Source organism: Glycine soja, chromosome 4, assembly GCF_004193775.1.
Source record: "Glycine soja cultivar W05 chromosome 4, ASM419377v2, whole genome shotgun sequence".
Lineage (NCBI taxonomy): Eukaryota > Viridiplantae > Streptophyta > Magnoliopsida > Fabales > Fabaceae > Glycine > Glycine soja.
This window is the reverse complement of record NC_041005.1, coordinates 6,550,735-6,621,197: the sequence shown is the minus strand read 5'-3', so window position 1 is coordinate 6,621,197 and position 70,463 is coordinate 6,550,735. Positions and strand designations below refer to the sequence as shown.

General features: G+C 33.2%; 10 protein-coding genes across 15 annotated transcripts; 6 read left to right on the top strand and 4 right to left on the bottom strand.

Moving 5' to 3' along the window:
- The first annotated feature begins 3,022 nt into the window (after nt 1-3,022).
- On the top strand, nt 3,023-7,024 carry LOC114409079 (BURP domain protein RD22-like). Its single transcript, XM_028372380.1, has 3 exons — nt 3,023-3,173; nt 3,570-3,675; nt 5,935-7,024. Exons 1-3 carry the CDS (start codon nt 3,135-3,137, stop codon nt 6,813-6,815), a joined length of 1,026 nt encoding a protein of 341 aa, XP_028228181.1. The 5' UTR covers nt 3,023-3,134; the 3' UTR covers nt 6,816-7,024.
- Nucleotides 7,025-18,986: 11,962 nt separating this feature from the next.
- On the top strand, nt 18,987-22,933 carry LOC114409078 (nitrate regulatory gene2 protein-like). The gene is made up of 4 exons (XM_028372379.1): nt 18,987-20,180; nt 20,285-20,460; nt 20,822-21,045; nt 21,869-22,933. Exons 1-4 carry the CDS (start codon nt 19,274-19,276, stop codon nt 22,659-22,661), a joined length of 2,100 nt encoding a protein of 699 aa, XP_028228180.1. The 5' UTR covers nt 18,987-19,273; the 3' UTR covers nt 22,662-22,933.
- A 1,040-nt stretch (nt 22,934-23,973) lies between these two features.
- LOC114408337 lies at nt 23,974-24,321 on the top strand. The gene has a single exon (XM_028371361.1). The coding sequence runs from the start codon at nt 23,974-23,976 to the stop codon at nt 24,319-24,321; it is 348 nt and encodes a 115-aa protein (XP_028227162.1).
- A 6,778-nt stretch (nt 24,322-31,099) lies between these two features.
- Nucleotides 31,100-32,098, bottom strand: LOC114409077 (two-on-two hemoglobin-3-like). Its single transcript, XM_028372377.1, has 3 exons — nt 31,743-32,098; nt 31,421-31,565; nt 31,100-31,346 (listed from the first exon to the last, which is right to left on the bottom strand). Exons 1-3 carry the CDS (start codon nt 32,008-32,010, stop codon nt 31,241-31,243), a joined length of 519 nt encoding a protein of 172 aa, XP_028228178.1. The 5' UTR covers nt 32,011-32,098; the 3' UTR covers nt 31,100-31,240.
- A 3,575-nt stretch (nt 32,099-35,673) lies between these two features.
- On the bottom strand, nt 35,674-37,265 carry LOC114409076 (glycine-rich cell wall structural protein-like). Its single transcript, XM_028372376.1, has one exon. It carries the CDS (start codon nt 36,965-36,967, stop codon nt 35,945-35,947), a length of 1,023 nt encoding a protein of 340 aa, XP_028228177.1. The 5' UTR covers nt 36,968-37,265; the 3' UTR covers nt 35,674-35,944.
- Nucleotides 37,266-41,186: 3,921 nt separating this feature from the next.
- On the top strand, nt 41,187-44,873 carry LOC114409074 (serine/threonine-protein kinase AFC3-like). 3 transcript variants are annotated; one of them, XM_028372373.1, is made up of 12 exons: nt 41,187-41,440; nt 41,522-41,648; nt 41,846-41,872; nt 41,965-42,118; nt 42,219-42,267; nt 42,685-42,799; nt 42,972-43,063; nt 43,149-43,296; nt 43,937-44,001; nt 44,093-44,190; nt 44,376-44,481; nt 44,605-44,873. In XM_028372373.1, the coding sequence occupies exons 1-12, from the start codon at nt 41,348-41,350 to the stop codon at nt 44,740-44,742; spliced, it is 1,212 nt and encodes a 403-aa protein (XP_028228174.1). In that variant the 5' UTR covers nt 41,187-41,347; the 3' UTR covers nt 44,743-44,873. The 3 variants fall into 3 exon arrangements, with proteins under 3 accessions (XP_028228174.1, XP_028228175.1, XP_028228176.1); XM_028372374.1 differs by lacking the exon at nt 41,846-41,872 and having other exon boundaries at nt 41,188-41,440; nt 41,946-42,118; nt 44,605-44,822; XM_028372375.1 differs by lacking the exon at nt 42,685-42,799 and having other exon boundaries at nt 41,189-41,440; nt 41,846-42,118; nt 44,605-44,822.
- Nucleotides 44,874-45,676: 803 nt separating this feature from the next.
- LOC114409072 (putative pentatricopeptide repeat-containing protein At3g15130) lies at nt 45,677-49,216 on the bottom strand. The gene has a single exon (XM_028372371.1). The coding sequence runs from the start codon at nt 47,853-47,855 to the stop codon at nt 45,792-45,794; it is 2,064 nt and encodes a 687-aa protein (XP_028228172.1). The 5' UTR covers nt 47,856-49,216; the 3' UTR covers nt 45,677-45,791.
- An 87-nt stretch (nt 49,217-49,303) lies between these two features.
- LOC114409073 (tRNA (guanine-N(7)-)-methyltransferase-like) lies at nt 49,304-51,998 on the bottom strand. Its single transcript, XM_028372372.1, has 2 exons — nt 51,846-51,998; nt 49,304-50,320 (listed from the first exon to the last, which is right to left on the bottom strand). Exon 2 carries the CDS (start codon nt 50,303-50,305, stop codon nt 49,538-49,540), a length of 768 nt encoding a protein of 255 aa, XP_028228173.1. The 5' UTR covers nt 50,306-50,320; nt 51,846-51,998; the 3' UTR covers nt 49,304-49,537.
- A 6,925-nt stretch (nt 51,999-58,923) lies between these two features.
- LOC114408336 lies at nt 58,924-59,376 on the top strand. Its single transcript, XM_028371359.1, has one exon. It carries the CDS (start codon nt 58,924-58,926, stop codon nt 59,374-59,376), a length of 453 nt encoding a protein of 150 aa, XP_028227160.1.
- A 6,162-nt stretch (nt 59,377-65,538) lies between these two features.
- LOC114409071 (NAC domain-containing protein 92-like) lies at nt 65,539-68,487 on the top strand. 4 transcript variants are annotated; one of them, XM_028372367.1, is made up of 4 exons: nt 65,539-65,787; nt 66,030-66,246; nt 66,776-67,047; nt 67,705-68,487. In XM_028372367.1, exons 1-4 carry the CDS (start codon nt 65,782-65,784, stop codon nt 68,278-68,280), a joined length of 1,071 nt encoding a protein of 356 aa, XP_028228168.1. In that variant the 5' UTR covers nt 65,539-65,781; the 3' UTR covers nt 68,281-68,487. The 4 variants fall into 4 exon arrangements, with proteins under 4 accessions (XP_028228168.1, XP_028228167.1, XP_028228170.1 ...); XM_028372366.1 differs by having other exon boundaries at nt 65,542-65,787; nt 67,702-68,487; XM_028372369.1 differs by having other exon boundaries at nt 65,781-65,837; nt 67,702-68,487.
- The last annotated feature ends 1,976 nt before the right edge of the window (nt 68,488-70,463 follow it).

The window sequence follows — 70,463 nt, the reverse complement described above, 5'->3', positions numbered from 1 at the left end:
AAGGAAATTAACATGATAAGTTCCCTAAGGCTCCGTTTGATTCACGACGTGATACAAAATTAAACTAAAGGAACAACACAGCACAACCTAGCGAGACACACAACAACATTTTAGATTGTACCCCGTTTGTGGAATAATGGACAGCACACAAGTAAGAATAATGAATTTACCAGTATATCTTTTTTTTTTTTTTTTAATTTATCAAAAGACAGCGCACAATCTAGATTTTTACTTTGTCACTGGCGTTCAAAATCATAGGCGGTGAACATCGCCAGCTGCCAAACCACCGCTTCGACATCACCGTTCACTACTGCGACTACGGCGCCGACGACAATATCTAAACCATTGTCCTGGAATGGGTTTAAATTGATTCTCCCTAAAGAATTATTTGGTAGATAATATCGATGAATTCAGTGCAAAAGCTACAACTTAAAAAATGGAGAGTAATTTGAAGAAATTATTTTAAATTTTTGTGTAGTAACCCCAATCAAATTGTTTGAGATTCAGAAGCGAAGGAAATCATTTTATCTACCCACGTTATCCGACAACACCGAAAAGGACACGCGACTCTTTATCTGGTCCGTAAAAGTCATGGGTAACAATCTAAATTCTTAGAATTTAGTTTCTATCGAATTTAATTGTTAGTTGTGAGCAGATTTTAAGTTTTATTTGATTAAGATAATAGACCTGTTAATTTTCTCTTTCTTCTATACATTTCAATCTTTGTCATTGTGATTGGCCATGATCGACGCAGGTTTCGTCATAAACGAGGCTATATCAGAATCAGCAAATTTATTAGAATGATAACGTGTTTCAGAATTTAACAATGGCACTCGGTCTGAGAATATGGTCAAGACCAATCGAACATTAGTGGGAACTAGAGCTGAATATAGTAGGCCACCACACAAAAATCTAATAATGAAAAAAAAAAAAAAAGTGAATAGGTGGACGGTGATTAGGTTAACAAATTAAATAGCATCAGTGAGTCGTAGGTTTAATTAATACCAAAGAGTCACTTTTGTCTTTAATGTGTAATTTATTGAGGAATAACTTTGTCATTTTACGTGGATTGTTAGTATAGGAATATATTTGTGATAATATTTTTTTTTCATTTTTTCACTCTGCTGACAAATATATTCTTGAAAGATGAAAATATAAAATTTAGTCTCCGAAAATATAAGAAATACGATAAATATATCCGGATGTTAATAATGAATTATATAAGAGAGAAATTACCAAAAAAGGGATTAAAAAACAGTAAAATAGAGCTTAAGATTTGAACTATTATACTTTGATTATCTATCTATTTATCCATCTATCAAATTGTTAATTAGTTTTTTAATTAATCAATATAACTACTTATTTTCCAAAATAAAATAAAATTCTTTAGTTTTATGATATTAAAAAATTGAGTTACCATTTTAAAAAATGAAAGCCTTTTATTTCTTTAAATTTTTTGTTTTTTCAATTAATTATTAATCTTTATTACGTACTATTCTGTCACAGTATGTCAAGGTCGTTGCAGCCCCTAAATCAGCGAGAGATACAACTCTACATTCCAAAGGCGGCAAAGAATAAACCTGTGTATTAGTTTTTTTTTGTTTTAAAATTAACTTTTGTATTAGTTTGAGCATTATTGTATTTTTTATTTAAATTTATTTGAGTTTTTTATTTGTTAGTAACTACTTTCATTTCATTCATATTATGTATAATAAGTGCAGTGTTGTCTCGAATGAAAGCACATAAATTTTATCCAATAGATTTTTTCATATTTGAGATATATATATATATATATATATTATTGATTAAGGAAAAAGATTTATAATTTCACTTTATCTAGTTTAAATTTTGTGATATTTTTTTTAAAAAAATAGTTGATTAAATTCTTTTTTTTAAAAAATAAATAAATTTAGTCTCGTTGTCGGTTGTGTTTTTTCTACTCAAAACTTTTGATATATTATTTTCAATTTAAATATGAGGGTACTTAAGTTGAAATTGTAATATGGAATAATTTTAAAGATTAAAAGTGATAAATTTAGTAGAGATTTAATAAAATTATATGATATAGGATAATTTTTTTAACAACAAAGATTAAGGTTTGACAAAAAAATTAAAATAATAAAAAATATATATTAAAAGAAAATTTAAAAAATATATTACACAAGTATTAAACGAACAGAAGCAATAAATTATAAAAAAATAATAATAATAACAATTAGTCACAATCTATTATTAACGTCCGTATATATTTATTGCACTTTATATTTGTAGTAGAGTGAGAAGACGAAAAGTTAAAAAAAATATTATGACAAATATATTTCAAGGAACACATTTATCAATAAATTAAGATAAAAAAATGACTATTTATCCGTTTAATTAAATATAATCTAGACTAATTGAAGGCAATGTGAAAACGATTAAAACAGCTTGTTCCACGGTACACGAGTTTGTACCGTGATTCAGACAGTAACAAATTTTTTTGCTTTTGTTATGTCCCGTATTTATTTTGTTCTGTGCGGTAACCGCTTTACAAATCAAACGAGGGACAGTAAATTTTGTCCTGTCCTTTCCCCCAAAATTTTGCTAATCAAATGGGGCCTAAATATTAATGGATCCTTAAAAAGTAGTAAATATTACAGTAACTTTCTGATCCTAAATATTACAGTAACCTATTTATAAATTGACCTATTTTTAACCTGTTTTTAATTTTGTGTCATAATTATGCTAAAACCGTCGAACGTAGCATAATTAACCTAACTGCACTTATTAAAACATTTATAAATAGTGTCGCCGCCTACCCATTCAATTCTCATGTACACGTTCTCAATGACTATCTCTATCTTAAGTTCATTATCTCTACCTACTTATTTAAAGACACTACTACATCAGTGAACCCGGGGCAGTTGAGGTATTTAATTAAAATGTATGATAATATTGGTGGTAAGTTAAAGTTTAACTGTTTAAGAAACCGATTCTAGAACCTTTTCTTAATTAAGTGTAACTGTATATTCGGCATATAAATATGCTGTGAGGGCAAGCCTCTCTCAGAACATCTTTCTCCCCAGCTTTGCTTACAGTTCCTATAATTTTTTTTCTCCATTAGATTACCAAGCTCTGCAACTTTGCTTCTCAACATGGAGTATCGTCTCCTACCCATTTTTACTTTACTCAATGTGAGCTTCAACATCCAAACAACCGAAGCATGCATGCTTATTAGTACTTTATTTAGAGTTGTGGTTTCCTTTTTCTTCATAAACTAATTAATATAAAAGCTTGATTTCTATTTAGAACGGGGATTTTCTTACTATAGCCACAAGAGTTATAATATATGGGATTTTTTTTTGATAAATTGTAAAACATTTACTGGTATTAATTTTATCATATATATATATATATATATAAAATTAAATATGATCAACAACAAATTAATATTTAACACTGTATCCTACATATTTTTTTTAAGAGACTGTATCACATATCATGAAAAGACCAAGGGTGCTGCATAATCTGTTTGGAATGTATTAAATGTTTAATTACGAGATGTTTTTGTATTTGACTCAAACTTGCAGATTGCACTGGTGGCAACCCATGCTGCTTTACCCCCTGAAGTTTACTGGAAGTCGGTGCTTCCTACTACGCCAATGCCAAAAGCCATCACTGATATCCTTTACTCTGGTCAGTGCACCATAGTATACTGAATTTCAAACTAGCTCATATGCAATGTTACATATACATTTGAAAAATAAATTAGAGAATCTTGATTAGAAATACTCAATGGTGTAGTGAAATATTTTTGCTTAATTAAGCATATACACTCAATGGTTGTAGTTGAATTGAAAACATAAGTTGAGTTTCTAAAAAATGGAGTAGGTTTGATTCCGCATAATATATTTTTAGAAAGAAATGAAAAACTTTAAATGTGATTAAATTTTGAATAGATAATTAGTTTTATAATTGACCTAAAATTAAAGTTTATAAGAATATCTCATACTCCTAGTAAGGAACCTAAGACTCTAATTATAATTATTAAAAAAAAGCTTGTATATAATTACTAGTAGTATATTCAATCAACAAAAATTAGTAATTGACAAAACTAGTAGATACTATACAATTATAATATGATATCTAAAAAAATTAATCGTGTGAACACATTTTTGTTATTATTGATTGACATTAAATTTATCTAGAGTTATAAAATTTTAGGAATCTCACTTATGATTTAATAGGTTGTATTTATAATTTTGAAATTTCAAACAAATTTTAATTAACATTAGAAAATATATTAGAAAGAATATGGGCAGAAACACTTCTATTTAGGAAAATATTATACATATACTTTTTTTTTCTAATTTTTTTTTATCTTTTTCTTATTTTTTTTCATTGTATCGTTTGTCAAATCTATCCGTTTATCTTTTTATTAATTTCTTTAAAACTTAAACAATTGAATATACGAATTATAGAAAAATAATTTTTAATTTATCTTTCTAAAATATAAAAAATTAAAACTTCAAATATATTTTAATATATATATATATATATATATATATATATATATATTATATATATATAGAGTAAGATATAATATATTTGTATCTTAATTAGGGAGGAAAGTATATATTATAACACAACATCGAAGGGAAGCCAATGTAACACTTGCATGTTGCATCTCTTAGGAGAATCAATTTGTTTAAATTTTAAAAAATATTATAAACTGTGATTTTTAAATTAATAATTTTTTAAGAGGCGTATCATAGTTCTTCTTTAAAAAAATAAAAAAATAGTTTAAAAACAGTGTTGACAAATATATCGAAAAAGGGAAAAGTTGTTTATTTTATTAAAAACTGTTTTTTATTAAAAAAAAAGCTTAACTAGTCCAATATGTGTAATATATACATGTATTTAAGTAATGAATTTTAAACAAAATGTTAACAAAATTTTGACAGAAAATTTAAAACTGGAGAAAATTATTATACACTCTAATTTATCAGGGAGAGAAGTGTATAATTAAATGTATATCTCTATGGAGAGGAGTGTAATTTCCTGTATATTTAATGATAAAAAATGCTTAAAAGTATTTAAAATATGTGTTATTTTGACTCCTGTCAACTTATTAACTAGTTTGTCCTACTGGTACGACTTATATGTACAACTTCACTGTCTTCACATGAACATATAAATCGACCCACATTAATAATCGGACCTAGTCACCATAAATGCTCTGCTTTTCAAATGTGCAATCATATAGTATAGTGAAAAAAGAAAGGTGCAGTCATACATGACGTCTTTAGTCGGGGATAATTAAAAATAAATGGTAAGTGAAGATATTCAAAAATATAATTATTTTTTATTGTTTGGTTAAAGGAAAAAAAATAAAGTGACTTTTATTTATGTCTCCTTTCTTTACTCATGTTATATTTGGTAAAAAAAATATTATATATTTATATTTGGTAAATAAAATAATATTTTATAGAGTTAAAATGAATATAAATATGATACAATGAGTCGAAGTTTAATGGTCATCATAGGTAATAATAGTTTGGTACCTCTCGGAATGGAATAAAATAGAAATATTAAAAAAAAGTAAATATTCTTGGAGTTTATCTTACATGTCGAATATGAATTAATATTCTCTTACATATTTGTCAATAAACAGACATTTTTTTGGAATATATTTAGAGAATTCATGTATAATTACTTGTGTGTACGGGAAGTAATAGGAAATGAGATCTCATTTAATTGGTTAAACATGTAAATTGTTGTAAAATTTATGGCATTAATTAACACATTGATTTTAATTCTTGCGGAAAAAAAATGGAAAGTATTAGAATTGCAAAAGAGTAAGTGGATTACATAGGGCATAATCATAACTCGTTGCAGGTAGAATGTAGTTCGGCTTATGTTAAACTAACAATAAGTTAATTGATAAATTTGCAGATTGGGTGGAAGAGAAAAGCAGCTCAGTGCATGTTGGAGGCGGAGGCGTGAACGTGCATACAGGAAAAGGAGGTGGCAGTGGCACCACTGTCAACGTTGGTGGAAAAGGAGGCGGAGGCGTAAACGTGCATGCAGGCCACAAGGGAAAGCCAGTGCATGTTTCAGTTGGCTCAAAGTCTCCATTTGATTACGTCTACGCCGCCACGGAAACTCAATTACACGATGACCCCAACGTGGCACTCTTCTTCTTGGAAAAGGACTTGCATTCTGGAACAAAGTTGGACTTGCACTTCACCAGGAGTACATCTAATCAAGCCACGTTCTTGTCACGCCAAGTTGCGGATTCGATACCCTTTTCATCCAACAAGGTGGACTTTATATTCAACAAGTTTTCTGTCAAACCCGGGTCAGAGGAGGCTCAGATCATGAAGAATACTATTAGTGAGTGTGAAGAGGGTGGAATCAAAGGAGAGGAAAAGTACTGTGCCACTTCGCTTGAATCCATGGTTGATTTCAGCACTTCCAAGCTTGGAAATAATGTTGAGATTGTGTCCACAGAAGTGGACAAGGAAACGGGATTGCAGAAATACACCGTAGCACCGGGAGTGAAGAAGTTATCAGGGGACAAGGCTGTTGTGTGCCATAAGCAGAACTACCCTTATGCTGTTTTTTACTGTCACAAAACCGAGACCACCAGAGCTTACTCTGTGCCTTTGGAGGGTGCTAATGGGGTTAGGGTTAAAGCGGTAGCAGTGTGCCACACTGACACATCAGAATGGAACCCTAAACATTTGGCCTTTCAGGTGCTCAAAATTAAGCCAGGAACTATTCCTGTCTGCCACTTCCTTCCTGAGGATCATGTTGTTTGGGTTCCCAAGTAGATTTGCATTCAAGTCCTTTTTCCATATATGTCCTTGAATAACTAGCTTCAATAGCATCAGCTACAGAACTCGATGCATGTATTTGCTCGTACTATATAGTTCTCTAGATATGTATACTTTTTTGCTGTTTATTTAGATGCTATGTGTGGCTTCCTATGTATAAACCATGATGCATTAATTATATGCGACTTATGTGTTTGAATAGTAAATCGATATATATAGATGTAGTAATGCGGCGTCCTCGGTCTCTTATTTAGATGAGAGATTGTTGTTATGCAAATCACGTTATGTGTTTAAATTTGCCTCGATATATATATATATATATATATATATATATATATATATATATATATATATATATATATATATATATATATATATATGCTCTGGATCCGGGATACCACATCGACCTGTTGAAATCCCGCGTAATTGTGCTGGCGAAGAATTTTACTCGTCTTGAAGTTTGACTCTAGTGAAGATTTTGTTATTGTGGCCGGTGGTGAAGGAAGCATACTTGAAGTTTCATATATATCCACCAAAAATTGATTAAGGGATTTTGTAGGTTGATCTTTCCAATCAAAATGACTTAAGTTTGGCAACAAATGAATGCCTAAATCATAAGAATTAAGAGACATGTTAAACCTATGTTGCAGAAAATAGATTTCTTTAAATCAGAAACTTGCATCAAATTTATTCTCTTTTATTCTTGATCCGAATGAAACAATTTTTTAATATATTGCTTGCCTAAGAGAGACAACTCAAATCTCTCAATCAATTGTAGAAAATGTAGACTCAAAGTAGAGATTGAAACAAATGGAATTTTGTAAAACCCGCAACATGAAAACATTTGATCATCACACACTCTTCAACCAAATTATTTGATTTTTTACAATTAATCAAAACACATAAATAACAAAACCCCTCAGTCATCAATTTTAAGATTTATGAAACAATGTGAGAAAAACACAAAAAATTTAACATTATTTGAAAGGTGTTTTTAATTTTTATAATTTTAAATATTCCTGTGATAATTAAAAATGGTCACTTGTTAATTGAATGAATAGGAAAACATTCAGGCTTGAAGTATTATTTTATGATAATTTTAATCACTATTGTAATAAATTATCAATAGCATTAATTCTACACTAATAAAAAGATCAAATTGAATTAAATATAAATGATGAATGACTAAATATTTTTTAAAAGATAAAATGATCAAATTAAATCTAAACAAAATATAAAAAACTAAAAGTGAAATTTAGCCAAATTTTTAGAATACTTACTTTGAATTCTTCATTAATTTTTTCCTAATAAATTAATCTCTAAGACAAATCAGCAAAATTCTATGGGTAGTTATGGTCCTGCTGCTCTTAATGATCTTACTGAAATTGCCTTTTGCTGGAGCCAATGATGGATCAATCCATACAAGATTGTTTCGTATGATTTCGAGTGTCCAGATGTATTGACTTTGGTTGTGACCTTTCAACAAGTTAGAAGAGACATAAGTTTTGCGTCCACGAAATTAGTCTAACTAGATTCATTACAATGCAAATCCTCTAAAGAAGTTAATGTAAAAACCAAACAGACAATTCTTAAAGATAAGGCGATTGACACAGACACACTATACAACAGCGAGAGGTATTGGTCATAACTCACAAGTTAATGTTTAAGGAACCGATTCTAGAAGCTATTCTCCTAGGAACTAGTATATTCGGTATAAATAATCTGTGAGGACTCTGAGAACATCATTCTCTCTGGTCTTTGCTTACGGTTCCTATATTTTTTTTCCTTTCTTCTCTGACATCACTAAGCTCTGCAACTTTTCTTCTCACTTTCTCAGTATGGAGTATCCCTTCCTACCAACTTTTACCTTACTCAACGTGAGCTTCTTCATCTTGACAACTGAAACATGCTTATTACTTTACTTGAAGTTGGCTTCTTTTTTCTTCGTAAACTAGTGTTAAAACTCCTCTTCTATTTGGAACAGGGATTTTTCACTATATAGCCACAAGAGTTATAGGATTTATATTTTGATAAGTAGTAACATATATTACTAGGTATTAAATATATGACCAAGTAGACAACGACATATTAATATTTGCCTCTTTATCCTACATATTATTGAAAACAATAAGGGTACTGCATAATCTCTTTGTCATTTTCAATGTTTAATTATGCAAAAATTGATGCTAAAAACAGGTCTTTTTGTATTTTTATTTTTACTTAACTTGCAGCTTGCGCTGGTGGCAACCCATGCTGCCTTACCTCCTGTTCCTGTAGTTGGAAGACCGTGCTTCCTACTACTCCAATGCCAAAAGCCATCACTGGTATCATTTACCCCAGTAAGTACATAGTTACTGCATTTCAAACTCATCCTGTGTTAACATATGTATACATTTACCAGTGATACCGGAATTGATTCTAAGCAAGATTTTAAATTCAAAAACTTGTGAATGAAACAAACTTAATTTGAAAGAATAAAATTCATCAAAGGTAATAAATTAGGTTCTCTTATAAATATTAATCAACAACAAAGTAAATAACATGATAAAAAAATATACATTTAAAAAATACTTTTTAGAATCTGGATAAGAAATTCTCAAGCACCACATCAAGAATATTGATATTTTTATTAATTAACTTTAATTATTTAAAAACGAGAAAACAAACTTTTTATATATCAATCAATTACTATTTTCTATTTTAATATTCCCGACTTATATTAATTAATCTGTACTATTATGGTAGCGAATTCTTTTTATTTAAGCATATTATTACTTATATATGTTGGCAAGCGTAAAATATTGGACAAGATAGTTGATTAAATTGCTGGAATTGAAGGTATGTCATCCCATTTATTTGAAACTTATTATCTAAAATTCCTCAATTTTAAGATGAAACTACACTCACACTTGTGGGTATTTAGGAGAATTCCATACATACTGTATGGAATGAAATTGTTTTTAATGCAGTCATCCCATGCTTTTCATAATTTTGTTCAAAAAAAGAGAAAAGAAAAGATTGCCACACATGACAGTCTCTGACCATTTTACAAATGAAACTTAAATTATAATTTTGAAATGTTGAATGTAATTAATTAGAGGGAATTTGGAGAAATCTTCAAATATTGAGAAACTTGAAAATCGATCTTTTTCCAAATTCATGTTGAATGTTTTTCTTGTTTAATGTGAATCTTTCATTACATGGATATGTGTTTTTATTTTATTTTTGTTGAATATGTGTGTTTATTTGTGTATACAGATTGAGCCTTCAATTTATTTTCAATGTTTTATTGATAAATGTAACTGTTTTTGTTGTTGTACTAAAATTTCATTGATCTTCTTGACCCTAAATCATGTGCAATAAGTTTAGTTCTACTTAGTTTTAAATTTTTTAATATCTTGTGAAATTGTTTCTCTAATTGTTTCAGTTAAAAATATTTTTAACAATTTAGATAGTCAAAAGCTTGTTGGTCTTGTGAAACCTGGTTTAGACAAGAAAGAAGTTAGCGGAAACTTCATGGAAAATAATGAAGCGGAGGCTCTTTTGGGCCAAAAAAAAAGTCAACCTTTAATTGAAAAATCAGATGGCAAATGTTTTGGCACATTAGTTAGAGAAAATGCTGATTCTAAGTCATTGTTGGGAAAAAAAACCCTACTTGTAGCACTAGTGTAAAGAAAACAAGTAAACCTGCCAATGCTTTGCATACTATTTCCAACAAGAAGACTGTGCCTCACGCTAAAGTTGAAGAAAGTAGGGGTCGTAAGGATTCTTTGGTTAAACAAAAATCATTTGCTAAACTATCACATGGTTCGACAGTTGGTTTGGAAATGTGGGAAATAACTAAATTGGATGATGGGAGTGGAAATGGATCTATTGAGAAGAACATTTTGATGTCTAGGGTTGATTTAAAAAGGGGTGATCGCGATGATGTTGGTGTCCCTGCTTGGACAAAGTAAAAAGGGATTAGAGGAGGAAAAGGCTTCCAAGAAGGAAAAACATGGTGGTTTTTGTAAGGTTTGTAGTGTGAAGAGGAATAATAATGGGCAAAACCGAAGGCTTATTACCTATGATGATGACGACACGATGATGTGAAGACTATAGCTCCATCTTCATCAAAGGATAAATATAAGGTTCAACGAGCAATGGATTCTTGTGATGTGGAGGAACTCCCTTCCAAGATGTTAAAGATTGACAAGAAGCCAACGAAACTCACCCGAGGCAAGTTTTGCAAAGAATTTTCAACGATTTCACCAAATGTGGAACCTAAGCTAGATTTTCATCCAATGGAAGTTACTCGAAGACCAAATGATGTAAGTTGCACTGCGAGCACTCTATCTTTGTCTTCATAGTTCTTGTTCTCTTGGCACTTCTTGTCAAGAGACTACTTCACCGTACGACCAAATGAACAAGATAGAGTTGTCAAGATAAGGCCAACCTCCAAAGTTGGCATTTAGCCTAACCATGCTTTTAATGCCTAGCTTAAACAACGATCTTGTTGGGCTAGACTTTCATAACTAAGCTTGGCAAACTATTTTTGAAGTTTAAATTAGATCCCCTTCAACTCTCGAGCCAATTTAACTTGAAAGACAAAGGGGTTCAGTTGTTTGATCCTTGTCAATTCAGTTCCATTTACCCATTTAGGGCTTAATTGGGGCTTCCCCAACTAAAAAAGATGCGTTGCTAGGGTAAAAATATTGTCTAGCCACTATCAAAACACTAGAAATTTCCATATCGCACTTAATTCTTTTAGTTTTTTTTAAATGGGTTGCATCATATGTTACGCTTACAAGTTCATTTTACTATCAAACTAATAATGGAGATGAAAAATTTCTAGATGCAAACCCTTCTACCAAATGAGTGATTTGTTCAAGTGATACATTCATGATTCCCCTTAAGCATGGTCTTCAATTCAAGCACTGTGTATGAAAAAAAAAATCCCTTTTCGAAGAGCTAGCCTCATTGTCTTGCGGATGTTTTTGCCTCGAACGAGATTGCCTCTTGTGGGAGATACTGAGGTTTAGACTCAGAAAATATACCCGGTATTGTGAATGTCCTAATTTGCCCAACATAAAACCGCGGTTTTGAATCCCAAATAATGGCCGACCCCAAAAAAAATGCTATAGCGGGATAGCCCCTATTTGGATGTTTTTTATATTATATATAATGTATAATAATCTGCTCTGCTACAACATCCCTTGTAGAGGGCAAGGGTCGGTCCACACCACTGCATTAAACCAAGCCCATACTTATGGAGCTTAGTTGGGCTGTTCTCATTATTTAATCACGTAAGCTTATGAAACGACTAACGACTCTTCTATAAGTTTTGTTTAGCTTTTTTCAATAAGTTTCTTGGTGAGATTTAACAAAATAAGCTTATGTTAAATAAATATTTAACTAAGCTTCCATAGTTTAGGTTCGCGTAAGTGCTCAACCCATTTGACAACTCTAATACAACTTCCAATTTGGGAATGGTGAAAAATTTGGTGCTCATTCATTTTGAATGCCAAAGCTACTATTTTAAATTTGGATCTCATTCATTTTGGCAATTTCTCATGAGTGTGTTTTCCATTGCTTTTGGGTTATCAATCTTGTTGCTTTGGAAAATTTGGTTGACTTCTCTGATGTTGAGTTTTGGTTTAGGATAAGTTTTATCAAGTCTTTATGAAAGATTGGAAGTCAAGAAGGAATGTTGGTTTGAATGATTAATGGATGTACTTTAAGGCTATCCTGACGAGCTTTCGATTGAATATATCCATGTAAGTTTTGAGGATACTTGGGGTGAGAAATTTGTGAAGGTGAGACTAAGAACTAGTAAAAAATGCTCTGAACTATCAAAATATGGCCGGAGCATGCCAAGACATGGCTCGGTTCGTTGGAAATTCATCATGAAATTGGTTTGGGCCATCGGGAATGTGTAGGAAAAGTTGGGAATAGATTGGAAAAGCAAGGAACATGTTAGAACCAGTGTTGTCAAAATAGGACCAAACTAGCCTGTCGGATCGGTTGATCTAGGAACCATGCCTTTGTGAGAGAAGTTTTCTCGTCCATCACTTGAGATCTCATTTAGTGCTTTGTCTTGTTTGAGATGGAAGGCAAAACTAGAAACTAGTTGAAAATGGTGTGAACTATCAAAAAATGGCATGAGCATGCCAAGTCTTGGCTAGGTTCGTTGGAAAACCGTCAGGAATTGGTGAAGGCCATAAGGAATATGTAGGAAAAGTTGGGAATAAGCTAGAAAAGCTAGGAACATGTTAGAATCGGTGTTGTCAAAATCGGACCAAACTGGTGTAGTTGGATTGGATGACCTGGGAACCATGCCTTTGTGAGAGATGTTTTCTCTCACCTCACTTCATTTGTCATGTCCTTTGTCTTGTTTGAGATGGAGGGCTCAACTAGAAACTAGTAGAAAATGGTGTGAATTTAGTGGACAATCCTGTTGTGAAGTTTTTAAAAGAAATTGATAGATTTTACAATTTTTGTTTTCATATATTTTTTAGTAAATAATGGCATTTGTTTTTTGTCAATTGTTTTAATTATTTAGTTGATATTGCTGCATGCTTCTTCTTAACATCAATCCAAGTAGTATGGTACTTTGTCTTTAGTGTTATAATGCAATTTTCCCCGCTACTTTGTTACAGGAGGATAGAAGCAAATGGTTTAAGGATATTGTAAGTTCTTTTTCTCTCTCCTCTTTCAATCCCTTTCTTTAATTGAATTTGCTTGTAGGGTGTAATGAACTAAGTATCTATCATTGATGTTGCCTGTTTTGGCTGATGATGTTTTTGACTTAGATAAAGTGAAATAAAGCTTAACATGTTATGGATGATTTTATATCATTTTCAGCTTTGGGAAGAAAAAATGAAAACTGCTTATGAGCAAGGAAGGCTTATGCTACTTCAAAACTTGGGTCCATCTTTATCTTCATCAGAGGTACAGGTAATAAGCATTCCAAATTTATGGATTCTTACGGATTACATGGAGAGCTAGAATACAAATCCATAAAAGGACCGTTTAGAGTTAATGTGTTTAATCCAGTTGTGGAATGGTTAATTTGTGATTTAAATCCATGAATTGGTGCTTACTTGTAATTCTTTCTTGATTGTATTTGATTTGAAATTTGGAATAGAAATGATCTATTTGCCTTTATGCAAATTCAATTATGGATTTTGATGCTTTTGAATTGATGCATTTTTGTGACTTGTAGTAGGTTTCCTTTTTTTTTTTTTATCTTTCTAGTTTTTTATTGTTTCATTGGAGATATTTTTTTCCTTTGGTGATTCTGTTTATAGAACAATTTTTTACTACTCTTACGGTGATTCTGTTTCCTTATTAAGGCCTTATATGAATGCAATTAAGCTAAAAATTTGGACAATATATCAGAGTGCTAGAAATGAGACAATAAAAGCTAAGAATGAGTTAAGACGCAACCCTGTTGAAGAGTTTTACTGATCTTGGGACAAGAATAGAGAATATATGATATACAAGGTTGCCAAAAATAGAGAAAGGAGGCACGACCCAAATATTTTAAAGAGTTTTACCAAGATCTTGGAACAAAGAATAGAGAACATAAGATATACAAGCTTGTCAAAATAGAGGAAGGAAAATAAGAGATTTGTATCAAGTAAGATTTATTAAGGATGAAGAAGAGGTAGTTTTGTGTTATAGTGTGACGGGCTACGGTGGCCACCATGCTGGAAGCAAAATAAAGGCTTTAGATTTTACAGTTTGCTGTGTGTCAATTAATGTTTTCATCCAGTTTGTTGTTTTGTTAATTTGCCGCCTGTTTACTAATATGGTTGACATATTTGTTCTAAATAACAGAATATTATTTGGATTGGCTTTAAAGAAAGTTGACTGCCTACTCCAGCCCTCATTCATTCTGGTTAGAACTAGAATCTTTGTTCATCTCTCTCTCTCTCTCTCTTAAAGCTTTTCAAACCCCCGTCATGAGCTTTGGATATGACAATGGTGAAATATTTTATTTATGATATACGTAAAGCTTTTGTTATATTTAAAAAAAGTGAAACAGCAGAGTCGGTTGTTAGAAAGTTAGACGAGGGCTGTCTCTTAATGTCAAATGGGCGGTATGTATACAAAACAAAGTTTATAAAGTTAGGATTGCTCTCCACTTATATAGTTTATCTCAACACTATCTTTATTCGATGGGAGATTTCAACATGTTCCATTTTTTCTTATGACTACCCACCATGTGAGACTTTCAACACACCTTTTTATTTAGGTGTGGCCACTTAACTACATTGTCAAATAGCATGGATTCCACTCTCTCTCCTGTGTGTGTGCACATTGGAAAAGAGGGAAACACTTACTACTGCATTTGCAAGACTGGCAATTAAGTTTGGATGTTTTAAACACCAATTTATTATGTTGATTAGACACTGAACGGTAAATTTACTTTATCAGCTTTTAGAAGTTTTAAGTAAATATATATGAGCTAACAGTGTTTTACTTATAAGCGTCTAATTTTATTACTTGGTAGACCCCTTGTTGCAAGCACTGGAGTTCCTTGCTTTCCAAAAAAGAAGCCAATATTTTATGGTCATCATGTTGTCGATCAACTTCAAATGATGCAAATGCAATGAGAGATGGTACTGGATCTATCTTGTTGTGACCTTATTTTGGAAACGTTGGTTAAATAGTAGGTTCGTTTTCATTTATTTGTCCGTATGATTTTGGTTGTACAGAAAGATGCTGTATCTACTTCACATTGTTCTCGGCCCAACAATATTGAATATGATATGGGCATAGAGTGGTGCTTACTGCAAGAAAGAGCAAACAAATCATGGTGAATGTTGTATCAGGTATTTAATTTTTGAATAATGTGTCAGAGATCACTTTCATTTCGGTTTTATTTATTGCACGTTGATTTTTTTTTTATCATGTTTTTATTCTTAAAGCGACAAGGTGGAGAGTTGAGTAAACTAACAGCTAAGCTGAAGTCTAAAATTTTTGTTGGTAAGTTCTCCTTCAAAGAAAGTTTTCTTGCATCTTCTGTTTCTATATTTTACAGTGCTGGATGTTTCTTTGATTGATATCACTTTTGCAGCAGCCAACATTTTTTGGCTTATGCTTTTGACTTTTGGTTTCTGGAGCTAATGAAGTTGTAAGTTTTCTGCTTCTAGTAATGAATTTCTGCTAGTCTCATCTCTCTCTTGCGAACCACGTTTTGTTGTTTGTTTCCTCTTCGGTTCTCTGTTATTTGTCACTCTCACTTTAGTATTTAGTCAACTGGGTCTTTTTCAATATTAAATTAAGATGGACATTTTTAATCTTTTTTCGGGTAAATAGATATTACAATGGTATTAACAGTTTGATTATTGTTACTTAAACTTGTAGATTTCTCTCCTTAACACTGGCTAGTGATTTTTTTTTCTTCAAAGTTTTGTGATCTTTGATGTTGTCTATACACTAAAGTGAGATGATTTACAATACTAACATTATACATAGCTGATAGTTGGCTATTTTAAGTGAATTAGGTCTGTTCAATTAAGTATTTCTTAAAAACATTTTCTTTTAGAAATTTTATTATAATTAGATAATATTTTGTGACCCTCCAAATAAAGCAGTTTATGTGTTTGCTTTTTCTCATGTTGGAAAAAAGAAGTTTTGGAATAAAAAATGGAAAGAAAAAAAGATGCGCTAAAATTTCTGTTTAGTTTATCAAAAAATACACTAAAGGCGTGAATGGGAGAACAGGGTCTATGACTGGATTTGGATTTGGAGAGCTTGGTATTTGTGTTTTTTTATCCCCCATGATTTTTGAATTTTGAGAACTGTGTTTTGATCAGAAGCCTGCTCCTAGGTATTTTCTAATGGGTTTTCAAACTTTAATTTGTTTTGAATCTCTAACTCGCAGAAACTGGGATAGACTTGTTCACTGAGGCAGTGGCATGCATCTGGCAAATTTTGGTTTAGAGCAGTTGTAAATATGGTTTTATGGGGGGTTGGGAGTTTTAGGAATGAAAGTTTGTTCCACACTACATTGCAACTCCCTCCCGATCAAGCTGTTATTTTGTTGCCTGGTATAAATTTGCTGTTGTTTATTATATACATATACACTGTATGGCCTTTTGGTGGGAAATGTGAAAAGTTTGGTTATAGCAGCAGTTTTGCCTTTTTTTAATGGCTAAAATTTGTTTTAAGTATTTGATAAATTATAAATTTTATTTTGGGTCTCTAATAATTTTTTTTTAGGTTCCTGCTATTAGGATTAATCTTTTAAGTGGTGATGTGGTGGTTAAAAATTACAAATGACCGTCATCTTTGGCTGTTTAGAGACGGCGGCTTCATTTTGAAAATCAAATTACAATTTTTGACCGCTGGAATAAATTAAAGAATGAAAAACATAGAGGCCAAGCTTAATATATTATTCATTGAAGATATTTGGCAACGATTTTGCACATAATAATATACATTACACAAGAAAGAAAAACAATTACAAAAGTAAACTAAGACCATAACATGACATTCTCATATGTTTAGACATCAGATAAAACTAAAATCCAAATTCCTTACTCCATAGAATCTTCTTTTCCACAGACCCAGCTGAACTACTATACATTCATCAGAAAAAAGAAATACGCATACATTCATGAAATTTATCTAAAATAATGAAAGAAACTGCTAAAATTTTCCGCCTTTTCTGTTACTCTTGATCTCGTGATATTATTGGTTTGCTTTTGATTGCGATCATTTGTGCCCGTTTTTCAAATTTGCGTATTTTGTCGAGCATCTGGTGCATATAAATCAAAAGATTCGATGCAGACTAGGGACTGGGTGTAATTTTTAGAGATGAGAAAGGTTTGGTTGTGGCAGCAGCAACAAAATGGTTACCTGGTGAGTTTGAAATCCATATTGCCGAAGGCTTTGGCTTATCGTTGGGGGGCTGGAGTTGACACAACATCTATGTCTTCTTCGAGGGTTATTTTTAAAACTGATTGTGAAAGGCTACAAGTTCTGGAAAAGGAAGCAAGGGTCGAATAACAACTATTTGGAGTTTATTGCTCATTATTGTCGCATGTTGATGCAAGCTACTAATTGCACTTCTTTATGTCTGGTCCGTAGAATTGCTAAATAGTGTGGCACATGGTTTAACTCGTTCTGCTTTAAATTTATCTTCTGAGCAAATTTGGATTGAGGAATCTCCTCACCTGATTGTTTCGTTATTATTAGCGGATGTACAGGCTTTGCCTTTGGTTCATTCTGAAAATAAAAAAAAAAGTTTCACTTCTTTAAAGTGCTTTGCTATAATAAGTTGTCTTTCCGACAATTTATCAAACTAATTTAATTAACTTGATAACATGTGACAAATTATAATAAATGTCATTTCAGCCAAACATAATATCCTTAGTAAAAAAAAAAAAAAGCTTACAAAATGCTCCTTTAGTCTAATAAAAGGCCTAATTGTTTAAACTTAAATAAGTGCTTTTAAAAAAATAATTTTTGAAGAAATACATATTCTTAAAAAAACATCAAATAAATTACTTATTTTAGTATTTTTTTTAAAATAAACATAAACGAACAAACCCAAAAATACTTTAAAAAATTAAAGTGATTTTTTTTCATTTGAGAAATTTAACTAGAATAAATTCAAAAAGACCAAGGATATATTTTAGCCAAAATACTTTAATGCATAATGCATAGTTTAAAAACCCAATCTAATCAGATAGGCATAACCAGGATCCAGTGATATAATCGGTCGGTTTGATTATTGGATCGATCATGTATCTGGTCCAAAATAATCCTGTCGGTTTGGGATAAGCTTGACGATCCGATCCGACTTTTAAAATTCATTTCGCGCAAAATGAAAACAACAAAAAGCTCCAAAATGTTTCAGAAAAAAAAACCTAAGACTTGTATAATTGTATTATTGAATTATTATTTGTGGACTTATGTTATCAATTTTAATATTTCATTTGTTATTTTAAATTTTGGAATATAAATAAATTTTTCTTAATCTAAATAATTAGTTATATATTTATATATAATAAATATATATAATTTTAAATTTTTTAATATATTCAAGATGAAATCAGATCAATTAGTAATGCTGACTATCTCAGAGTATCTCAGCCGGATGAGTGATGGCAATGGATTTCATAACTTTAAAGTCATTAAGTGTGTTATTTAGAAGGGAAAAAAAAAATATGACCGTTAATTTAAAATTGTCTCAATAGGGACAGCTGGTATCGAAATTGGGCGAGTAGGATCCGAATTCTCAGTCGCAGCGAGTAACCGAATCTATGTTGTTTTGCACTGACTCACTTAGCAGCTCAACACTCTGCTACTTCCCACCGCTCTATGCTCTGCTGCCTCTAAGATCTCCCATTCCCACACGACGGCGTTTTGCTCCCAAACTCACATCTTCTTCGTGACAACTCTCACACACACCCATTTCATTCTTTGGCACCAACCAAACAACCTACGATTTTTTCGAAATGGGTTGCGCACAGTCCCGAATAGACAACGAGGAATCCGTGTCTCGCTGCAAGGACCGCAAAAACCTCATGAAAGATGCCGTCGTCGCTCGGAACGCCTTCGCCGCAGGCCATTCCGGCTACGCCTTCGCCCTCAAGAACACCGGCGCCGCCCTCAGTGACTACGCCCACGGCGAGACCTACGACCTCCACGTTCCCCCCCTCGACCCTCCCTCCTCCTCCGCTGACCCTCCGCCTCCGCCTCCGCCGCCCATTGACGACAGCCTCCCTCCCCCTCCGCCGCCTCTCCCGGAGTTCTCCCCCGCGCCGGCTCCGCTTGCTCGCTCCGTCACCATGCCCGCCGGTGTCATGCACCACCACCACCGCAGCCCCATCCCCCTCTCCATCGCCGAGGAGGACGAAGAGGAAGAAGCAACCCCCAAGCAGGCGAAGAAAACCGCCGGATCGCCGCCGGAGATGAAGACACCGCCGCCGCCGCCTCCGGAGTCGAAGGGCATGGCTTGGGATTACTTCTTCATGGTGGAGAACATGCCTGGACCTTCTCTAAGTGCTGAAGATGATAATGATAGTCATATTCATGATGATGATGGTGAGGGTAAAATGGAGAATGTGGTTGAAGATGAGGTTGAGCCTAAGACACCAGAGAAAGTGCAGGAGCATGAAAATGTAAACGTTCATGAAGAGCATGATGATGAGATAAGTGAGGCGAAGAAACACATTGAGCACTCTAAAACTGCTCCAGCTGAGTTTAGAAGAGCTATAAAGGTGGTTCCTTCTGTTACTCTTATGCAGATTCTCAATGTCCTTGATGATCACTTCTTGAAGGCCTCCGAGGGTGCTCAGGAAGTTACCAAGATGCTTGAGGCCACTAGGTTGCATTATCATTCCAATTTCGCGGATAATCGCGGTAGGTGTGGTTTGTTTGTTTCTTTTTTAATGATTTGAAGTTGAAGTTTGTTGAATTGTTGAGAATTGAGATTGTTTGATTTCATGTGGTGGTGATGTGGACAGGGCACATTGATCATTCTGCTAGGGTTATGCGTGTCATAACGTGGAATAGGTCCTTCAGAGGTGTGTCCAATGGGGATGCCGCCAAAGATGACATTGATTCTGAGGAGTATGAAACTCATGCCACTGTTTTGGATAAGTTGTTGGCATGGGAGAAGAAACTTTATGAAGAGGTCAAGGTAGGTGTCAATGTCCATGATCTTGTTGCCTTTGTCATTATGTTTTTTGTTTTCTATTCTTGGTAGAGTATTAAGACTATCTATTCAGTTCAATTTTGATGCACTGTCTGTTGTTTTTAAAATCTACCTTGTCAACCAATCAAAAATCATCGTTAGTATGATTTTTTAAGGTAATTTTTTTATAAGGTTAACAAACGTAACATACATACATGACGGGATTTATGATTAAATGACAGTGTAAAAATTCTTTACACGGCCTGTGCATGCACTATTTTCTCATATTTTGTTGATCTATGATTTTCTGAGTCACGTCAAATGTTTAGAGCTGATTTGTCTACGAAATTTCACTCCTTGTCAACAGCAAGGTGAGCTTATGAAGTTTGAATATCAGAGAAAAGTTGCAATTCTAAACAAGCAGAAGAAGCGTGGTGCCAGTGCTGAATCCTTAGAAAAGACTAAAGCAGCTGTTAGTCATTTGCATACAAGATATATTGTTGACATGCAGTCAATGGATTCAACAGTTTCAGAAGTGAACCATATTCGAGACGCCCAGTTGTATCCGAAACTTGTTGCTCTTATTATTGAGTAAGTATTGCCGACAAGAAATACAAGAGATGTAATGGTTTTATTATTGCCCCAGTTGATTATTTTGTGGCATTTGACATCTTAGTGGTGGTTTTTTAGTTGCTAACTTGCTATGCTAGTCCGTGGAAGAAACCACACATTATTGTGAGCTTCCTTTCACTGTTAGCAGCATCCTGAACTTGTAGCTTGTTGGCCGAAAATATTTTTAAATGTGAAACATTAGAACAAAAACACAATCCAGCATCCTAGTAATTAATGTTTCATCTTAAAAGCATTTTATGCTGCAGTTTAGTACTTGGCAATTTATGTGCCATTTAAATTCTGAACTTGGATACTGAAGTGCACTTTAATAATTATAAAAAAGATAATCAATCCGTATAAGAATTATGTTACTCTACATTTATAGTTTTCTAGTTGTGAATGCCCAGACACTACTAGATCCTTATTTTTTAACTAGTGCTTTGTGTTCGACTGTTTTGTTTTATCTTGCTACTAATTTTGTTTTATCTAACTTGTTTTTTTTTTTTTCTATTTCTGAGGGTATACACTGATGTACATTTCAATATTATTAAAAATATCAATTTATTATTATAAGAATAAGAATGATATGACATGTATACTTTCCTAGTTTTCAATTTGTTCTGATACTGACTACTACTGGATCCAAAATTTTCTGTGATTGTTTTATCTTTGCTACTACATCCACTGTGTTTTGGATTTTTATTCTAATAAAAGGGTAGTGTAAGGAATTGAACAGTAGTGTAAAATAACTATTTGCATCATGATTGGATCCTAATCATGAATCTACTTTATTTCTCTTCAGGATGGCAAATATGTGGGAAAATATGTGCATACATCATGACAGCCAGCTGAAAATAGTAACAGACCTCAAATCTCTTGATATTTCTCAAGCTCCTAAGGAAACAACCAAGCATCATTACGATCGCACTGTGCAACTTGAGAAAGTCATCCAGGAATGGCATTTACAATTTGAGAAGCTTGTAACTCAACAGAAACATTACATCAAAGCTCTTAACAGCTGGCTAAAGTTAAATCTCATTCCTATTGAAAGCAACCTAAAAGAGAAAATCTCATCCCCTCCAAAGGCACAGAATCCACCAATCCAAGCCCTTCTCCATGCATGGCATGATTATGTTGACAAGCTTCCTGATGAGCTTGCCAAATCTGCTATTTCCTCCTTTGTTGCCGTGATAAAGACAATCATACTTCAGCAGGAGGAAGAGATGAAGTTAAAGGAGCGATGTGAGGAAACCAGAAAGGAATACTTCAAGAAGAAACAAGCATTTGAGGAATGGTACCAGAAGCATTTAATGCGGAGAGGGCCTGATGAAGCAGAACATGAAAGAGGAGAGGAAGTAAACGCAAACAATCCTGTCTCAGAGAGGCAGTTTGTTGTTGAGAGCTTGAAGAAGAGATTAGAAGAGGAAATTGAATCTCACCAAAAACATTGTGTTCAGGTGCGAGAGAAATCACTGCAGAGTCTCAAAACTCGCTTGCCCGAACTCTTCCGTGCTTTGTCAGACTATGCTCATGCCTGTGCTGATGCTTATGAGAAACTGAAGTTAATCACACAGTCACGAGGTGGTGAGGCATGAAACATGAAGCTTTTTTTGTTGACTTTTGTGAAGTTTGTGTTTTGAACCTATGTAGTCTGCTGTTGTCCTCACACAAGAAGGCATAACATATTTTAGCTTGGCATGCAGATTTATCAATCTTGTGTGAATTTTTTGCCGTAGCTTTTAAAGTTCTAACCATCCTTGATGATGTAGCATATTGCTTAAGTGTGTATTATGTGTCTTAAGGTAGTTGCGTAATGAAGTAGTGATTTATTTCGCTCCGCAAGTTTATTCAAGTCATTTAGTCCAAATTCAAAAAGATTATTATCTTCACTTTAGTCGTATGCTATTACTCGTCATGCTATTGACATTTAACTCGAGGAATATTATCAACATTCTTTTCAACACTCTTTTTATTTATTATTGTTTAAAATTTACCATAATTATAAATTTTGGTGAATTTTATTTTTCATTTAATAACTTTCTGTGCTGATTCAAATGTAAAATTTACTAAAATTTGTAATTTTCAAAAAAATTAAGTCAATAATAGAAAGTGATTATCTCAATTACAGAGCATAGCTAGAGAAATCTTCCCTTGACTAGTGAAAAAATAAAGGTGGAAACGGAATCTCAACTCGAGCAGATGTATTTGTTTTGGCCATATAGAAAGTGACAGAATAACTTAAATTTCCCAAATGATGCTTTTAGCATAGTCCATCTGAAATTGATGAAAGGAATATATGTCATATAACATCTTTTGGAATTACATCTTGTGATGGTACAATCAGAACGCACTAGTTGATAAAAACACAAAATGAGGTGTCAGACTAAAATTGAGAGGTGTGCATGTGATTAGTATCACTCATGATAAAATTAATATTTTTAAACTGACATTTCAAATGATCCTAGTGTGAACAGAGAGGTAGGCAGCTAGCAAACAATGACTCTTGCGGCCGTTTTATTTTGGCACATAGATGATAGAGCCTTATATTTTTAATCCAATGGTTGACAACACATGCGTCTCTTCTAGAACTCAAACTGCTTCTTGTCATGGTTGGCGGCGGTTCAGACTTAATTTCACCCAACATATTATTATATTAGGGATAAGATTAAGAATAATACAACATCTTAAACAAGGGGACTTAGCTTAAAAAACAGGGTAGTTAGCCTTTGGAAAGCCTCATAAGAAAGGACCAAAAGGGGTGCCGAATAACCCATCTTTGGTCCTCAACAATATATCATCCTTGTATGCAAAAGCTCCATTAATATGCATGTGACATGCTTGATATCTATATAGAAAAAGTGTCACCTTGATTTAGAGCTTTAGGTAGTGTGAAGGAAAACTTGGGAAATGGATGTGAAGAAGTACTGGTTCGGTTCAAGAAGTCAAAGGACACAAAACATAAGGTTAGGTCGAAACTACACAAAACCCCACTATAGGAGCTATTCTCCAAGCAGCTGTGATGGCACAAAAACAACAGTGTGGCAGATGCTTTGGAGAAAGCTGAAAAGATCTTCAGATAAGAAGAAAGTGTTCAGTTCTCACACTACAATGGAGGGTGTCTATGATCAAGAAACATACTCAATGAACTTCGATCAAGGAACGGGATGGATGGAGCCAGACAATCTTCCTCGTTCCTTCTCAGCTCGGTTTGCTGATCCATCTAGGATCTTACCACCAAAACATTTATTGAGTTGAGAGTGATCCTCATGCATAAACAAAACTTAGATACAGTTGATTATATGTTTTCACGCTGTTTTCCGATCAGAATTGAAGTTTCCTCTCTATTAAACAAATTACCAAAAAAGTAGAACTTCAACGTTAATTGGAAAATAGTACCAAAACTGCATCTAAGTTTTGTACTTAATGCCACAGTTATGTGTATCTATCTATCCTCTCTAAACCCCACTTAGTGAAAGTCTCTGGATCACCCCTTCTATTGTCAGAAATGTAGAAAAATGTCTTCTTTTTTTTTTCTTTCTCTTCTTGATTTTAGAGTCCAGTTGTGTAACTTTGTTGCACGTGACTAAATGCTCCTCACCCTCTTCCCACCTCTTTCTCTTGAGGTAGATCACATCTGTTTTTGAAATTTGGTGCTGCTCCGGATAAAAACTTGAATCAACTCTGGATGTTTGCAATGTATGATAGTATCTATTAGAGAAACAACGATATATACATAGTTTTATTCAGCATTAAACGTCCATTTATCTTTGCTCGTTTCCAAGTCCAAACAACAAATTGGATTGCACCATGACCCTTAATTCCTTTCGTTTTGAACTAAGAAAATAGAATTGGGTTATGGATTCTCTGTCTTTAAGTTTCTTAACTACAATTAGCGCCATTATATTGTATATTGAGTTTTGATCTTACAGTAACTTCTGGCTTGTGTTTGTTCTTTATGCCAATTCAATAATGTCTTCTTGTTGATAGTTGACTTCATTATTGCAATCAAAGGGAAACCGCAGCATACCATGATATAAATAAATAAAATCACAAAGCTTGAATGTTTCAACCTTCTAACTTTTGAGCCTTTAATGAAATCAAGATGCTGACGGAACTCCGAGTCTCATACTCATTAAAGAGAAATTGGATTAGTAAGTCATGTTTTGTATAACAAAGAAATATAGGAAGAGAAAAAAGAAATATGAAATCACTAGGCCAGCCTAGTGATAGTGATGGGAAATTTGAATAGCATGCGTGATATTATATACAGAAAAATAAAAGATAAGATAATTAGTATGATATTTTAGTAAGTCTTAGCTCACATTTATTTGAAATGTCACAACATTAGTCTCTAATATCACGTAAAAATATGTCACGTAATAGGCGTATCACTACCATTTCACATACTTATCTCGTGAATAGTAGTAATTACTATATTTTGAAAATAATAACGATTCTATCATGAATCAATTTTATTTGCTTTATAAAACTCTTATATTGAAAATTTGCAAAAACAGGTGCATTCAGGACCTTTTGATCAGAAGGGGATAATTTCATTTAGAAATTTATCAAATACGGATGTTTTTGAATTAATTCCCAAATGGAATAAGTCATAAAGATTCTCACGACTTTGGGATATGAAGTTTAAAAAAAATTCACGACTTGTCTTTTTTTAGTAAAGTCATCAATAATGTAACAACTTTAGGAATATATTTTTTTTAATTATTTATGTAGAATCGCAAATTTTTCGAGACTTCAAGGTTATGCTACATTTTTTTCTTTTTTAATTTTTAAATTAATTTTGAACCACTCTAAAGTCATTTTAATTTCTACGACTTTTCTGTTTTATTTAATATTTTCTATATTTTTGTTACTAATGTTAATGATTACTATTTGTTTTGTATATTAGAAAAAATGATGAAGACAAAATATTTAAATTTAAATAAAAAAGTATTACGCATAGATTTATTTAAGAAAAATATTAATAGTGAGATGATATCTCACAACGAGTTCTTTTAGATATGTATTATGGTCTTTCATCTTGTTGCACTTTATTTGTTGGTGGTTATCGTCCTCTTATTCTACATTCTCTTTCTCCTATTGTTCTAAGATGATCACATGTAACAATTTGTTGTTATTGATGAACACCATCACCACCATGAGCATCGCTATGATTATCATCATCACCATTATCATTATTGTTGTTATCATCATCTTCCTCCTCATCCTCATGACCCATGTCATGCATCTGAGTAGGTAATGATAGACGATAATAAGAGCTTGATAGTGGAATGTTGAAAGTGGTAGCAAACATTTTGAGTGTCATTGAAAAACATTTTAGATCGAAGGAACTTGAAATAATTATTGAGATATATATAATGAGACTATCAATGTTTAAAAACTTTGTTCACATCCACATGCATATATCTAGAGAAACATATTTGTTTAAAAACTTTGTGCATGTGATTGATGATGTTGGGACATATATCCGGAAACATGCACCGGAGGTACACTAGGTTCAACATGTGATTGATGGTAGTGATGGGCAGGATAATATTGAAAATTAAGAATTATCAGGTTAGAAATAATAATGAATAATAATAACAATAATTTATGAAAATTCTTAAGTAAACTTACAACCTTAATAGATGGAGTCCCCTCACACGATATATATATCATCTAGTTCGACATATATACTCTTGCATGTATTTTGAATTTTCATGCAAAATGCCATGGTAAAATTCACCTTGAACAATATAATCATTCCAATGATTCCATTTGTTAATCTAGTGACAATGATGGTAAGGCAACAAAAAAAAAATTATTCTCCCTCTCATATCTATGTCGTGCAGTTCATCTAGGTTTGGTAGGTCATCTGAAATATTTTGTCGCATTCCAAATTGTCCTATGACCCTATCTACTACATGTCATTCCATAATTTCAAAACATATGAGAGGTACTTTTGCACAAACAACCACATATACCTCAACATTATTAATTAATCGCCTTATTTGAGGTGTCTTATAAGGTGTCCACAAGAACTTCAAGATATTTATTATTATTGTGACATATTTATTAATGAATAAGAAACACAAATAATACTTAATTTAAATAATAAAAAATGAGCATCATTCATATGTAATCTATCAAATATGATACACATAAGTTTGATTGCATGTGTGAGAATGTTTGTTTGACTCATTAGCCGAGACCACCTTCATGAAAGAGGAAATCTAAGTCCTTGTTGCATTTCTATGTCAGATAGGTCATCTATACATGGGGCAATACATTTAATGTAGTCTCATGCCCATGATTGTAGCAACAACAAACATCCTTCGATATCAGTTTATATGGGCCCGATCTAGAGCTCGAAAAAGGAAAGCTTGTACTACTACACCCTACCTATAATAACTTGCCTTTGTAAAATTTGCTAACAAAAGGAGATACATAAAATGAACTCTTGCTCCAGATGTCTCAGGCATCAAACATCTGCCTATGAGCATCATGATATGAGCTCTAGCATGTTGTGCAATCACAACATCATCAACATCAATAGGAAGTTCTTGAAAATTTTGTCGCAACCACATTGAATAAATCATTTTTCCTTTGTTATACTTATCAGGTGGAATGTCTCCTAATAAGGTTTGATAAGCAAGACGTACATCACCAATATTGACACCAATTACAAGCAGTTCGTCAAATATTGAGGCCTAGCTATAATGCCACATCTTCTTAAGTTATGGTTACCTCCCCATGTGAAAAATGAAATGTGTGTGTTTCGGGCCTCCAACATTCAACTAATGCATTGACCAAATGCTGGTTAAAATCAATTCACCTAACAATTATAACACTACCAACAACTAGCTTCATTCATTAAGTTTTGCACATGATTATCTATCTAGTTCAAATGCATAAAATTCCAAACAAAATTACACCTTGGATGAATCATTTTCTCTTTGCCTTCTCACACTTTATTGAGTATATGATTGTGTTGTAAGCACAACAACGAGCCATCAATAGGTCCAGGTTGTGCATGTGTCATTGCTTCACAAATTAAACACAGGAGATTGCAAAAAGGATGAAAAATGTGGGATGTGAGAAAAAGAAACAAGCTTCACAACAATAAAAAAGGGATGAAAGAGGTGGAATGTGAGAAAGAAGGTCCAATGTCAAAGAAGTAGCCTTTGGTAGTGAAGTGATTCATTCACGCGAAGATAAATATCTCGTGCATTTGTCATTTCATGAGAGGGAGTCTCATGCATTTGTGTTCATGTAAGAAAGGATCTCATGCCTTTAGTGTTGTACTTGATTGAACTTCACTTAAAGAATCTCGTGCCACATGGTAAGTTGAATGTGTAGGTTTGGTCTTTCTTGAACGTGTAGGTTTAGGGTTCTTCAAGGTCGTAAGTTTAACATGGTAAGTTTTTCACGAGCTTCACCATTGAACGAGAAAAGATTCTTGAAGGTGTAGGATACCCAAATTTGATATCTATTGTCATTTCCAAACTTCATATCATGTAAGCTAAGATTTTTCAACATACCATACATGAGCTTGGCAATATTCACGCATGAGCCTGACAATATGTGTGTTCTGCATGAGCTTGATTCCAAAAAGTGAAGCTCATAGTCACACGACTTTAAGTCTAACATAACACACGACTTTAGTTAGGGCACAACTATAAAGTCATAAAAAACAACACCACTTCAACTATGTGAGACTTCAAAGTCATGGAGGGATATAGTGACTTTGAAGTGATGCTAACCCTACGACTTTGATCTCCATTATAAAACGCCTAACACTTGAGCTCGCAATACAATCTTCTCCAAGCACATTTTCCATACACGTCATTATTCATATTTTTACTATCTTTGTGGTATGTTTTTATTTAACATTAGTGTTCATAAATTATTTGTATTTTTACTGTTAAATTATACTTTTATTTGTTCATAGATGTTTGTTAAATTACACTTTTATTTGTTCACTTAATTCTGATGAAGAATCTATTATAAGAGATAATGTTAATGATTAAGTTATAACAATCTCTTAATATTAAAGAAATTTATCTCAATTAATTAAATACACTGTTGTACTTTTTTAGTATTTATCTTGAATTCTTTTTAAAAAATGTTATCCAAACACTATAAGTTGTAATGTTTCAACTTGAATTGTATGTCACTAGCTATTATGGTCCTGAAAAAGATCTTGATGTGATCCTGATTAATGGTTGAAATTCGGCCAAAATAACGGTTTAAAAGTGCGAACCACAATAATAATTTTTAGTGCAGTAATATTCTAGTTTTTGCTATATTTTTTATGATTTCCCCCCTAATATTTTATAAAATAAATACTGTATAAAATAAAATAAAAATATTCAATACTTTAAACTATAATTCATTTAACTCTTGTAAATTTTATCGATTGCAAAATACCACTTGAATCAGCGTGACAACTTAAATAATTTGTTTGAGATCATAGATTTAAACTTCATTGTCGTTATTGCGTGAAAATAATATATTTACCAATTAAAAAGATTTATACATAATACTTTGATAAAAAAATATAATTATTCATTTATTCTTCTAATTTATGATTTTACAGGTTGATTAGAATACGAAAAAAAATTAACAAAAAATGGATAAAGTTTCATTTTCCCCCGTTTCTGTTCTGTATCATGCTGCTGCCACTACACACTGCAAAACAGTAACCGAAAGGTTCGAAACTTTGTGTGGTACTGCACGTGAACTAGACCATATCATATATTACAGCAAATTCTATTGAATTACAACAAAAAAAAAGACCATCATCATGCAGATACTTTTCAGGAAAAACAGTATTATTAGTTAGTTGATTAGTGTGATTTATGAACACCGAAAGTTGAAAGTACATTTCAGGTAAAACAAAATGTAAATGCTTTAACTTGAATTGCGCATCTTAACAGCTACTAAGTTTCATGAACTCCTTGACAAGGGAAGTAAATATAATGGACGCTTTTTCAATCCCTTTTCAATTCCATTAAAATGTGGTTGCTGCGTGCTGATTTTCGCATGAGAAATTCAATTTTTTTTTTATTGGAGCCAAAATGTGATGCACAAATTCGTCCTACAAGGCTCCTCAAAAAAAAAAAAAAAAAAAGAACGAAAATCGTCCTACAAGGCAATACGTCCATGAACAAAAAAGGTGTCGTAAATAGTAATACAAGGTTGGGTCCCCACTATCCGGGTGCTTTGAATATGCCAACTTTAGACTTTGTTATTTTCATTCCCATTTTTTGTTAAGTTTATAGTCCAATTTTCTAAAAAATTATTTGACAAAAATATCCTTGAAAGAAACATATTTCGAATTCCATTGTGTATTGTGAAGTCATTTCCTCTAATAACACAACAAAAATAATATGTTTCTATGGTATATCTCAACAAGTCCTGTTGAAATATACAGTAGAAATGTGTTCTTGCTGTGAATCTTGAGTCTCCACATATTTTGTCCAAATACATAACAATAACATTTGTATTGTATATCCAGACTAGAACTGTTAAGATAGAGATACACAATGGAAAAGTATTTCTCTTAAGGATGTTTTAGTCACAAAAAATTTCATTAACAAGTTGGAGGTAAACTTCAGAAAAAAAGAGGTGAAAACAACAATCCCTGCCAATTTCATGTATATAGACCAAAATAAATTGTTGAAGAACTCCATATATTGTGGGGAAAAGAGTAGCCCACATGGTTTTTGAGACCACCTTGGAACAGCTGGAATATATAGTTGTCTATGTGCTTGGTTAATATGTGTATGATAGAGAATAACTTTTTTCCTCTTTTTTATTTTATTTTTTATGTGGGACGCATTAAAACATAGGGTAAATTACATTAAAATTCCTTGAACTTAAATAAAGTTACGCTCGTTACTCTTTTCTATCTTTTTTTTTTATGCACACTGACCACCTTACTTTATATACACATGCACCACAATATTAATTAGCACTTATTTTGTTAATCCTAACTGTTCCTGATTTGTAACAATTTATCGTAACAAACTAATTAACGAGATTCGTTTATGAAACATAATAATGCTTGAGTTTAGAATATCCTCAAATACAAACTGATCATCGAACATTGTATTTGACATCTGATATGATGATACCTTATTCGTGTCAACGTTGCACAAAGAGAAAAATGCTAAAAGTTTTTACATGGGTGCTGCTTCAGGGCTGCATCCTTACACGGTACGTGAAAGTTTTGATCCTTATGCTCAACTCCAGCCACAAGGAAATATGCAGTGTGCCTGAAAAAGTAATTAAGGTTGTTATGAACGTGTTCTCCATGAAATGAAGAGGTACTTGGGGGAAGAAAACAAACCTGAAAAAGTTGATGAGTTTGATCTTTGAGTCATCATCTATGGCTGAGGTACTGTCCAATGCTTGTCCCATATGATGTAACCACCTGTTTGCAGCTTCATGCGTGAGAGGAAATGGTCGATGTCTAGCGATTAGTGCAGGGTGCCCTGACACGCACAAACCATAGAGAATTAAAGGTTTAAACTGTGATTAGAATTTAGAAGCAGCAATTTTTATCTCTTTCATTAAACAAAATACCCCACAATATATACTTGCGAGTTTCATGATTTTTTTTATGATAAAACAGTAAGGTTGGTAAGAAATGAAATAAATGAGCAGAGCACCTCTTCTTTGAGAATAGAGAGTGGGGCCACCCATTCTCTGGACGAGGAACTCGATCTGGTTCTGAATTGCGTTCTGTTTGTCAGAATTGGCAAATATTGAACGAAACCACTCTTGGTCGTCGTCATACACCCTGTTGTAGAAATTGGTAGAGAGATTAACCAAGGTTTGAAGGCCAAGCTTGTGAAACAAATTGGCCTCGTCTATGGCAAAAGCATCAGCTATGGAAACTCCACTCCATTCAGAGGCCTTCTGTTGCAGACTCTGCATCGCCAATTATCACTCCCTCAATACAACATCACATCATCTTCTTTTCAACTACGCATGCCAATAGAAACTTCATTTAATTAGTAACTTGATTTATAACTTATTTAAAGTATATAAAATGAGATCTTCTCCACGGATATTCCTTATCCGACCCAACCCAACCCGTTGTCATTAATATTAAGTTAGATTAGAATAATAAAAACGGTGGGCGCGGCTACGTATTTTTATTTTTTATCTTAGAAAAACTCTTTAAAATATTAACTTTATTGTATTTTTTTTCTCATGGGAGTGAAGGGCCGCGGACGAGACGATACGGCACCTAGCTATGGTGCTGAATGTTTTTAAAATATTTATCCTCTAATTAAAGCTATCTATATATGTATAGGCTCATAATAAATTAATATAATAATTATTATTATATTAAATAATATAAAAAACTAACTAAGCACTTCGTTTTTTTGTTAATAGTTTCTCTTAATTTATTTATAAACGAGGTTGTGCGTACGGCAAAAGAAAAAGAATCTGAAATATAATAAGGCTTAATTAAGTTTAGAATATGTGAATATAATTACCATTAAAATATAAATTGACATCTGTTATGATACGTTGTTCTTCTCGATGCGGTACTAGGAAAATGCTAAAAAAAATTACATGGTTGGTGCTTTAGGGATGCATCCTTACATAGTTGCAAGAGATATATGTCATGCTCTTTACCTAAACCGTGGCTTTAGTTAGGAATATATAATTTAGTCTTTCTAATCTTCTGCTATATTATTACTTTTATAATTAATATTAGGTGTTCATTTTAATATTTTGTTAGAGTTTTAAACCAAAAAATAAGATACAGTTAATCTAAAGTGAAAATTGATTTTTTTTTACTAAGATTTAGGTAGTTTAAATGTAAAGTGAAATGTTGTATATTATTTAATGAAACTTTTTTAAATGAATGCATTAAATTTTTTTTTCAACTTTCAAGAGAATTTATTTATAAAAATTTGTGACAATTTTTATTTTCACTATAAATAGAGAAGATAACTAATGGAGAAGATATACATGAAGAGAGTTTATGAGAAGAGAGATTATAAAACAAAGTCTGTGTTTGTGTGAAAGTGTTATCTTTTCTTGTAACTATTAAGTGAGGTAGTCTGATTGGTAGAGCAATATAGGTTTGGAGTGAGTTATAATCTTGTAATCATTTTTGTGATAAGAAAATATTTTGGTTTCGTAGATATAAGTAAAAAGTGTCAAATCATGTTAAATTATTCTTGTGTTTGTTTTTTTTTTTACGCGTTAAATTATTTTTGTTATTAATTTTTGTTGTGTTCTCAACATTGTGTGAATAATTTTATTTGTTGGACTGATAATTGCGAAAGAGGTTGAAAGTGCCTCTATTATCCACGTTATCTACTAAAACCTCGACAAGTGGAATGTTTTACGTGAAAGCAACATTAATTTTGTCAATTCTAAAAGATGTGAAGAGAGAAGGTTTGCACGCGTTGGAAAATTGTAATCAAACACTCTAAAATTTTGACCTTGCCATGCAATTATTGAAGCTAACACTTAAAGGAGGATGAATTTGGAGACATATTCGTTAGAGAAACAAATCAGGTTGTTAGATATAGCTTTAAAAAATACACATTTCGTTTTTTTATAACTCCTATTTTTTTTCTCTGTTTTTCATCTTTATCATCACATTACATATTATATTTATTATTTTTTTCTCTTTATTTCTTTTCTCTGTCTCTTAAATATTTTCTCCACGCCAATGACTTTAATTAAGAGCATATATCGGGGTGGACCTTTACCATTATTCTTTCATATCATATAGCTAGGTGAGCATATATTAAGAGCAATCAACAAACCACACTGACAGGAGGATGCGGTTCGGTCTTCCCGGTTTTATTGGGGGCTTCAATAATTCCGACAATTGTCTGATGGGCTAAGTGGTAGTTTTTTCTTCTCATTTGTTTTTTGAGTTTATGAAATTGAATTTTAATATTAAAAGGTTAATAAAATATTAATATGATGTGATATGATTGATAAATAATTTTATTTTAAGCATGTGATTATAGATTAAATCCTTGCTTTGTATGCATGGAAAAAAATATGTTAAAAGGAATTAATTTCTAAAACAAGGATTAATCATTAACTTTTATAAAAAAATATCTTGGTTTACAAAAAAAGTGAATAAAATGAAATAGTAATTTTTTTAATTTTTTGTCTATTTTTGAAAGAAAATTTTATCTTATATTTATTCATTTAAAAATCAGAAAATTGATATAGTTATTATTTTTTTAATTGTGCATTTAATTTTACCTAATTCTTAAATATTTTACTTATATAACTATTGTAAATGGGAATAATAAGAGTGAAAATCATATTAATTAAAAATGATTTTAATATAAACGAGAATCTTAATTTTATTTATTAATCTAATTACTATCTTTAAAAAATAGATTAATAAAACCTGGGGGTAAAATAAAATGTTAATATATGAAAAGAAAAAAAAATTCTTCTAGATTTTATACCATAAACTAAAGGAAAAGAAAGAAAAAAAAACAGTACTGAATGTAAGTGCTTTTCATAAAATTCAATTTTTTTTAAACCTAATTCATTCTATAAACTTTTAATCAATTCAAACATAACCAAAAAAAATATTGGAAATATAAATATATTGAAATGGATAATGTTATGATGCAAAACAGATTTATACATATAGCAATATATCTTTAATAATCTTAATAAGTTATATAAAATTTTATTTGATTATTAAATTAACAAATAACTAAGGTTTAATTATTTGAATAAATTAAATTAACCATTTATAGTAAATTAGAAAAATGTACTTAAATGCACTTTTGTTACTTACAAAAATTATCAACAAACCAGCTTCCCGTTAAGAAAGTCATTAGCCGTGTTGACCCACAAAAAATGAGTCTGAGAAGTAGTATATTTTTTATAATAAAAAAATGTGATTCGCCTATTGGATTGTATAGATAAAGGTTAGTTTCATAAAAAATGTTATCCTTACTTTGTATTTTCACAACAATTGCTACAATACGGAAAAATATACAAATAAATAGAAGTATAATACATATAGATCGATTTTCTAAAAATAATATCATGAAAATACAAAGTAGAAATAACATTATTACATAAAAAGGATAATAGTTATATGATATTCTATTTTCGAAGCATACACGTCTCATTTTGTTGTGGGTGTGATATCTAAGCATATTTTGCCTAGTATGAACTAACCAAATTATGCCTTGTATGATTGACATTTTTTCGCGGTATTTTCTATTATAAGTACATGGTTTACTATCTAAACTTATTAAACATTTTTTCTTTCATATCCTTTTTATTGATGTGTTTGATCCTGCAAACGTAAATATAGGTAACATATATATATGAGTATCAATTGCAATATTAAATGAAAGGGTTTAATAATAGAATCCTCAGATAGCGTTGTCACGAGCCATGCTGGATGCTTCATCAGTTTCGATATTAGATCGAACAGAGTGACATATAATAGGTAAATTCATTAATAATTTCTTTCATTTAACCAGTTGTGTAATCATCTCAAATTTGGAAATGTAAATTGTCTAAAAGAAAAAGTGAAAAAAGCAGAAGAGCTAGCATGCTACACCTTGTACAAACTTACACTTGCACCCCACTAAAAACAATATTATATTATTGCCAAAAATTAATAGAGACATGCAGACATTACAGGCTACAAAGCTTTGTTTCCCATGCATAATTAATTCTAACAAGAAGACCTATATATATAGCATAGCATCATCTGATAGAAGAGTAGCAAGTAGCAACCACTATAACTTAAACCGAAATAATATTATACGCATTAATTAACTGCCGTTTTAACAGAAACATATGGAAAGTAAAACAATTTGAATGACTCGTGGTTACCATATTCAATCTAGTGGCCCCCACCAATTCCACCACCAAATCCAGCACCACCGCCACCCCCAAATCCACCCCCTCCACCACCGCCAACTCCTCCTCCTATTCCACCTCCTCCACCAGCTCCAAACCCTCCTCCACCACCTACACCACCTCCAACCCCACCACCGCCGCCAAATCCACCTCCTCCACCTGCACCACCCCCTCCTCCTACACCACCACCAACTCCCCCTCCAATGCCACCGCCACCACCTGCACCCCCACCAATGCCACCACCAACACCATGACCTAGACCACCTCCACCACCCACTCCACCGCCAATGCCACTACCGACTCCATGACCTAGCCCACCACCACCACCGGCTCCACCTCCAATGCCAAAACCTACACCATGACCTAGTCCACCTCCACCTCCTAGACCGCCACCGCCACCAGCTCCACCACCAATGCCAGCACCAACACCGTGACCTAGCCCACCTCCACCACCAACACCGTGACCTAGCCCACCTCCACCACCAACACCGTGACCTAGCCCACCTCCACCACCAACACCATGACCTAGCCCACCTCCACCTCCTAAACCACCTCCGCCTCCAAAACCACCAGCAGCTCCACCACCAACACCATGACCTAGCCCACCTCCACCTCCTAAACCACCACCTGCTCCACCACCAACACCATGACCTAGCCCTCCTCCACCTCCTAAACCACCACCCCCGCCAATGCCACCACCTACACCGCCTCCAAGGCCTCCACCAGCACCTCCACCAAAGCCACCGCCACCGCCCAGGCCACCTCCTCCACCTGCACCACCACCAAAGCCACCACCTAGGCCTCCTCCTCCTCCTAAACCACCACCAGCACCGAAGCCAAGTCCACTACGCTTAAACCCTCTCTTGATAATCCCAGGCCCTAACAAATGTGGTGGATGAATCAAATGCTTGTCATCCTTAACCTCCCCCACTACCAACGAGCCACAACTGGCAAGTGCAATGCACAAGGCAAACACAACCACAACGCCATTAGAATGAACTTCCATTGTAAGATGATCAGCTGGAGAAAGAACAAGAGACCGAGTATTGGTGCAGTGAAGGAGTAAGGGTATTTATATCTATCTATCTATATATACTGAAAGAGTAGCATATTTGAAGGTGAAGGGAATAAATGAGGCTCAGCTGTGGTTGGCTGAGAGATTTAATTGTTCAACTGTCCTCCTCTCCAACGCGCTCTGAAATGAAAGTCACTGTTTCACGATTCCAGAGCACGCTTTTGACCACTTGCTACCTGCTTTTCATTTTCAAGCCCTGCTTCTCCATCTACTAACATTTCTTCTTTCTTGTTTCTAGTATTAGACTAGACTATTAGTTGGCCATTATACTACTTGTACGTGCATGCATTATTGGAGCTTCTGTCACCCTTATTAATGCCTTGCTCTGCTACACATAAATGCAGCAACCAAACTGCGTTCTCTCTGCAGTATAGACTTCTGCACGCCACTCTCTCTCTCTCTCTCTAGCCAACCACAAGTCCACACAGCAGCATTTTTTTTTTTTGGTTTGAAGGAGGGCCCCCCCACAGCAACATATAAAAATGATTTTTCGAAAGAAATAATATATATATATAATCGGTATTTTAATTATTATTATTTTGGGTTGCTTACTAAAAAATGGAACTCCAAGGTTTTATGCATGTGGCCTTCCAGATAGAAATGTGTTCTTATACAATTAATTAGGATTAGGATTTAGGACCCATTAAATTCTCTTCTCACCTTTTAGTTTTAAAATGTACCATTATTTTCTTAAACAATTTTATGCTATACTTTACAATTAAATTTTCATTCAAAATCCATTATGTTTTAAAATGTATCCCAACCCATTCTTCCACACACCCTTCAAAACCTTAATTAAATTCACGCTCCGTGCACCACGTACGGCTCTGCCACCACCGTCAGCATATCCTCATACGCCTCTTTATAGTCGCCACTGAATACAATCCTAAGTATTTCGTAACCACTTCAACGACTCTGGAACCACTACTACATATAAAAGACTTTTTGCAACATTTGTGCGGTAACATTTGTAAAAATGTTACGATTTTTTGTTTAGTATAATTTTTGTAACATTTATTAAAAAAATGTTACCAAATGTCGCGTAAAAAAATGTTGAGAGCTACCACATATGACTACTTATTTAATTTCACTTTTTAATTCGCTAATCTCTCGTCTCACCTTCATTTTCTCCAAAACACGTTACAATGTGGCTAATCTATTTCTCTCTTATCCCACTCTCAATTTTTCATCCATCTCTCTCTGTCTATTTGCGCGTGCGTGTAGCAACTTCTCCCCTCACATCGACGAATCTCTCTGTCAATTGAATCTCTCTTGTTGCAACCTAAGTTGATGGGAATCCTCTGTTTGGTATGGCATTTTTGAATCACTCTTATGCATGCCATGCAATTTTGATTTCAATTCCAATTGAACAAAATGGTGAGATTTGTTTTCTGCATCAAATTTTCCTCTTTTCGAATTTTCATGGTTTACTCTTACCCACTCAGCTTCGCAGCGTCTTAGAACTCCAACAAACCCCCTTCTAATCGCAGTAATCTCTCCCAACACAAGGTTTCGGGTTTATGCCTGTTTATTATGCATTCAATCCTCCTAATACTAAATATAGAGAACTGTGATTTGCTTCATCACTTTCTATTCATCATTGCTACTTCTCTACTTGTTATAGAGAAAATCAAACTTTCCAAGATCATAATTTTGTCTTGATATTACTACAGGTTCTGAGTATGACTTTATTGAGGTTACAAGGTCATTTTGATTTCAAGAACACAATAGTTATTGTAATTTTGCCATCTTAACTCATTCTAGATGTTCATTATTGTGAATGGAGAGAACTTACACTTGGACAATAGATTTTCATTTTAACACAAGCTAGTGTGTCCATGCAGTGAACAACGATGATATCTTTCACTATTCTAAGAATATTAACTTGTATAGATTTTTATTATTTGATTAGTCCTTTTCTAACATTTATAGAACTATCTTAATATAGTAGTTATTTACAACTCTCTCAATTATGTCAAGTGATTAGTCCTTTTCTCATAAATAGATAATAATATATTGTTGCGTGCTTGCCATGCATATCCATGCACCATTCCTATGAGCAATGATCTTCAGACATTCCATTTTTTTAAATACTTCATCATTCAGCACCTTAATTTTATTTATCTCTATCTCTCTTTTTATTACCTCATATTACCTATTCTTTTTTTCACTAGTGTTGATTAGCATTTGGAATGTCTAAAAATCATTTTTCTTATACAACTACATGAGTTTCACAACATAAGGTAGTGCGGTGCCCCATCAGCCGCTGCCCCACCAATGCCACCACCCCCACCACCACCAAGTCCACCTCCTAAACCGCCACTGGCGCCAAAGCCACTCCACCAGCACCATCCCCTGCACCTCCTCCTAGATCACCTCCGTCACCCCCCCGGGAAGTCAATCCCACCAAGACCATGTCCGAAGAAAGTCTTGTCATCCTTAACTTTTGCTAGCTACCTCCCCCACTACCAACGAATTAGTGGCAAGCACAATGCATAAGGCAAACACAACCACATTAATGCCATGTGAAACAACTTTCATTCTGAGGGGAGGTGAGGTGAGGAGGAACAAGAAAAAGAATTAATGTGTAACTGGATGAATGCGTTTTTGTCCGATGAAGGAATGAACCTATATATATACTGAAAGAGTAGCTAAGTATAGGAAGGTTCACTTCACTCAAATTGCTCAACTGCCACTTGTAAAGAAGGAAATGACGTTCAGCTACCGATCGTTGCCGCCTCAGTGATTTAATTTCCGAACTGTACTAGTTTCAAATGAGACAAATTATTAGATAGGAATTAGTGTTTTATTATGAGAATTGTTATAATGAATTATAGAACTAAAAAACATCTTACATTCGTCTCTTTTTTATTGTGTAAAAATATTGTACAAGTACAAATTTTCCTTATTGTTCATGATAGTTTTTCTTGTTCATAGCTTGGTTATGCAATATCGGTACAGTTAGTAATTAATGCTTCTGTTTGAAATGGGATCGTGACAATGAGATCAATTCTGCATAGGTTTGCTGAGGAAGATACATCATACATGTCACAAAGGACTGAAGATGTGCGAGCTCATCCTACTCATTTCTTGCATATGTTTGGATTTGGAACGTGAGAAATTAACCTGCTGGAAGAGTAGGAGAGAGTGAGAAAAAAATATTAGGAGATGAGAAAAAAAAAATCTTTCATTTAACTTTCTTTCTTAAACTAGACACGTCATTGTGAAGAGAGTGATAAAAAAATATCAAGGTATGTATAACACGAAGTTTTTTAGTAAAGTATATTGGAGTTCCCTTTTCGACTAATAATACAATTAAATTAGTGTATATAAATATGAAATAATTTTTCTATCAGTAAAAGAAAAAAAAAAGTATTATTGATTGGGCACAAGGGGTACCCCCATAGACATCCAGTCTTAGAGCAGCTGATCAACAAAATAAATCATCATAGAAACATACAGAACAAAACCAACATCAATTTTGTTCCTTCTATGCAATCTTTACCTAAAGCTAATTTTGAGGCTGAATTAAATCCGAATTTCAATGATAAGAAGACATATGTATATAAGAAGAAAGTATGCACCACATGAATTCCTACCTCAATGGAATGTATAGTGACGCTCTTTGATGTTTTGTGAAATTCTACATTTTTTTTACACGAACTTAGATTCTCTGCATCCCTACAGCCTCTACAAGAATACATCAACTTTCATAATTATATATATTTGTTATACTATCATTGAAGATGATTTCCGTTTGTATTAGTTTATAACATGTTTATGTCTCTTTCAATCCAAACGAAAACACATTTTGTTTTGAACTAATACAAAATGAAAATGCGTACCCCAATACAAAATGAAAATATGTTTCCATTTTGTTTCAAAATCAATGAAAACGTGCCTCTCAAAAGGGTATTTCTGTCCAAAAAAATAGACTACCACAGGAGACATACTTAGCAACAAAAAGGTGTGTTTATTGTTTAACAATGTCCAGCAAGATTTGTTCCTCTTTTGGGCCTAGGCCCAGTTGAATACTAAAAACAAAAATATACAAAAAAACCATACAGCAGCGAACGCTGTCGTTTCACCTTAGTACGCACAGACCACAGCACAAACCAACGTAATTTTTTTAAGCAGAGAAAGCATAAAAAAAAAAAACTGAACCCTAACGCCTTTTGGTTTCACAATCATAGCCCAACGTGAATCCTCTTCCATTTCTCTGCAACTGCATTCTCTTTCCCTTTCCGCCGCAGCGATTTTCAGAGATTTAACCTTCTTTGTTCGTAGATATGCGCGGTTACTGATTAGTTGATGATAGCTGTCGACAAATTTCACATGGAAAGAGAACGAACACGGAAACGCCCTCGTCTTGCATGGGACGTTGCCCCTCCCTCAGTGTCCGAGGTAAGCTTCCATCCATTTCCCAATTCATATTAGATTAGGGTTTCTTCTTTACATATCTGTGTTCATCGTTTATTATTGTAGGCGCAACGGGCTCTGCCAGTGCCCGGTGACGAAGAATTCGAAAGAAAGCACGTTTCGCCTCCGAAAAGGGACGACGATCGAGAGGGCCATTATGTCTTCAATCTTGGCGAAAATCTCACTCCTAGATGTAATTTTTTTTTTTTTGCAATTTCGATGGATTTGGAAAGTCAAACAATTTAGATTGAGTCTCATTTTTGGTGCATGCTGTGTTATGGGAAACTTTAATCTGTTCTATTCTGTCATCACTCATGCAAGTGTTGATGGTTGTCCTTTTTCTGTTTAAGCAGCGGTTTTAATATGTTATGATTTTTTTTTTTTTTATAGATAAAATCCTCAGCAAGATGGGTGAAGGTTAGCGGTCAAGTGTCCTCTGAATACGAGATTTTAATTTTTTTTTTTTTGTCACTGTGCTTGTGTCATTCAGCATATTGCTAGTGCTGTAGGCACATTTGGTCGGGTTTTGGAATGTTGGGACCGCCAAACCAGAGAATATGTGGCTATCAAGGTAGTTAGAAGCATACGGAAATACCGGGATGCAGCGATGCTTGAGATTGATGTGCTTCAACAACTAGCCAAGAATAATAGAGGAAGCTCCCGGTATGGAGCTTATGGAGTAAAATGGATTTTAAATTTTTTTTTATACCTTATTGTACCAAGGGATGACTAATATTTGTTTCATCGTGCCTGTCATTTGCAGATGTGTGCAGATCAGAAATTGGTTTGATTACCGAAGCCACGTATGCATTGTAAGTATATTATGCCTATAGTATTTCTTTCGACTATATATTGTGTTTGATTTACCAGATTCAAGTTTATTTTGAGAAAATTGGTACTGAGTTGGAGATACTTTATTACTTCTTTGGAGGTGGGGAGTGGGGGAGGGGTTAATTCTCTGTTGTCATGAAAATGAACAAGATGCTTGGATTTTTGAATAAATCATGATTTAGTTTCTTCTCCATCGGTATGTGCATGTCTTTGTTCTCTGTTCTGCTTCTTGCTCTTTAGAAAGGGTAGGTGATTGATCCTCATTCACGTTGCTAATGAATGAGTTGTTAAGTTCAGCTATAGTGGATTGTTTTTATATATGTCCATGTGGGCTTTATTCATGGATTTGATATCTAAGCGGAAACATTCCTTTCAATGCATTTTAATGGTGTTATCAGGTCTTTGAGAGGCTTGGACCAAGCTTATTTGATTTTCTAAAGAGAAATAAATACTGCCCATTCCCTGTGGATCTTGTTCGGGAATTTGGACGTCAGCTTTTGGAATCTGTAGCATGTCTGGGGATTATTCTTGGCCTTCAGTTTATTTTTCATGTTTCATTCTTAAGTCTCTTGCTTCCAAAACAAGCCATGGCTTTTCCCTTGGCCTGCTTTCTTTGTCCAGGGATGCAGTGTATCTTGGCTGTGTCTGCTTATTTAACTTGTTTCTTGTACTTTATCATATTCAGATATGCATGAATTACGCCTAATCCACACTGACCTGAAGCCAGAAAATATTCTTCTTGTTTCCTCTGAATATGTAAAGCTCCCTAGCTATAAGGTATTTAATATTTTTGGATGCAAACATAATAATGTTTGTAGACTCAGTTATAATATATTTAAGGAAAATGATTGGACTGGTACAGAGAGTTTCCTCAGATGAAACACAATTCAGGTGCTTGCCCAAGTCTAGTGCTATTAAGCTGATTGATTTTGGTAGTACCACATATGATAATCAGAATCATAGCTCCATTGTTTCTACAAGGCATTACAGAGCCCCTGAGATTATTCTAGGTAACTAAGTATAGTTTTGGCTGCCAAGAATGTTTACTTGTTTTTCTATTGCTGTGTCAGGTGTAAGTGTGTAACATAGAAAATATGTGGTGCTTGGGAACAAAAAATTATGGATGATAACTAGGAGAAGTATTTCAACCTGCCAAAATGTTATCAACAGCTTTCGGCACATCTCTGGACAAACTTTTTCAGGACTACATGTTTGCCTTTCAATTTTGTATCATCCTGGACTTTTTCTGTTGAATGTATTGGCTTGTCTGAGTCCTGACATTTTTCTTATTTTTTATTTCATCATGTTGGATACTTTATTATTTATTTTCTTACACTATTTTTTTGGTGCCCCTTTTGTTTCCCTTCTACTTTTATCATTTTCTACCTTTTCTTTAAGGAGTTTGTCTTTAAGGAGATTCCTCGTTCGGACTCTTTTCTTATGTTGATGTTTTGGGGCATGTTAAGAAAATTGGAAGAGCCAAATCTAGTTATTTTTTTATGTAATGGTGCCATTTTAGAGACTGTTTATTTCTGTTATTACTGGGATTGAGCCTTGTCTGACTAGATGAAATTAAAGACTACTGGGTCTGTAGCATATATTGTGTACTTGTTAATGCACTCTCACCTGCATCTTAAATGATAATTTCAGGTCTAGGATGGTCATATCCATGTGATTTGTGGAGTGTTGGATGTATTCTCATTGAACTATGCTCGGTTTGTCTTTCATATCTATCAATATGTATTAAGGCATGGCTTGAATATGGAACAATTAGTCTTAGTGTTCTAAATGTGAAACTTTTGTCAGGGGGAAGCATTGTTTCAGACTCATGAAAACTTGGAGCACCTGGCAATGATGGAAAGAGTTTTGGGATCTATCCCAGAGCTCATGATTCGCAGGTCTAAGTAAGTAGTGAATTTATAGAACGTTCTTTAAATTTCCCCTTCCAGTTTTGTTCTAGATACAACCAGAGTCGCAGCCTTCCAAGTTATGAATCAATGACTGGGGAAAAGCCAAAAGCTGATTAGTTATCACCAAATATACTAAATGTAGTAACTTCTTTTTTATTCATTTGCTCTTCAATATGTAGCAAGGGCGCAGAAAAATATTTCAAGCGTGGATCGCGTCTAAGATGGCCTGAAGGAGCTGTTTCAAGGGAGAGCATTAGTGCAGTGAAGAAGCTTGGTCATCTTAAGGTTTGTTGTGTTGCCTACTGCCTTGTCAGTAATTGCTGGGTTTGAATCTTCAATCAATTAGTGCACTCCAGTGTGTGTATTAATTTTGTGAATTGTAATGACCCATAATTATTCTTAATGCAGGATATTGTATCACGAAATGTGGACTCTTCAAGGTCCTCCTTGACTGACTTGTTACATGGCTTATTAACATATGATCCGACCAAACGCCTTACAGCTTGCCAAGCCCTCGATCATATCTTCTTTAGGAATCCTACTTAAGAAACCAGATTTTTGGAATGACTTCCATTTTAAAGATTGTCGGTTGCACAGGTTACAACTTTGAATGTATCCATTTCTTTATTATTTATAGCAGTGGCTCAGTCGCGTTGAAAATATATTTTAATTTTATCATTATTTGTTTTCATTTTGTTCATTTAAACCCACTGTCTTGTTACATGGTTTAGGGTAACTGAACTCGGTTTAGGGTAGCACAAGAATTAAGGTGTGCTGGAGTAGGCGAAGCGTAAAAATTAAATAAATGAAAAAGTATTTTTACTAAGGTAACCAGGGATCGCAATTTAATCCAATCCTATGGCTACTCGCAAAGCATAGGGACCTAGGGTAAATATTTTTAATGGGGAGCAAGGGATTTACTTTCAAAATTTAATGAGAATGTTTGAGGATGGGTCTTTTTTTTTTTTTTCTCAGCCAAAGTAGGAAAATATTATATATGAACAACGCGGGTTTACGAATGTTTGAGGATGAGTATTATAATAATATTAAAGAGAAGAAATTTCATGCAGTAATATATTAAAGAATTATGATATTAAAGATTTTAATATATTTTTAAGGTTTAAATGTTTTAAATTTTTAGTAAGTATTCCATTTGTACGTTTGCTGTCTCATAAGTTTTTGTTTTGTGTTAAGTTTTTAATAAAATAATAATTTTGGGTCTTGACATTGTTTTAGTTTATGATAAATTAATGAATTTGTGTTTATTTTTTGATAATTTTTCATTTTAAATTAGTTGAGATTAAAATAAAATGTTAATTTATTAAGAAGCAAATATAAAATTCTCTAATTCTCTAATTTATTAAGATTAAAATAAAATATCAATGATAAAAAGTAAAATTATTATTTTATTAGAAATTCAAGACAACAAATTTATTAATTTATTAGAAAATAAATATAAAGATTAAGTATTTATTAAAGATAAACATATATTTCAGTCTATTTTTAATAATAAAATATAAAGAAGTATAAAGAATAAAAAGTAGATAGAGAGTTTGACATCCATCAAACAAGGGTGTTAAATTTTTCGGTTCGGTTCACCAGTAATCTCCACACGAACATAAACCGTTCTCAAATCTGTGAAACCTATTTGCATCTCTCACCACAAATGCAATCTTCAAAACCTTTGACAAACCTTTGATGAATGCATGACAATCCCCACAAACCCTCAAGTTCTTGAAAATCCTAATCACTCTTTCACCTTTTAGTTTTAATCCTCGTCTAACCAAAACCAACCCAATGGCTAATTTCTCGCTATGAACCCTCAAACTCTCCATCTTCGACTCCTCTTCAACATCATGCAATGAAAAATTTATGCTATGAACATAGCCCATTTCTTCTTTCACCCTCTTCTCCATTTCTTTCAACACTTCATGAATTTCCTCTATGAGAGGATGCATGCCATCTCCATTATAGAAAATGTGGATTTCCTTGTCCATCTCTACCCAACTACGTCCTGCCTCTTTCTTCAATCCCTTTCTCTTCAGGGTTTCTCTTATTTTCTCACTCTCTTTCCAATACCCTGCATGAGCATACATGTTTGACACCATGACATAGTTGGCTGGATTATTACCTTCCCTTCTCAAAAGTATCTCTCCCACTTGTTTCCCCATTTCCACATCTCCATGCATTCTACAAACACTAAGTAATGTCTGCCATATGCCCACATTTGGCTTTAGAGGCATTTTCTCAATGAGATTCTTTGCTTCCTTTAGGCGCCCACCTCGTCCAAGAAGATCAACCATGCAAGCATAATGCTCTACTTTCGGTTTGATCTTCTGATTGCTACATAAAATAGAGAAGTATTTTTTACCTTCTTTGATGAGTCCAGAATGGCTGCAAGCTGAGAGCACAGCCAAGTAAGTCACACTGTCAGGTTCAATTCCATTCTCTTGCATTTCGTTAAAAAGTTCAACTGCCTTATTCCCTATACCGTGTTTCCCATAACCAGTGATCATAACAGTCCATGAGACCACATTTCTTTCTAGCATCTCTCTGAAAAGTGCATCTGCCTCAACTGTTAGTCCGCATTTCATGTACATATCCAAAACTGAATTAGCCACTGACATTTCCAATAAACCATACGGGACTTTGATGGTATAAGCATGCATTTGCTTCCCTTGCTCTAGAAGGGCAAAATCAGCAAATACACCTATGATGCTCGAGAGTACAAACCCATCCATTCTATGTCTGCTCTCTCTCAACTCCCTAAACAAGTCCATGGCTTCTTTCAAATTATCTTCCTGTGCATAACCAAGAATTAGTGTGCTCCAAGACATCACACTCTTCTCTTCAATTCGATCAAACACCTTCCTAGCTTCAGCCATGCGCCTGCATTTGACATAAAGATCAACCAGAGCACCTGCAACAGCTGATTGAGCCAAGTAAGGAAACCCATGTCTGATTAAGGCAGCATGTATTTGCATTCCTTCTCCTGCTGCATCAGCACAACTACACGCCTTTAATGAGCTTGAATATGTGTATCCATCAGGAACTTCTCCCTTCTCTCGCATTTCTCGGAATAGATTCAAAGCCTCTTCACCATTTCTTTCGTTGGTATACCCAGCAATCATTGCATTCCAGCTTATAACATTTCTCACTGGCAAAGTGTTAAACACTCGGGCTGCCTCACCAACCATACCACACTTGGAGTACATGTCAATCATAGAATTGCCCACAACGGGTACCCAATCAAAATTAGATTTTGCACAAACCCCATGAATCTGCATTCCGTTCCAAGGAATCCCCAGAACCCCACATGCTTTTAAACTCGTGGAAAGTGTAAACTCGTTCGGCTTAACATCTGAACGACCCATTTTAACAAACAACAGCAAAGTGGTTTTAGCATCACTATTTTGCAGGTACCCACACATGAGAGCCGTCCAAGAGACCACATTTCTTTCAGGCATCCGATCAAACATCATACAAGCAAAATCCACGGTACCACATTTTGCGTACATGTCAATAAGATCATTACTCAAAACCAAATCACGTCGAAACCCTAGTTTCTCCACCACCCCATGTACTTGCTTTCCCTGATCAAGCAAACGACGCTTCGAACACTTATTCAGAATCTTATTCAATAGTCGACTCTCGCTCATCGATGGGAGTAAGAGAGTTAGAAAACCGTTTCGATGGAAAAAGGGTATGTGGCAATTCGAGTTTTTGAAGATATGCAGAAAGCAAGAGTGGCTCCTAATTGGGTAACATTTGTTGGTGTTTTGTCAGCTTGTGCTCATGAAGGGTTATGGAATGAGGGGTTGAAATATTTTGAAGATATGATGGTGGATTATCATTTAGAGCCAGAGATTGAGCATTAAGGTTGCCTAGTTGATCTTCTAGGACGCTCGGGACAGGTTGAGCAGGCTCTCGACACAATATTGAAGATGCCGATGCAATAGATTCGAGGATATGGAACTCTTTGTTGAGCTTTTGCAGGATTCATCGCAATCTTGAGATTGCTGTTGTTGCCATGGAACAACTTTTAGAGCTTGAGCCTGAAGAATTTGGAAACTATGTTTTGCTTGCTAACATATATGCGGAACTTGGTAAGTGGGAAGGTGTATCAGATGTTAGGAAACTAACAAGAAGCAAGAGGATAAAGAAAACCCCTGGGTGTAGCTTGATTGAGGTTAACAATTTGGTTCAAGAATTTGTATCGGGTGACGATTCAAAGCCTTTTTCACAAAAAGTGTTTTGGATCCTAAAAGGACTGAGTTTACATCAAACTAGAACCAATGACTTAATAGAATTTGTCGAAGAAGATGCAGGTCAACTTTATAGTAAAGTTATTTAGTTTAAGATTTATCTCTTTATCCTCCAGTTTAGTGAGCTTGCAGAGCTAAATCTAATTGCTTTAACCAGAAAATTTCACACTCGTATTGATATCAAATTCAACCTAACCAAAACTGTCACCGTGAAAAATAAAATGGTTGAATCGTGAACTACACTCTCCATCAATTAGTGTGGATTCTGTGGGCAGCAGCTGTGGTATGGAACATTTGGCTTTTTAGAAATCAACGTGTTTAAGGCAGTGGATAAGTGTACTCTTATACAAAAGATTGTGTTCTCAGCCTGGTCTTGGATGAGGGGATATCTTGAGTCCTTTAATTATTCGACTAATCAATGCCCAGCATGTCCAGGAATCTGTTTTGTTGCGTGAAGCCATAGTTGTTTTTGGTTGGGGAAATTTGACACCAGCTATCAGGTTCTTACACTATGCGGCAGGAAGGTGATTGAGTTGGGTATGATGAGGTGGTGTTATTGGTGATCTGTGCGTTGGATTTTTTTTTATTAGTAGGACATGCGGCGGGCATGCATGGACTTTCTCGAGCAGTATTGGTTCTGCTTTCAGATTCTTAGGTTATCTCGGGTTGGTGTAACGGGAAACAACGGTTATTTTTTTGTTATTTCATAGGGTATAGTTATGTAGGGAAAGTTGTTGTCATGGTTGGAACTTCCTTCCCTGCTTATAATTTGGTCCTTGTGCTTGTATTTGATGGGTATCTCTTGTACCCCTTTTTTAATATATACTTTTTATTTGCTGATATTAAAAAAAAACAAAAACACTCCATTGTAGTTTTGCTTTCAATATCGAATAAGTTCAGTTAAACATGAAAATACGCTCATACATAGCAAATAAAAGATGGCAAAGGCCATGTGATCCTAATGAAGCCAATTGTATGCCAGTAAAGTAGACAGATCAATCCAATGCTTAGGCATGCATTTCTTTTCCTTTTTTTTTTTTTTTAATTTGCAGCACACTAGATTAGGCAGCAGAAGTCTAGGATGCTTGATCAGATGGTACAATGCGTCTGAATACAGCCTGGAAAGTTTGTCCTTCATTTCTAGCAACCTTTTGGCCTTCTTCAGTAGCAGAACTTAAAAGCTTCACAACTGGATCTGCTTCAAGTTCTTTCTCAGTCAAGGCTTCGAACATAGGGTGATTCTCCAGACAAGACTTCATCCAGTCTCCAAGCTCTTCTACGTCTGATATTGTGTATATAATTCCACCAACCTCAAGAACATAAGCATACTCATCTAGCAAGAATGGACTGATAACCCTACGGCGATGATTCTTCTCTTTAAAATGAGGATCAGGAAACAAGAAAAACATCTTTGAGAGCGTTCCTTTCTCAAAGTAATTAGGAATATACTTCATGGAGTTAGTTCGCACCACAGAAACATTTTGGTATTGACCAGGATTTGCTACCCTTAAAGATGAAATTCGCTCCTTGACGTACTCAGTCACTTTGTCTCTAAGTTCCATTCCAATCATCAATGTTTCTGGGAACAGAGTGGAAAGACTTATGAGCAGCCCTCCAAAACCACAACCAACATCAGCAAACTGGATCTTTTTGGAACTATCAGCTTGACCAGACAAGGGAAATAACTGAGGGTAATGGAGAGAATAGTCAACATGGCTGGGTGAAATTGGCACTGGGAAGTGAGAGTCACTCAGTGGATTGCTGTGTGCTCGTGCTCGATAGAAGCGCTTTCGAGGCAATCCAGTTGACTTGCTGATAGTTGGATTTACCTCAGTCTCAGACATGTCTATTTATTCAAACTGCAATATGTTAAAAGTTAGAATCCTCAGAATAAAGAAGATTGAAAGAGAAACATATATAGTTTATTACATCAGTGACATAAATACAAGGAAAAAAACTTGTGAGAATGTGAACAAATATCAAGGTTCCACTACTTTTCATGCCATTGATTTTTAATCAAGCATCTTGGTGTACACGTTGCTAAGACATTAATATCAAGATTGAATATTGAAGTTAACATAAACTAATTTCATCCAACCTACTAATACATTAAAGTATGTCACAAGTCTTATTGTCAAGTTTCATTATCTTCATATTCAATTTGTCATTTTAAATTTATCAGATTCACAGTAGGGTTGGATTTGTTCAATCACAACAATGACACTTGGTATCTCACTATCACGTTGCTAACTAAAATTTGTCGTCTCATTAACAATTGGGAAGGCAACATTGGAAAGAAAATAACAAAAAGGCATGGATCTCTTCGTGCAGCAACTTCTGAAGTACTCAAATTTCTTTAGCAGATATCATAAGTTGATGTCATACTGGTCCAGGAAGGAATATCCCCATTATTACAAGTCGAATGTCCATATGCACATATTTAAAAGCATACATCTTTCACAGATTGTTAATTTCTAACTGAAGTATGGATTGAATGGCAAAGTAAGAGTTCCTGCTAACACATGAACAGAATATTATCTTCCAGAAAGAATGCAGTAACATGTAAACTTGCTTTGAGGAGGCTAGAATAGTCATAGGTATTAAGACAAAAAATATACTACAAATAGATAAATGTACATGGTCAATCATAACTGATTGTCTGATTCTATGACTCTTGAATTCTTCAACACCACAAATTACAAAGAAACCAACTTGGTTCCAATGCTATTCCCATGCTGTTATAAAGTAATTGATTATTAATAAAAAAAAATGGAGGACTACAATCACTACATCAATGAACTTTGAAGAATCAAAAATGTATTTTGGTATTTCCTACCTATGGCATAGCACGGACAAATAGACAATTATTGATTTTTGTATTAATTACTTTATAAGTCATATATAAAAATCTATAATGTATCAAAATTAAACTCAAATTACAATACCCCGGGATGACTCCCTTTTCAGTAACAACAAAAAACAAAACCCTACAATATAGTATTGTTTAATAACAAAATCATGAATTTATCAAATACTAAATAACAGATCAAAATAACAGAATGCCACCTTATTTCTTATTTTTCGAAATAATTAAGAAATAAATGACAGTAATTTGAGTAAGCGACAGTTGAATCACGCAAGTTTGTGGTGTAGACATTATGGCAAGCACCTGGTGTGCATATCAATTTGCATGACATTCCACGCAGTGAATAATCACATACGTGATTCGTAAACAAACTCCAAGTTCACCCTATACTAAACTCAAAGGAAAAGAACCGTAACCGATTGACTACAGAGAACAATCGATCACGATAATAAAAAAAAAAAACATATAAATCATTAAAAAGAAAGCACGAAGAAGACGTTTGCGATTAATCAGGTTACCTAACAGAGAGATTTAGAGAAAAATATAAAATTCTCCGATACTGATTCTGAATGCTGTGACTTCGCTGAGCCTCTATAGGTAGCGGTTGTAGCAGCAACGAAGTAAAGAAGGTAAAACCGAAACAGAAGCAGGCTTTGAATGGTTGAAGCAGAAGCGAAGGAGGGAACAATGTTTGGGCTCATTTCACTGGGTCTGCTTCAACCTGGGCCCAAAATATCTTTGTTCCATGGGTGATGCTAGGTGCACCAGTTTTATTGTTTGTGCACCCAGCATTTTTTGTTAATTTCAAAATTACCTTATGATTGATCTTTATGATTTGTATGGATGAATTTGATCTGTAAGTATAATTTAAACATATGGATCAACTTGATCCGTATGAAATTCGTATGATTCATACGGATGAACATGATCCGTATGAGTCGAATTAAGTTGATCCGTATGAGTCATACAGATTAAGTTGATCCGTATGAGTCATACGAATCAACTTGATCTGTATGAAATCTGTATGATTCATACGGATTAATCTGTATGACTCATACGAATCAAGTTGATCCGTATGAGTCATATGAATCAACTTGCAGATCAACTTGATCCGTATGACTCATACGGATCATTTTGATCCGTATGATTTATACGGATCAATTAACTTGATGTACCAACAATAATGTTGGGTGCACCTAGTATCATCCTTGTTCCATATTAAATTACCAAAAAAGACCCAAAACAAATGGTTCAAACATTTTTTATTTTTTTTATAAAAATTCCGATTGATTTCACAAAAATAGGACAACGATTTAATTTTTCCTTCCATTAATATTGCTTCAAAGAAAAATACTTCCCAAGGAATTTTTTGGATGCTCAATTTGAGCATAATCTAAGTATCATATGACGAGTCAAGGGTTGAGATGAAAGATTTTAAATGATAATTCTATCAACATTTGGAATTAGCCATAACTTCACCCTAGCACCAATTCAATCATTACCTCCCCTCCTATTGCTGAATAGGAAAATTGGAAGTTAGTAAATTTAATTGATCAAATCTTCGGGCCAATGGAACGAACAACTTCTTCATCATCTATTTCTCGAAGAAGATATTCTCATAATCCACCAAGTGCCTCTTTTCAACATCATGGGAGAAGACCTTGAAATTCAGCAACAATGGTGTTTATATGGTACGCAATGCTTATCATAATATCATGGATTCAAATATTGACAATTAACACCTTAAAGCATCTGGACCCTGGACGATTATATGGAAGCTTAATGTACCCCCTAAATTCAAACACTTTCTATGGAGATTACTTAGGGATTGTTTGCCAACAAGACAAAGACTAACTCATAGGGGCGTCAATTGTCCACATGAGTGTGTGTTTTGCTTGTCCAATGCCGAAACAGATTGGCATCTCTTTATTGATTGTCCTATAGCAAAATAGTTTTGGTTATTATCTAGTCTTTGGAATGAAGTGGAGCGGAACATATATAATGCAGCTAGGTGATACTAGGGTATTTGCATACTTTTGGGTGCACCTAGTATCACCTTTGGAATTTCCATACTTTTGGTGTAGGTATTTGCATTGGGATTCTAAAGGCCAAATCTTTCGTGCATGCACTTACTTCCAGAACGGCATCCCATCTCTACAAGAAGCAGAAGCTTTGACTCCAAAATGTTGTTATCTTTGAATCTGACAGCAAGATGGTTGTGGATAGTTTCAACATTAATATCTCAACTGATTACTCTGATTTTGATGTAATACTTGCTAAAGGGAGTGCAGATCTTTCCATAGTTTCAATCTGAAGTGAGTTTTATAAGGTGACAAGTTATATAATCATGTTGCCGACTTTTTAGGTAAAGCATCAAAATTTTATGCTTGAAGTCATGTTTTTAACAATATCCATACTTGCATGGGATCTTTGCTTTGTAATGACATACCATAACTTTCTTTCCTCTCTCAAAAAAAAATAAAAAAAATCATAGGTACCGGTAGTACGTACCAAACTTACATCCAGAGAACAAGTTATCTTATATTTATATATGTATCAAAACTGGACACAAATATTAAATAACCTAAACTCAGAATTTCTGATACAAAATATTATCCTATCCCTCCATTACAATAGTGCCTCCCACCAGCTTTAAATTCCCCACCCTTTAATTGACAACTAAAATTTTTACAAGCCTGTACACAATCCAAAGATATTACATACATACACACTAGTTAATAATTTAACCTTATGCAAAAAAAAAAAACAATGTAATAATAATTCTCTTGCTTATAAAAGAACTAATCATGTAATAAAAAAGGTTATGTTTAGTGGATATACGTAGTATAGCAAAAGTAATGATTTAACACTGAAAATGAATACTCAGGTACGCTTCAAGTATACTTGTCATATAACATTATACATAATCTTTTATTAAGGCTTGTAAATTTTTATATGATTAGAGAGAGAAAAAATCGCTGTTAATTTATATATATGTAGACAGTAACAATTAGATAATGTTTTCTAGGACCTGAAGGCATCATATATCTCAGTGTTGCCCACCTATTTTTTCCTTCTTCTCTCACTCCTTTTTTCCCTTGTTTCGGAAACGTGTATATACACGAATGTAAAATATATCTGTTCTATCAGAGTTGAAAGTTTATTGATTAGCTTGCTGATATTCAAATACAAAATCTTAGTTCTTGTTGTACTCTTTCTGCAATTGTCACATATAAATCTGAAATCACCATGCAGTCATGAACCTATAAATTCAGACGCACATATATATAATGCTGGATTTGTATTGGAGTGTAATGATCATAAGTACATTTGTTGCCCTCTTGTCCAAGTAAACGCTATATAGCAGAATCGAATTTCAAGATGCATGTCCTCATGTACGCAAGAGTCACCTTTAATTAACATGGGTGTTATATGCGAAAAAACAAACGAGAGATTTAGATTGATTTGTCAGTGTACTGATTTATATTTTGCAGCCTCTTAATTTGACAACTTTCGTCAACGGTAGGTCAGTTATCATGTAATCTCAAAAGATCGTCAGAGGTTTAGCATTGAATTATTAAGCACTAACAAAAATGAAAACTTCACTTGTACAAACACGTTGTTATTTATCAAACACAACACAATACAGTTTTTGCGTTATACGCTTGAAGTCTTCAGATTACAAGTGTCTGAATCATTTTTGTTCTCTATACGTTCTGGATGGGACACCTTGGTAATCTTTGCGTGTGAAAGATTCATATTTCTAATCAAGCATATAGAGGATTCTAATCCAGAAGATAAACTGATTGTGAGGGTGCTTCCCAGAGCGCAAACAGGTATAGTACATGAAGTTTATTTTGGGAGCAAAATGAATATTTAATACTGTGATAATTGGTTGCTAATAATCATAATCAATGCTTGTGTAAGTATAGACTGTATCTTATTGAACGTTGTCGGAATGAAGAATGGACATATTTTTAACCTGAAATATATAACTAATAAGATTTCAGTTATTCGATCGAATGGATTTTTTGCAAGAATATTGTTAAAAGTTCCTAGCAGCTTTGCTCCCAATATAAGGCATAGTGGTATATCATTATTGTGTATAAATTTGTTTTTTTCTGAAGCTGATCAAGGTTTAAAACCTAAAAATTAAAACAAAAAACTATTTCTAGTAAAGTGAATATAATTGTACCGGCTTCAATCGCAATTCTCGTGAATGTCGTCCTTTTTTTTCTGAAGCCCTACTTCTAATTATTATATGTTGTTACTTTGTCATCAACATTAATTAATCATTTCCTCAAAAAAAAAAAAATTGACTAATCATGACAAAAGCAGAAGATATATCTATATCATTCTTTCACGATTCTAGAAGTATAGATAGACAAGAACGATAAGGGATAGCCTACTTGTGCTTCACTTAAGCTAATATAAACATCATTATTTTGAAAAATGTAAAATATACATATGTGCTCAGTGCTTTAGCTAAATAAGAGAAAAACATGTGTTTAAGCTTCAAATATACTCTGTTATAATTAACGAAAATGCAAGATATTACGGTTATACACTATCAAACAATTTCCATATCTAACCTTGCCCCTTGTCATGAACTTTTTTGTTCATTTGTTATGTACATGTTGGTATAACTCAAGCTATTACAAGATTTTTAACAATTTTTTTTACTTTGCATTTAGGCGTTATATATCTTTTTTTTTTTCAAAAACATTATGAGTAAAATATAGTTTTCATTCTTTAATTTTTAGCAAATTTTGTTTTTAGTCTCTAAAGAAAATTTTGTCTAATCTTATTTCTTATACTCTTCTCTGTTAATTATATTAAAACTCACAATGAAAACAATATTCCTCAATGACTAGTTCACGTTAATTACCTTTTAATGTGACCATGTTATAAATTATGTAATATTTTCAAACAGAAGAAAAATCCACATCAATTTGTTTTGGCTACTTTGTCAACTATTGGACATTGCAGGATATTGACCAAAATGAAAAAAAAATGTTATTTTGCTTGTTTAATCTGGGACCCTTGGCAAATGGAAGTGATGACAATTAATAGATGTCGACTAATCTAAATTGAGCTGTGTACATAGACTTAATTATGGGAGTAAAAATCCAAAATTAAAGCATTGAGAGGTTGTGGACAGATGGCTCTGTCATGATTTGGATTAATTACCATATTTGATGAATGATCACCGTTAGTCCATCACTTGAGTTGTTCAGTAATTATTCTTGATTCATAACAAAATAATTACGCAATGGACACAATAATAAGTACATTTCGTACCATTCCATCAAGATTCAATCTTAATTTAATTAGCTTATGTATCTTGAAACGACTTTGTCAATGCTAATGGTTAAGTGGTTGACGTGCATTTGTCACGAAAAAGGAAGAAGCGAAGAAGTAAAGAATAACCCTAACTCTAAATGTGACAGGTTATGCCTGTTATCTTGTCAAGCACTTCAAAATAAAAATAAATCAAGAAATATAAAAAAAACGGCAACCAATAAGTCATTTCATACTTATATAATAATCATGCTAGTTTAATACATCAATCAGAAATACGTATATAATTGATGTTGAAATAGTTATAGCTAGATATGCAGGAAAAGTAAAAAAAGGATATTGACGTTGCATATAATTTTGTTTCCAAAGAGGATACAATATACATATTCAAAAGGGTAGTTGTTTGGACAGAAAGATTTTTACTTAATTTAAGCAAGAGAAATGTATAAAAGAAACAGTAAAACTTGATATACTAGAAACTACGTTACGAAGTCTAGTCCTCTTCACGTTTCCTTTCTTGTACAGATGATGATGATATATATATATATATATATATATATATATATATATATATATATATATATATATATATATATATAACACTGTGCATTTATAGAAGCCAATCCAACCTTTACTAGCTAGCTAGAAGCTTAGACTTTAGCTGTAAAATTTTGCATAATCTTAAAATCACTTTTTAATTAACAAACTTATTAAAAAAATAATATATTTTTCACACTCATCCTAAATTAAGATAATCCACCATGTGTTTAAGCCAGGAAGTTCAGTAGTCAATTTCTTAAATTTCGGCACATGATATCGATTAATGTTTATCAAAATCAGCAATTTAAGATTTTTATTTTGTTTTTTTGTTTTCTGAAATTTATACTGAAAAAGGTGAAAATAGGAAATAAAAATAATAAATAATCAAAATTATTTTCACCATTTCATATAAAAACTTCTGAAAATAGAAATTAAAGTAATAAAATAAAAATCCCTTGAAAGTTTGTTTTAGTTTACACATGTTCACTTGTTAAGAAGAAAAAAACTAGACAGCTGACATGCGGTGACATATACCAGCAGCAAGAAGCCTCTACAACATATTTAAATGGACACCTATATTCGTAATTGGTCATCACAAAGAAGAGGTGTATATTCATACTTACCGGATACTTATCCTCAAGTCAATTTCATGTCTTTCAGCTTTTACTTTTTATGAATTTCAATTTCTATTACCTTATCGATCGTCACATATCAGAGTTATATCGAATCACAGTCAAAGACCATTAATTTTTTATTTATTATCCAAAGTAAAATTTCTTCCACAACTCACATATTGTTAAATCATGTTATTAATGCCACTAGAAGAGTCTCAGAAATTAAGATAAATATTACTATGTGGCATCACGAATTTAACTATAACTTGATCATTAGTTAAATCCCCACGTCACCCGCACATAGAAACCAACGCACTACTGTCACCGACGAATTCCAATTATTTCTTGAATTTGAAGCTTCAATGAAAAGATTAGTTGAACTTTTCAGAACAGGTAAACAAGATGGAGACAGTTAAATTAAATTATTTTGCAGTGAATGATAAGTAAGAAGCTGGTTGTGATAGATGGATATTGGAACATTTGTATGAGCTCTGAAACTCAGTTATTGCTTTGATAATTTAATGCTAAAGCCGTGAATCTTTCCAATATCATAACTACCTACCTTTGAAAAAATACCAACAATTAAAAGACTACAAATAATTCACAATCCTCTTCCGACAATTTAAACTACGTATGAAACAAGTAAGGCAACTTTCTTATTTGAAGACAAGATTAGTTATAAACCTACTGTTTAATGAAATCTCTCGTTGGGTCTTTGTATCACACACACGTATAAGCCAAAACCCTGTACTGGATTTTCTTTTTATAAGCCAAAGATTTTATTAAAGTTAAATGAGAGCACAAGAAATACTCACTTAGCATAAACCACCAAAACAATGCAAACCTAAAAGCTGTAAAGGCCTTTATGGATATTGGTTCATTTAGTAACTACTATATCTACAAACAAATGTTAAATGTATATAGTTGTACAACACAATTAAAAAAAATAAAAAATAGTTTCCCCTATGCGTAGAATCTTTTTAAGCAGGAGTTCAACAACATCTCCAACTGAATAGAGCTAGTTGAGGCTAAATATAACAGTGTGCTTAATTCTCTAAAGCAAAATCCCCAGGATCCTTCCCTTCTTACTCTGGCAAACCGCACTAGAGGGCAGACCATTATGCTTAGAAAAGCGGAGTCTATGAAATTTGCTCAACTCATCAAAAACAAATATCTCCTGCAGGCTGATAAATGCTCCAAATTCTTTCATGCTTTAATCAAGCGCAACAGACACAGCCGATTTATTGCTGTCATAAGGCTAGAGGATGGGCATAACACTTCCTCCCAAGATAAAATTGCCCTTGCTTTTGTGAATCACTTTAGGAATTTGTTTAGTGCTCATGAGCTGACCCAAACTCCTTCCATTTCGATATGCAACAGGGGTCCTAAGGTTCCCACCGATTGCTTTGCGGTTTTACTTTGTCCTACTTCTAAACAAGAGGTTTGGAACGTTATTTCTGTGATGGATAACAATAAAGTTCCTGGGCCAGATGGTTTCAATGTTTTATTCTTCAAGAAGGCTTGGAATATCATTGGTGATGATATCTTTGCAGTGGTTAATGAATTCTTTACAACTGGAAAAATTCTAAAGTAGCTCAACCATGCTATTATTGCGCTTATTCCTAAGCATGAGCAGGCCTCCCAAGTTAACAATTTTAGACCCATATCTTGCTGTAATTTGTTATACAAGATTGTATCTAAAATTCTGACCAACCGCATAGCCCCAGTGCTTCAGACTATTATTGGGGAAACTCAAACTGCTTTCATTAAGAACAGAAAGATGATGGACAACATCTTCCTAGTTCAAGAGATTTTGCGCAAATATGCTCAGAAAAGATCCTCTCCGAGATGCCTCCTGAAAATTGACTTGCATAAAGCTTATGATTCCATTTTCTGGGAATTCTTGAATTGAATGCTTAAGTTCATTGGCTTCCCAGCCCAGTTCTGTACTTGGATCATGGAATGTGTTTCTTCCACTTCCTTTAGTGTGGTAGTCAATGGATCCATTTATGGTCACTTCAAAGGGCAGCGGGGTCTTAGACAAGGGGATCCTCTCTCCCCTTATCTGTTTGTGCTCTGTTTGGAGTACTTTTTCAGAGATATGAGCAGCCTCAAGGATGATGTCAATTTTAAATTTCATCCCAACTGTGCAAGTATTCAGCTATCTCATTTGGCTTTTACAGATGATATTATGCTTCTATCTAGAGGAGATATCCCTTCTGTGTCAACTATGTTTGCCAAGTTTCAGCACTTCTGTAGGGTTTCAGGGCTTTCCATCAGCTCTGATAAATCTGCCATATACTCAGCCGGTATTAGGCCTCATGAGCTTTCTCATATTCAGCCGTTTACTGGATTTAGTTTGGGTGACTTTCCTTTCAGATACTTGGGTGTTCCCCTTTTATCATCTAGATTAAATGTATGTCATTATGCTCCCTTACTTTCCAAGATTACTGGCCTGATTCAGGAATGGAGCAAGAAGTCTTTATCTTATGCAGATAAGTTAGAGTTGATCAGAGCAGTTATTCAAGAAATTGTGAATTTCTGGATGGGGATTTTTCCTTTGTCGCAATCTGTTCTGGACCGGATCAATGCTTCGTGCTGTAATTTTCTGTGGGGCAAAGCGGATATTGGCAAAAACAAGCCCGGTTGCTTGGTCAGTGGTTTGTTCTGCGAAAAAAGAAGGAGGTTTAAGCCTTTTTAATCTCAAGGACTGGAACCTTGCACTTCTTTCCCGTATCTTGTGGGACTTTCATTGTAAGAAAGATTCTCTATGGGTTCGGTGAGTTCACCATTACTATTTCAGAAAGAGCGATGTGTGAAATTACAATACTTTTTTATCAGATTCAGTTTTGATAAAGAAAATCATTCAAATAATGCATAGCATGGCTATAGGCATGGTCGGTCGTGTATGTGCAATGTAATTAAATATAATATAATTTCTCAAGGCATTCGGTTGAACATTTGATGGCTGCTAAGAAGCCAGAGTTTTGTTTCAAACTTTCAAACATGATGTCACGAAGAACATTTACATTCTTAATTATCAATTAATAAAGATAGAAAAAAGAATGCTCAATCAATATTTTCGTCCTTTGTCAAATATATGGCTTTTTAGTTATTAAAATTTTGTTTGAATTAATATTTGTAATATCATTTTTTTTTTGTTTTAATCTTGGTCACTAGTTTCCGTTGTGTTCACCACGCTCATAGAAAGTCATTTCAGCATGCCTACGTAGAATTACACGTCATATAACATTTTAAGGACTAAAATGGAAAATAAATACTATTATATAAATGATTTTTAGTAATATTTTTTTGTCTAATACTTAATAGATAATATTAAAAACTTTTGACAACGTTAAAAATATGTCGTAAAATATAAATAAATATTATTAATATGTTGCACAACATTTTAAAAAAGAGATTAATTATCTGATGTTATGCTAATTAATAGAGGTATCTGACGTTAGTATATATGCAACTATTAATTAAGTGTTAGACATGTAATCCTATTTTTTGGCATGTTACTGGCCTTCTATAAGTCACGTTGACGGAAGTTAATTAACAATAGGAATCAAAATATAAAAAAAAAACTAATATTACAAGAATTATATAATTTGAACAAAAAAGTTTATAAGGACTAGCAAGAATTATATATAAAAAATCATGCATGTGTTTTGTAGATACCAAATGTAGATTAGGCCGAAAGCCAGTTTAATGAAATTTATAGAGTACTCCAATTAATATAATTTTCTTTGGCAATCAAACAAGAAAATTACACATGTACAGCATACGTGCAATTTTGCTGAATCCTATTTTCCATCATAGAACAAGTAGTTTCTATATAATGAGAGATAATGCATGTCTTGATCTCTTATTACAGATGCTTTTAATAATTTATTTATTTTGAAAATTTTAGAAAGCTAATCGTTGCCACTATTTACTGCTGGTGGAGAAGTTGAAGGAGAGGCTGGAATATTAATGTAATAGCCATTAGTCCATTACTAATGTCACTTTTAAAAGCAGCACAGAATTTACTTAGCACTTCAGTATTCTGTTGTAGAATACCTACCAAGACCCAGGGGGTCATCTATGACATATATTTGACGTACAAGTCTTTCCCAGATATACACTATGATATTTCCTATTGTTTGTAACTTCCTCACATTTGTCAAACAAATTAATTACATCTACCTTAAGGAGCAAAATGTCATAAGAAAACCGGGAAAAAAAATCATTAAGAACCATATATAAACGGTCAAGGCACGGAACTTTGCAGCATCTAGTCAGTTCACATACGAGCTTTAGCCTTAAGAAGAACGAACGCCATTAAAATTAAGAGGAGTAATATTTTGTACAATAATTTTGTGATAATTTTTTATTCTTTTAATTTTGTAAAAAAATCAAATCGAAGTATATGATTTTTTTTTTAAAAATTAAGTAAAAGATAAAGATAAATATATACAATTACGAATACATTTTTCAAAATTAATGTTCAAATGATAAAATTCAAATTAATATCATTGGATATGGATACCAAATTAATATCATTGCATACAACAAATTAAGTCGTATATATGAATCATCTTGTTGATTTTCAACTAGATCTCTTACACTTATAATTCATGGGATTTTTTTTTAGTGTATCTTAGAGAGTATGTTTAAGATTGTGTATTAAAGAAAGTATTATTAATATATTTTTTTCTTAAACACATTTAAAATGCACAAGCGTGCCTACATATATATATATACACTCTCATCTTTAGACTTTTGACAGCTAATTTTGAATTCAAGGGCGCTGGGCTGAATCATGACCAAAGCAAGAAAAACAAGGACCACCCAAATGTAAAATAGGTTCATATCCTTAACTTAGCATGCACACACATATTATATATATATATATATATATAGAACATTGTTACCCTCGAGAATCGAAATTTCAATATACCTTGAAGTACTGTACATAAGTCATCATTCCTTTTTCAATCATGAAAATTCCACACCCATAGAAGAGTAAACAATTTAAAAGGATAAATGATTTCTACATTGTAGCTAATAACTTTGTTTTATTTTTTTCAAAAAAAAAAACAACAAACGAAAATAACTTTGTTTTATTTTTTTCAAAAAAAAAAACAACAAACGAACAAAGCGCTTGTCTCGGCATCATGCAGGAGGGAAAAACCTCAGTCAATTGCTATACACCAGGACATGATATATGCGAGAGATCATATCTTGCTTTATTTTGTAGCCCAGTGTTTTCTAATAAATACCTAAAGATAGAATACATAGATACTATATAATAAGAGAAAAAAAAGATTATATATTAATAATGTAAATTTTTTTACATAATTATTTAATTATAACTCATAACATATAATAAATTTATTGATTTTTAAAATAATTTAAACGATTGAACGAGTACTTAAATATTAAACTCAATAGAGAAGTGTTTTGTAATATATAGGAGTCTATAAAGCCAAAAATATTCCCAGAATCCTGGCGATAATGTAGCTTGCCGTGCTTTTAGCTTCCGCTTCCTCTATATCTTTTAGCACAAGCAAATTTAACATCAATTAATTTATTGAAATTCAATTTTTTGCATATAGTGTTCTAAATTATTAGAATTATATAGAAACCATTATTTCAGTATAACTTTAAAGTCTTATGTGTATTATATATTTTTTAATCATATAGTATCATATGATTTATTTTATCACATCATATGATTAAGTTTAATTTTTTATTTTTTGCAATTAAAGTCTAAAGATCATTTTGCAAATTTGATATTTTTTATTTTTTATTTTTTATTTAATATATTATAAAAGACACTTTAATCCCTAATTAATTCCTAATCCTTCTAATTCTAAACCTAATCTTTCCTACATTCTATCAATGTTTCTCGGGCATTTTCTCAGCTGAGCTATGATGGAACAGATCATAGAATGGCACTTGATGAGGCAGGGGCAATTCCAATTCTCATTGACCTGATGAATGATGTTGATGAGGTTGAGGAACCAAGGGATAATGTTGTAGAGGCTCTTGTCATTTATTATGTTGATCCATTATATCATGATAGAGTGTCTGATACGATTAATGTTCCGTCGTTCAGAAATATGTAGAATAGATTTACTCATTCGTGCATAGAACGAGCACATGGCTAGACCCTTGAGTGTTGAGCAGCTCACCTGGAATCCAAATCTTGAATATAATCATTTGAAAGGTATGTTTTGATAGAACGATTGATAAAACGTAGGAAATGTTAAGTTTAGAATTAGAAAGAATAAGAATTCAAGTGTCTTTTTAAAATATATTAAATTAAAAATAAAATGTCAAATTTATAAGAAAAATCTTTAAGCTTTAATTAAAAAAATAAAAATTAAACATAATAATATATCTAATGTGATAAAATAAGTCACATGATATTATATGATTAGACAATACAGAATACTTTGAAATAATGGTCTTATATATAATGATTTTGATAATATCATATTATTTATTTAATAATTAAATCGATAAAGTTAAATAGTAACTATTAAGTTTTTAGTTAAATTTGTCAAATTTAAATGTGGTGTGTCAATTTATCCTGTCACATACATGTTTTTCATTAGCTTCCAATGCTGATCTCCTTAATTAAACTTCATGATTCAGATCATTAATTGAGTTGCAGTTTCCGTCAAATTGCATGTAAATGTAATTGAGTGTGTGCATAAAATTTACCGTAACTAATTATGGTACTTTTTAATCATTTAAATGTAGTTAATGATAATGAGAACATTGGGATATGGATACCAAATTAAAAGTGGAAAATGAAGGCAAAAGAAAGGAGAATTCAAGGACGACAGGGATTTCTGGAAATTGGTCAGGGAGAACAGAAACGGTCTTCCATGAAATAATTCATTTTTAATATGCAGAGGTTGGCGACACAGGGAACCCTATCTAATAACATCTTCACTCATGTTCATGTTGTCTTAGTCCTATTCCTCGTGCATTTTGACTTTTTGATTGTCCTCACTTGTATACAACGCGCGGCCATGTACAACGTGGCTCATCCCCGTTGGTTTTTGTATAAATCATTCGTCGCAAGTAGGGCCCACTACATCACGTGTGCATGATTGTCTACAATGCACGATGCCTTTTCTGTTGGCTCTGAAATCAATAAGTGTGATTCAAATTCTTTTTGTTTATATTAGTATTTTTTTTAAAAATTAAGAACTTTTATTATTTATTACTTATGATAAGCATGTAAATTATTCAATAATTGAAACAATATATAATCAATACTATTTGCTATAAAAATTACTAAAAAATTGAAGGAATAATGTTTATATTATAGAGGGAAGGGTAAAATGTGATCATATACATATATCTCTGTAGATCAAATACATCATCCATCAAAATTTATTATTTTATTTTATCTTTTTTTATCAAATCATGTTATGTACTGTATTGCTTTCTCTTCACTCTCTTTTTCACCGTAGGAGTTAACTAACGTTTGTTATCTACCATTTTTTTCCGTGAGTAAAACCATCACCATCGAATAACTTCACACATTTACTATCTTTGTTTATCTCTATTAGGTATTGCTCAATATAAAAATTACCTTTGTAAAAGCAGTCAGCAAAGAAAATTAGTATTCATTTATCATCTGACATATACATATATAGTGGCGAGGTCAAGATTGTCATTCTAATTCAAGTCGATATAGCTATCCTTCTTGGTATTTACAGCTACTGGTCTATATGCAACTTGAAGGTGAAGACCCACATTTGGTGGAAGCTTCAGAAACACACTCCTTGTTTTTCTTCGTTACCTTTGTACTTAAATTTCCCTACCCTCCATGCACGGTGATTATTAGTAATTAGAAAGCTCTCTTCCCTCATTGATCTTCTTTAAATTTATCCTATTTTGCAGTATCCCTCAAGTCATTGTTTCGTTTCCAAGTGAACCACATAACTTATATAAACCATCAAAACTTGATTCAAGAAGAGTTTGTCTCTCCATGCAAGTAAGCAACTGCTTAATTTATTGATCAAACGTACAGCTCCTAATTTTCAAGTATTTTTCTTTCTCTTCTTGAAGAATTAAGAAGAAAGTTTTTGTAGTTAATTTTTCTCCAAAGGGTATGCATGCCACCTCCTCTTGAGTAGTGGAATATTCATAAAACGAAGAGCTTAATTGAACTTTCTTTCAACATTTTCTAAAGTTTTTTCCTAAGATGTCTATCATGTCACTTTTTGTATGGTACAGAAGGAAAAGGAAGCAATTATCAAGGAGGGGACTACGGAAATAGAAATGGAAGGAACTCGTGCAAAAGAGGGAACCCTACCACCGGGATTTCGATTTCACCCTACTGATGAAGAACTTGTCACTTGCTATCTCGTAAATAAGATATCAGATTCTAATTTTACAGGCAGAGCAATAACTGATGTTGATCTCAACAAATGTGAGCCATGGGAGCTTCCAGGTATATGTATTTTTGTTATTTAATTAATTATCTTCTGTTTATTTGAGATTCGTTTTTATGCATGCATATACTATATAGTTGCAGACTTTATTTATTTGATTTTGGGTTTTTTCTTATAGATGCGTGTAATTATATGTTTGTTCATATTTTTTTCAAGTTATCATTCAGTCTTAATTTTCATCCATTATTTTTGCTAGTCAGCACAATACATCTAGGGTTTCTTCTTAATACACGCATACAATTCTGGTATCCTTTTTTACGGGAAAGTGATTGATACACTTATTCCAGATCCATTATATTTTTTGTTATATAACACGCTAAGCTAACTAAACTAATTATTTCCACATATTAAGGTAGACGTTTGTCTTTCGTGTAATATGGATAATATATACGTGCTATATATATAATAATTTGAATGTATATATTTCCTCCATTTTCTAACCGAATACAGCAAAGCAAAATATTCTCATCCAATAAATAAGGTCTCATATTTATGTTTTTTTTTTCTATAATTTTTGTCATGAAATAGGGAAAGCAAAGATGGGAGAAAAAGAATGGTACTTCTTCAGTCTGAGAGACCGTAAATACCCAACGGGTGTGAGAACAAATCGAGCAACTAACACCGGGTATTGGAAGACCACAGGGAAAGACAAGGAGATCTTCAACAGTGAAACATCGGAGTTGATTGGCATGAAGAAGACTTTAGTTTTCTACAAAGGCAGAGCTCCCAGAGGAGAAAAAAGCAACTGGGTCATGCATGAATACCGCATTCACTCAAAATCCAGCTATAGAACTAACAGGGTACATATTTTGCTTCTTCCACTAACCTTAATTTGGACAATGGATTCAAATTACTTCATTTTTTTTCTCTCCTTCCTATTCCTCAAGTTGAAAAAATAATGCCATTGCAAAATAATATTATTCAATTTTTTTCTCCTAATTAATTTTTTTATCAACAAGTATTAACTTATTAAAATATTAGTTTTAATTAAACTCACGATTTTTTTTCTTTTTTCTTCTCTCTTAATAATCCAACATACCTTATATTTTCTTCTCTTAATTAATTGTTAATTTTTCATGCTTCTAATCAGAGAGACAAAGAAAATGGAGACCTAGTCCTAGAACAATATCTTATGTGTGGCCAAAATTCAATAAACAACATAAGAATTAGGTGCCAATTTTAATGAGAAATTGTTATATGATGCTAGATCACTATAATTGCTGCCAATCTCTATTCATCTCCTACATGTGATAGATAATTAAGTTTATTAATTTCTTTTGCAAGTTAAAAACTTAATTATGTATATATCATGTAATGATTGACAAATAATAATCACATGATGGTCTCAGACCATATATATAATAACTACTCCGTTTTGAGAAATAATAAGTTCTTACTCAACATTTGAGGGGGGGGGAAATGAATTAACGTAACATTCACTTTCATACATGCAGCAGGATGAATGGGTGGTTTGCCGGGTATTCAAGAAGAGCGGTGGTGCAAAGAAGTACCATTCCTCCAACCATGCAAGAACAGTGAATCCATACAGCTTGGAAATTGGACCAAGTATCATGCCACCACCAATGATGCAACTGGGAGATCCTAGTGCTCATTTCCTTTATGGAAGAAACTACATGAACAGTGCTGAGTTAGCTGAACTTGCTAGGGTTTTAAGAGGGGGTGGATCAACCAGTAGTGTCAACCTCCCAATTCAGTCTCAGTTGAGCTACCCTACATCATCATCAGCTGGAGGAGGAGGATTCATCATTTCAGGGCTCAATTTGAACCTTGGAGGAGGAGCAACAGCCACAACACAACCCATTTTAAGGCCAATGCAACCTTCTCCTCCTGTCCATACAATGGCCCAAGTACTTGATGTGAATTCCAGCATGATGACAACCAGTTCTCTTGGTGCTGAGAATAATGTTGGTTATGGAACAGAAGTGAGTAACAATATGAATTCTCATGGGAATAGGTATATGGGCATGGACCACCATTGCATGGATCTTGACAACTATTGGCCTTCCTACTAAATTATGATGAGAGATTTTTATTTAGTTAATTAGGCATAATCTATTACTATATATTTAGCTTTAGTTGGATCAGCTACCATAAAATTGAAGTTCTGCTATTTTCTTGTGTTTCGAAGTTTTATGCCGGAAAATGACGACCGGTATGGTATTCTAGTGATCGTGTACCTTTTCAATCCAATAATATTTTAAATGTTTGTTTATCGATTATATACTACTGTCTTTTCTTCATTTGAATATCACTATATGTTACGTTATTGCATTACCTTGTCCCTGATTACTTGCGAACTACCGCATTTTATTGATTTTCTTTCTTTATTGGAACCCGCTTATAACATAGATAGAATTGATGTATAAGGGATTTTGATTTTGTCGAGTGATTATATTTTTACAATAAAAAATTTCAAACATCCAATTAATAATTCTATTTTTTTTTCTATCTTTCTTCCTATCACACTAAATCATGAATCACTTATCTATCATTTATTATTTTTTCTCTTAAGTTATAGACAACTCATGATTATTGACCGCAAAGCCCTTTGGAATAACATTTCCTTTCAATATTTTGCAATTACATACTGAGAGACACACACTCACATGCCACTGTTCTTAATAATCCTATCAAGGTTAACAAATAATTTTTGTTACGCCACATTTTCAAAATTTAGTAACAATTGCAATCCTGTGCATCACTTTTAATAGTTGACAATAAAATATTAATTATTTTGTACTACCTACGCAGCTAAGATTTTCAGTTTTTTAATCAAGGCATATTATAAAAAAAAAAAATCATATTCTAATGAAAAAATTAGGCATTGAAATTGTCTCCCTTAATATAGTTTTTAATGAAAATTAAATTAATTAATATTATGTATTTATATTAACATTATAATAAGCCTTTCAAAAAAATTAACAATATAATACATTATACTAGTGTAATATGTAGTTAATATATATTTTTATGCAAACCACAAATTCTGTGTTGACGTGATTTTTTTAACAGCAAAAGCAAAACTTTATTCGCAGACATGACCAAAGTTCATTGCTAGCAACCCCCATTACACAATAGTTAAATTCCTCCCTGACCCACACTAAACCCACATAACCAACTCAAATAAACTGCTTAACTTACATACCATTACAAAGGGAGAATAGCATCCCATCTAATCAACCTTGAATACCCTGCTACTACCCGAAAATAACTACACCATGTCAGTTTTTCCAAAAGGAAAATCCTTCACAATTACATTATATATCACTACAAGTAAATCATTAAATACAGACCGATTTAGAGATCGAATATATTCAGTCACTACATAAACTGAGACGAATTTAAACACTAAAATACGTTAGTCTCAAAATCGGTCACTAATAGTCATTAAAAAAAATATTTACTAATTTAGAGGCTGATAAATTCATTTATAGTTCAAATGCATTCAGAAACCAATTTTTCATTATTTATACACCAATATTTTGGTCTCCACTTAAAATATAATTATACACCAATATTCAGAATGATGTTTTGAATTTTTGCGCAACCTTAATTAGGGAAACATGCCTAAAGGCATTAACTTAAACTTTTAGAGAACATTTTTACTTAAAAATTGTATTTTAAAAATAAAAATAAACAATGATTACTTGATAAATAACGTCAATAATCTATTAAAAATAATTAATTTTTTTCTTAAAAAAAGACTCTTCATCCTACCTATTACAACTTTCTCTCTCTAAAAGAAGCTTCAGTTGTCTCTAGCTTCATTTTTTTCATTATCATTCCTTTCCTTAATATTGCCTATGATTTTATTTTCTTTTTTCGGTATTTTTTTTAGAGTGTACTTTAGTGATTGAAAAAATGTTAAACAAAATCTAATAAAATAGTTTGATAAGAAATTTTACATCTTAAGAGATTGAAAAAACAATCAAATAATATTAGATAATTTTAATAAATCATTTTAAAATTAGTCTCTCATTGCACAGACTGAAATACTATTTTCTTTAAGTTTCTTTGAAAACCGAGTCTAACATCGCTTGACGGGGGTAGGTAAAATGGGGAAGTTATTAATTGATTTACGTCAAGTTGCTTTACAACCGTGGGATACAATACAAAATAAGCGAGTGAATATCATATAGCTGAACAATTTTAACGAGAACAATGTTATCATATACAATAGAGTAGTTTCATCAGT

What these genes read in the sequence shown, in the direction of transcription:
- LOC114409076 (XM_028372376.1), bottom strand. Translation starts at nt 36,967, where the DNA reads ATGGAAGTTCATTCTAATGGCGTTGTGGTTGTGTTTGCCTTGTGCATT.
- LOC114409079 (XM_028372380.1), top strand. Translation starts at nt 3,135, where the DNA reads ATGGAGTATCGTCTCCTACCCATTTTTACTTTACTCAAT. An exon ending in CCATTTTTACTTTACTCAAT is followed by an intron (nt 3,174 to 3,569) that starts GTGAGCTTCAAC and finishes TCAAACTTGCAG; the next exon opens with ATTGCACTGGTGGCAACCCA. An exon ending in CACTGATATCCTTTACTCTG is followed by an intron (nt 3,676 to 5,934) that starts GTCAGTGCACCA and finishes ATAAATTTGCAG; the next exon opens with ATTGGGTGGAAGAGAAAAGC.
- LOC114408336 (XM_028371359.1), top strand. Translation starts at nt 58,924, where the DNA reads ATGAAATTTGCTCAACTCATCAAAAACAAATATCTCCTGCAGGCTGAT.
- LOC114409077 (XM_028372377.1), bottom strand. Translation starts at nt 32,010, where the DNA reads ATGCAGAGTCTGCAACAGAAGGCCTCTGAATGGAGTGGAGTTTCCATA. An exon ending in TCTCTATTCTCAAAGAAGAG is followed by an intron (nt 31,566 to 31,742) that starts GTGCTCTGCTCA and finishes TGTGCGTGTCAG; the next exon opens with GGCACCCTGCACTAATCGCT. An exon ending in AAACTCATCAACTTTTTCAG is followed by an intron (nt 31,347 to 31,420) that starts GTTTGTTTTCTT and finishes TTACTTTTTCAG; the next exon opens with GCACACTGCATATTTCCTTG.
- LOC114409071 (XM_028372366.1), top strand. An exon ending in TGAGCCATGGGAGCTTCCAG is followed by an intron (nt 66,247 to 66,775) that starts GTATATGTATTT and finishes GTCATGAAATAG; the next exon opens with GGAAAGCAAAGATGGGAGAA. An exon ending in CCAGCTATAGAACTAACAGG is followed by an intron (nt 67,048 to 67,701) that starts GTACATATTTTG and finishes TCATACATGCAG; the next exon opens with CAGGATGAATGGGTGGTTTG.
- LOC114409074 (XM_028372373.1), top strand. Translation starts at nt 41,348, where the DNA reads ATGATAGCTGTCGACAAATTTCACATGGAAAGAGAACGAACACGGAAA. An exon ending in CCTCAGCAAGATGGGTGAAG is followed by an intron (nt 41,873 to 41,964) that starts GTTAGCGGTCAA and finishes CTAGTGCTGTAG; the next exon opens with GCACATTTGGTCGGGTTTTG. An exon ending in GCTTTTGGAATCTGTAGCAT is followed by an intron (nt 42,800 to 42,971) that starts GTCTGGGGATTA and finishes TATCATATTCAG; the next exon opens with ATATGCATGAATTACGCCTA.
- LOC114409073 (XM_028372372.1), bottom strand. Translation starts at nt 50,305, where the DNA reads ATGTCTGAGACTGAGGTAAATCCAACTATCAGCAAGTCAACTGGATTG.
- LOC114409072 (XM_028372371.1), bottom strand. Translation starts at nt 47,855, where the DNA reads ATGAGCGAGAGTCGACTATTGAATAAGATTCTGAATAAGTGTTCGAAG.
- LOC114408337 (XM_028371361.1), top strand. Translation starts at nt 23,974, where the DNA reads ATGGATGTGAAGAAGTACTGGTTCGGTTCAAGAAGTCAAAGGACACAA.
- LOC114409078 (XM_028372379.1), top strand. Translation starts at nt 19,274, where the DNA reads ATGGGTTGCGCACAGTCCCGAATAGACAACGAGGAATCCGTGTCTCGC. An exon ending in CAATTTCGCGGATAATCGCG is followed by an intron (nt 20,181 to 20,284) that starts GTAGGTGTGGTT and finishes TGATGTGGACAG; the next exon opens with GGCACATTGATCATTCTGCT. An exon ending in AACTTTATGAAGAGGTCAAG is followed by an intron (nt 20,461 to 20,821) that starts GTAGGTGTCAAT and finishes CCTTGTCAACAG; the next exon opens with CAAGGTGAGCTTATGAAGTT.